The 72,089-nt window shown below is 37.3% G+C and overlaps 1 protein-coding gene across 1 annotated transcript; it reads right to left on the bottom strand.

Moving 5' to 3' along the window:
• Positions 1 to 38,212: 38,212 nt before the first annotated feature.
• Positions 38,213 to 39,438, bottom strand: LOC137825936 (uncharacterized). Its single transcript, XM_068631749.1, has 4 exons — positions 39,351 to 39,438; positions 39,161 to 39,262; positions 38,404 to 38,760; positions 38,213 to 38,316 (listed from the first exon to the last, which is right to left on the bottom strand). The coding sequence occupies exons 1-4, from the start codon at positions 39,396 to 39,398 to the stop codon at positions 38,245 to 38,247; spliced, it is 579 nt and encodes a 192-aa protein (XP_068487850.1). The 5' UTR covers positions 39,399 to 39,438; the 3' UTR covers positions 38,213 to 38,244.
• Positions 39,439 to 72,089: the final 32,651 nt, after the last annotated feature.

The raw sequence follows: 72,089 nt of genomic DNA, 5'->3' as shown, positions 1-72,089 counted from the left end.
TTGACACTCCTGAAGCTCGAGCATATAAATTGTATGCTTTAAGCATTGAACAAAGGAGTTTGGTAATTCTTGGTAATTGTTAAGGCAAATGAGTATTCCAATCGTTTCCCAATACATTTTAGGATTTGAATATGTCTGACCTTGCTTTGCTAACTTTTGATTTGGACCCATGTGGTTGTCAATGAGCTTACAATCCATTAAGCTTGCTTTTTTCTAGGATATTGAAGGCATAAGTTCTCAATTTTTTCCTTGGATTAAGCCACCTCTATTTCCAGGAAGTATTTTAGATAGCAAATATCCTTGGTCTAAGAGAGATTGAATAAATGTTGTCTCAATTGGGAGTTTGGTCCATCTAAATGTCATTGTCCAACTCATTGTGAAGATAGACACTTTTAGTGTGTAATTGATGATGAGGCCAAAACAACCAAGTCAAGGAAGAGGTCATCAAAATTAATCTTAGGTAAAGGGGAAAATGTATGTGATAATCGAAGACCGTATAATTAGTGTATGCTTTTGCGACTAATTGGGCCATAAAACAATAAAGTCATCCTTGGGCCATTACACTTCCTGCACATACCAGTGAAACTTTTTGTGAAAATCTGAAGTGAGTGTTTGCGTTGGGCATGATGTGGGGAGAAAGTGTGTTAGATCAGGTCTTTAGAGGCCATGAGTGTAAGGCACTATCAAGTGAGCACAAAATTCACTCAACTTAGATAGTAACAGTATGTGGTGACCCTAATTAGAATATGTGGTGACCCACATTAGACTTCCTACACAGAGGTAGGGAAACTGTTTTTGGAAATTTGAAGTGAGTTTTTGTGTTGGTTGGGGTGAGGCATGAGGTGGGGAGAAAGTGAGTTAAATTAGGTGTTCCTGCACACACATTTACATAATACATTCTTTCTTCACTGGTTTATTTTTTTCATGGTTTATGGTTGAAAAGAAGTTAGTGAATTGTTGTTGTATTCGATGAATTGGTTGATATATTTTGTTTTGGACAGTTTTGAAATGGCTTCATCCGGTTTGATGGGAAAATATGGAAGTCAAAGGCGTACTAGGACAACCGATTGACCTATGGACCCGGTCAATCTACACAACCAGACCCCACCTTAAGGTACGAGGTCGACCACGTGGCGCATGTGGCTGACCGACATAAGTAGCTCAAGTCAAAGGCTGACCCGATTAGCAAAGGCTAACCCATGGTTAGGAAACAACCTAATCCAACCCTAATAGCTAAACAACCCCCTAATCCGGCCCAACAACAAGGGCCGATCAAGGTAATATAAATATCACGCATTCCAAGGAAGAAGGTACGTCATTATCTACAGTATTCTAACTAGCCGAATACGATACCCCGCTGACTTGAGCGTTGGAGTGCCATCTGCAGGTACCCCACCAGTCTGAAGAGCTGTTCGGCGAAGAAGTTGGAAGGAGGAACGTGAGACACGGCCGACCGAGTGGCATCTGAAGACAGTAGTTCTCCCAATCCCCAAACTAGTTCGAGAACAATTGGCGCCCACCGTGGGGCCGAGGAGAACCAGAAGAAGCCATATCAGTAGATGGTATTGACCCGCAACATGGCAAGTATGACCGAGGCAGATCAAACGGCAATGATGATGGCCCTTCAAAAGGAGTTAGCAGAGATGAAGAAGGCGCATGAGGAGGCCACTAAGAAGAACGAGGAGGAAATCAAAAACCTCCAAGAAGAAAATAAACGAATGAAGAAGTTGGTCGAAGGGGTGCCGTCCCTCGCCATGACCAACCAGGCCGGCAAGTCTTATGCCACCGGCGCAGGCCTCCATGCCGAGAAAGAGACGAAAAATGACTTCACTTTGGAGATGGATGGGGAGTCCCATCCTAGCAAAACGGCCAACACTACCGGCATGGCGAGCCCGAATCGGCGCCATCCCTTTACTGACCGCGTCATGGATACCCCCTGCCGGACAGATGGAAAGGCTTCAACAGGGATCGGTATGATGGGACGACCGACCCCGACGAGCACGTGGACGCGTACACAACACAGATGAGCCTGTACACCACGGACGACGCGGTCTTTTGCCGAGTCTTCCCCACCTCCCTAAAGGGAGGGGCTCTGAGCTGGTTCTCCAAACTCCCCGCAAATTCGATAGATTGTTTCGAGACCCTGATAGCAAAATTTGACGTCCAGTTTGCAACAAGCCGCCCCCACCATCTAACATCCATAGCGCTAGTCAGCATTCGCCAAGAGAAGGGAGAATCCCTGAGAACGTTCATCGATCGGTTCAGCAAGACCGCTATGAGCATTCGCAACCTCAGCCCCGAGGTGGCAATGCACCACATGCTGACCGCCCTTAGACCCGGTGCGTTTGCCGATAGCCTGTGTATGCAGCCCGCAACTAACCTCGAGGACCTTAGAGGCCGAGCGGCGAAATTCATGCAGATAGAAGAACTCCGCGAATTCAGGAACAACGCCCGGGCCGAGGCAAGTGGAGAAAAGAAGGAGGACAGGGAACGGCAAGGAAGGTCACAGACTGGCCGGGACCAAAAAAGGGACAACCGAGGACCCCGCTTCTCCCGCTACACACCTCTGAACGCTGATAGGAGCAAAATTTTGCAAGAGGCCCTAAGTGCCGAATTGATACCACCACCCCGGAGGGCCTTGAGCCCAGAAAACGCCGACCGCAGTAAAAGGTGCCGATACCACAAGAATACCGGCCACTCCACCGAGGAATGCCAAGCCCTGAAAGACAAAATAGAAGAGCTCATTAAGGTCGGACACCTCAGACGCTTTGTGCGTAGTACCCGGGAAACGCGTCGTTCCCCATGCAAAGAGAAAACGCCTAGGAGAAGAGACCGAACCCCTCGGGCCCACGAGAGGGTGATAGGCGTGGAGACCGACGGGGACGAAGAGACGACCCCCCACAAGTCGACACTCGTAGGGGCCGAGAGGTAATCAACACCATAGCTGGAGGGTTCGCTGGGGGAGGCAGCTCCAACAGTGCACGCAAAAAACACCTGTGGGCCATCCACCAAGTAAACCTCGTCTCTGCCCGGCCGAGGATGCCACCGATTACGTTCACAGATGAAGATTTCAAGGGGATAGACCCCACACAAGACGACCCCATGGTGATATCAGTGGATATCGACAACTTTACAATCAAGAAAACCCTCGTGGACCAAGGAAGTTCGGTCGACATATTATACTGGAAGACCTTCAAAGCCATGAGAATCCTGGAAGAGGAAATGATGCCCTACAACGACCACGTGGTCGGTTTCTCTGGGGAACGCGTAGGCATGAAGGGTTACATAGAACTGTACACAACGTTCGGCCTTGAAGGGGCAAGCAAAACCCTCAAGATCAGATACCTGGTCATAAACGCCAACACGTCATACAACACCCTCCTCGGTCGGTCGTCCCTCAACAAGCTTGGAGCGATCGTCTCAACGCCTCACCTGGCGATGAAATTTCCGTCCTCCTCGGGCGACATCCTGACGGTCCACGTCGACCAAAAGATCGCCAGGGAATGCTATGCAGAAAGCCTACGAGTTGAGCCAACACGGCAAAAACCCACAAGCAGCCACTCGCCCAAACGAAAGATGGCCGGCCGAGGTAGAAGCCCTCGGAAATACTCCCCACAACCCAGAAACGCTGTCGCAATGGCAGACCTGGACCCAAGAGAAATCGAACCAAGACTCGAGGCCAAAGATGAATTACGCCGAGCAGAACTCGGCGAAGGTGAACGATACACTAGCATCGGTACGGCAATGGCCGCCGCCGACGCATAATTTATCCACCGAACGCTAAAAAAGAACGTAGACCTCTTTGCCTGGACAACGGCCGACGTGCCGGGTGTCCACCCGGACATCATCACTCATCGCCTCTCTGTGTACAAAGAGGCACGCCCGATAGCCCAAAAGAAGAGAAACTACGGAGAGGACAAGCGACTGGCGGCCAGAAGCGAGACCGAGAAACTCCTAAAAGCTGGCTTCATCGCCGAGGCACGATACTCCACCTAGCTGGCCAACGTGGTGATGGTCAAAAAGGCAAGCGGCAAATGGTGAAAGTGTGTAGATTACAAAGACCTCAACAAAGCATGCCCTAAAGAATCCTACCCCCTTCCCAACATCGACCGGCTGGTGGACGGAGCGGCCGGTCATAAAATACTGAGCTTTCTAGACGCCTACTCCGGCTACAACCAGATAAGCATGCACCATAGTGACAGAGGCAAAACGGCTTTTACGACGGACGGCGCCAACTACTTTTACAAGGTGATGTCGTTCGGCCTAAAGAACGCCGGAGCCACCTACCAGAGGCTCATGGACAAGATCTTCAAAGGGATGATCGGCAGAAGCGTGGAGGTGTACGTAGACGACATCGTGGTAAAATCCGACTCATGCGGCCAACACATCAAAGACTTACAAGAAGTCTTCGACGCCCTGAGAAGGGTCAACATGCGCCTCAACCCCGAGAAGTGTGCGTTCGGCGTAGAAGGTGGCAAATTCCTCGGCTTCATGCTAACCCACAGAGGGATTGAAGCGAACCCTGACAAATGCAAGGCCATAACGGAAATGAGGAGCCCGAATAATTTAAAAGAAATTCAGCAGCTGATCGGCCGGCTGACAGCACTGTCCAGATTCGTTCCTCGCCTCGTCGAACGGATCAGGCCGATAGCCAAAATGCTTCGCAAAACTTCGAAATTCAGTTGGAACGAGGAATGCAAACAAATCTTTGGCCGACTCAAAACATTCCTATCATCGCCGGCTGTCATCAAAAAGCCACGGCTGGACCTTCCCATCGTGGTATACCTGGCCGTATCAGAGGAAGCGGTCAGCGCAGCCCTGGTCCAGGAAGTGGACCACGAAGAATACCCGGTATACTTCGTCAACTTGTGGCGCCGGGGTCGTCCTCGAGGGGCCTGGGGACCTGTTGATCGAGCAAGCCTTCAAGTTCTCCTTCAAAGCAACGAACAATCAAGCAGAATACGAGGCCATACTGGCCGGCCTCAACCTAGCAAACGACCTAGGTGCACGAGAGGTCACATGTAAAAGCGACTCCCAGCTGGTCGTCGGCCAAATTAAAGGAGAATTCGAACTCAAGGAGCCCCTCCTCCAACGATACTACCACACGGTTAGCAATGTCATAGCCAAGTTCGACACGGTCGTAGTTGAGCACATACCACGGCAGGAAAACGAGCGTGCCGACGCACTTTCACGCCTGGCATCTTCTAAAAAACAAAGTCATCACCGATCGGTCGTCCAAATGCGACTAGCACAACCGAGCGTAGGTGACGCCGAATGCATGACGGTCACCGAAACTCACACATGGATGACCCCGATCACCAAGTACCTAGAACACGGAACGTGCCAACCGGGAGAAGAAAAAAGCATTCGATGGCAGTGCGAACGGTACACAATGATCGACCAAGACCTATACCGTAGAGGGTACTCAACACCACTCTTAAAGTGCCTCACCAAAGAACAATCCCAATACGTGCTGTAAGAGATCCACGAGGGAGCGTGCGGGAGCCACTCCGGGGCCCGAACGATGACGACCAAGGTCATCCGTGCGGGGTACTATTGGCCGACCGTTCATGGAGACAGCGCTGACTATGTTAAGAAATGCCAAGAATTCGGCCCCCTCCATAGCATGACATCACCCTGGCCGTTCGCCATGTGAGGGATGAACATCATCGGCCCGTTCTCACCGGGGAAAGGATAAACGAAGCATTTGCTAGTCGCAGTAGACTACTTCACCAAGTGGATTGAGGCCGAACCCCTAGCCACCATTACTGCTCGAAATGTTCAAAATTTCGTGTGGAAGAACATAGTGTGCCGATTCGGCATACCGCACTCAATAGTCTCCGATAACAGTCGGCAGTTCATCGACCAAGGTCTCATGACTCTCTACAACAACCTCGGCATCAAATCCCTCACAAGCTCCGTCGAACACCCTCAAACGAACGGACAAGCCGAAGTAGCCAACAAGGTCTTGCTAAACGAACTAAGGAAGAGGCTCGACACCGCAAAAGGAAGATGGACAGAAGAACTGCCCGAGGTCCTGTGGGCGTACCGCTGCACCCCCCAATCCACCACGCAAGAAACCCCCTACAGCCTCACATACGGCACCGAGGCCATGATACCGGTGGAGGTCAGGGAGCCAACCATCCATCCGACGCCAACTCTTCGACTTATCCCTTAACAAAGAAAACTTGGCGGTCGGCCTAGACCTCCTGAACGAACTCCGAGACAAAAGCAAAATACGAGAGGCGGCATGCAAGCTCCGAGCGTCAAGAAGGTACAACTCGAAGGTCCAGCCCAGAAAATTCCACCAAGGCGACCTCGTCTGGAGAATGTGCAGCAATGCTAGGAAGTCGGACGGCAAGTTCTCATCAAACTGGGAAGGACCATTCCGAATTCGAGAAGTAGGAGAGGGAGGGGCTTAACACTTGGAACAGCTATCGGGAAAAATTGTACCTAGGACGTGGAATGCCACGCACCTAAAATTTTATTTCAGCTAAACATGAATAAAATACACGCACTCTTTCCTCGCCCGGCCAACCCATCGGTCGGAGAGGTTTTAACGAGGCATTTTCTACATAATGTACACAACGAATGACACACACGGATCGGCCAGGATGTAGCCCTAATCGACATACCCTCCCGGATCTCGCACGGTTCGGCCAGGATGTAGCCCTAACCGGCATACCCTTCCGAAACCCGTACTTAGCTCGGCCAGGACGTAGCCCTAACCGGCATACCCTCCCGATGCACACACAACGTTCGACAAGGACTCCAATTCACTTAGAGACTTGTCCAATAAAATTCCTTTAAATCAAATTCGCCAAAGAACGACCGACTGATCAAGTTCGTTACAATCACCTGGTTGATTTTAATTATCACAAGTCATTCAGTTGATTTCACATACCGACCGATTACTTAGTTCCTTTTACTTAGTTAATTTTACCCCGGTTTAAGATTAATTATTCCAACCAACTCGGCTCGTCAAGGCTCGTTCGTCCAAAAACAACGTAAAGCAATTGAAGGAAAAATATTTCTATTAAACAAAAAAGGTGGGGGCCACACCTCAGCCCCAAGGAAACGAAAAACAACTACAAACTGACCGCCCTAGTCTACAATATTTAAAATGGCGTCGGAGGGATCAACTTCATCGGCAGGCTGGCTAGCAACTGCGGGAACCAAACGGCCATCGACGACCTCCATGTCTTGGTCAAATTCACCAGAAGGTGGAGGGCCACCATACAGCACCGCGGCTTGGCGGACGGCAAGGTCAAAGCTCTGGTTAATAAGAACCATGTTATCTTCCATGGTCTTCAAAACTTCGGCCTCGGCCGCCTTCTTCCCTTCGCGCTCGGCGGCAACTTCCTCTTCCATCAGAGTGGCCTGATGGTCGGCCGCTTCCAACGCCTTACGGAGAAGCACAACCTCCGCGGCTTTGTCGGCGTCGGCCTTCTCCAGCTCAGCCAGCCGATTCTGACACAGCTCCAGCTCGGCAGCTTGTGCACACAACTGTTTTTCATAAGTTGTGTTGGCCTCCACGGCCTGCTTCAGGTTCTGGCCCGCCTCTTGCAGCTCATGCTCGAGACGGGAAAGCTCCTCCACTCGGCCCTTCCGAGCGTCCGCGCCTCGCCGGGCCAGCACCAACCCCGACATATCATCTCAATGCCACCATTGAGAAGGTCGTCCTCGGGGATCGACTTGATTTCCCCCTCAAGGCCAGGGGGCAACCGAAAGGAGACAGCCCGACTAAAGGATCGGTCGCCCCCCAGCAAGGCCAACGTCGACCCACCAGAAGCCGGCACAGGCACCGCAACCGCCGTGGGATCGGACGGTTGAAGTCGTCGGTGGGCGGGGAAGCATTCCTCGCGGACCGGCTAGGAGGAGGCGTCGGCATTTGTCCCGCCTCCCGCACGGTGCGGGCGATATTACCGCCCTCGCGGCCGCGTTTCTTCGAGGGGCCCGCCCGGGCGCCCTCCTCGGCACGGGGCTTGGCGCTAGTAGCCCCCCTCTTCTCATTCAGCTTATTCTTAAATGAATGCAACATGCCGACAGCCTGGGGTATTTTTCTCTTCGCGATTTCTGCAAACAAACAACAAAGGGCCGGTCAGCATAAGCATAACAGGTAAAACAAACCAAGTGTTAAAAAACATACCCTTGAAAGCCTCCGCGCGGTCGGTCGCATTGTACAGCGACATGAGCGGCCGGGCGGGGAGCTTCCTGGGGAGGTATCGAACAAATAAAAAATAAGCCGCTCATGATCGCTTGGATAGGCTGGTCTCGACCAATGCGTTATCTTTGTGGGACTCCGAGACCAAAACAAGGGAAAACGAGGCTAACCGACCTCGTCGAAGAAGTAACGTGTTCCCGCCGGCTCCACAAACACTTTAAAGAAATTCTCTTTGAAGTTCTTGTAAGAGGCCGTGAAAGGTTTAAATAACACGCTACCCGCCCGACTGACCAGAGATTGCCAGCTAATAAGTTTAGCCGAGTACGATGAATAGAAATGGAGAAAGCAAGAAGGTAAAGGACGCAACCCGAACGTCCGACAAACAACGCGAAATGCTTGCATGGACGCCCACGAGTTGGGGTGAAGCTGAGTTGGAGCCATGTTGAGCTCCTTAAGGACCCCGACCGTAAAGGCATCAAAGGGAAGTGATGGCATTCTCATGTGTTCTTCTTGAATCAAAGTAGAAAAATAAGGTGCGGAAGCAATGGGTGAGAAGATCAAGACCCTCCTAGGAGTTGTGTTGGCCTTGTAGGTGCATGATGAGTATGGTGTTTGAGTGGTTCGGCCAGCTCAAGGGAGAAGGTGAAAGGATTGAAGTTTAGAGCCTAGATTTCTAGGAGAAGTAAAGCTTGTGCACAAAAATGGCAGCATAACCTTACTCAATTAAACTTGAAAATACAAGGTGTAGGCTCCTCCTTTTATAGGCTAAGGAGGACCATAATGCAACCCTAATGCTAGCCAAATGAAATGTAAATGTGAAGCACATGGGTGCACATGGCACATGGGTGCACAAATGAGCACATGGGGGGGGGTGTGTCTAGTTTTTATGCTCACCCCCTCCATGGGCTTTCTAGACCGGCCTTGGTAAATTTAGAGGTTTTTTTAGAAACTCTAAGTTTACCTAGGTTGGTGTTTTAGGTGCCGAAATTAATTCTAAGAAAATTACAAATAAAGTTCCTATGCTAATTTTGACAAGAAATTAAAGTCTACTCTATACTAGAGTTTATGGCATTTGAACATGTAAAAGAACGTCTTCTTGGATCCTCTTGGCCATAACTCTATGGTTGGCCCAAATCTACCCTTTGGTGGGCTTGCATGTGGGCTTGTGCTTGGGCCTCTTCCATCATCCCCTCCCTCTTGAAAAGGATTTGTCCTCAAATCCATTGCTTCTTCTTCTTCATGGCTAGGGGAATGGATGTGGCTGGATGGTGTCCATCATCTCCTCCTTCTTGAGAAGATCTATCCTCAGATCTACAGACTTGATCTCGGATAGCAACCTTTTGCTTCGCCAAAGCTTGTCCTCCTGGATCAAACGTCCACCTATAGAAATAATCAAATAAGGCATAGGTGTTAGTTTGCAAATTAATTTTACTAGGTTGCCATTTTTGTTTTTCTTTTGGTTTTGGCAACCTTGGACAAAGTTTCTCTTTTAATGGTTGTGTGTGGTCTCTAATCATCTTATGTATTTTAAAATGTTCATTTGTGGTTACTTTCTCTTTAGGCATAAATCCTATAGAAGATGGTAACAACTTAAAAGGAGAAAGATGATTGAACCCACACATAACTTTAAAAGTAGAAATATAAGTAGTTTTGTGAACTACTTTATGGTATGTTTGCTCACCTCTAGAGTTGTGTGTGCACTTCATGATTATTCTAGGCTTAGTAGAAAGAGCTAGATTTTCAAATATATTTTGACCATGCGTTTGAGGATGATAAGAATTTAAAGTGTGCAATTTAGTTGCAAGTTTTCCAAAGGAAATCCTCAAATCAAGGTTTGCGTAATTTGGAACTCTATTCAACACTATGCTTGAAGATAAACCATGAAGATGTATCACTTCTCTAGAGAAGAGTTTATCCATAACCATGAAGATTGAATCACAACCTTTTGTTGTCCTAGGGAGTTTTAATATGAAATTTATATCTTTCCAAGGATCATTTGCAAAAGGTGAAGGAGTATAGAGTTTATGAGACATTGCCTTGGGCGTAGTTTGAAAACAAGAATTGTACCTAAGGTAATGTCTTTGAACTTCTTTTCTCATGGGGGACAAAAGTTTTCCTTTTAAAAGCTCTAGAGTTTTATCAACTCTAATTTGTCCCATGAATTCTCCTTCATGAAGACTTTTTCTCTTATGTGTAAGGATAGTCTCGTTGTGACAACCATTGTTTATAAAGATTTGTACACTTTGCAATGGTTGTCTCAATAAGACATGACAAGTTTCTTTAGGCACTACTTCACATAAAAAATTGTTTTTGTAGATGCTTATAAAAAACTTGACATTCACTTGGTGATATCCTAGCACATATGAGAAATAATCTATTTCATTTTTATCTATGCAAGCTTTTTTTAAAGACTCTTCTTTTTCACTTAGGCTTGCAAGTGTTCCTTTACAAAAGGTAAGGCTTTGAGGTTGTTCAACAAGACACATATTTTCAAAGGTATTTTTAAATCTTTGGTCTTGTTGAATGACCTTGTGGGAAGGAACACTCTTCTCCCACGCCTTTTGTTCTTCAAGGGTCTTTTCATGCTTTTCTTTTTCTTCTTTTTCTTTAGCTTCCCTTTCGACTTCCCCTCTCTTCTTTTGTGTTTTTCTTTCCTTTCTTTCTTTATGGGAAGCAAACAATTTTTCTACCCTCATTTCCCAATCTACGCATGCTTCTATATTTTCTTTTCCATGGAAATGGGGTTGGTCTACCCTAACCCCTCTTGGGTTTTCTTGTTCTTTTCTATCTCTTCTATGTCTTCTAGGGGGTGCTTGATAATAATCATTTACTCTAATGCTTCCCTCCCCAAAAGAATCATGATCTTTAGAGATATATGCATGAGAAGGTAATTTTTTTAGAATGTGAGACTTCTCATCCTTTGCTTTAGTCAAAACATTAAGTTTAGTCTCACTCTCCAATTGTCTATAAGCAATTGATTGCAGAGTTTGTGAAACTTCTTTCAAAAGAGTTTTTAAAGATTTTAATTCACTTCCAATAGACTTTGTAGAATGAGAAGAAGAAGACATGGCTAAAGCTTTGTGTATACAAGTATTTTACCTTGAGAAAACTTAGGAAAGTCAAAGAAGGTAGTTTTCCAGGTAAGGGAGGTGAGTCACAAAGGACTACTTAAATACCAAGCCTTTGCCTTAGCCAAAAACTATCCCTCAATGTCTTCACACAAAACTTTCTCTTAGTAAACCACTTAGAACACAATTAAGTTGAGAAAACAAATTTTCAATGAAAGAAAACAATGCAAGCTACTAATCAACAAAGCTAGTCGGTTTAACACAAACTTAACAAAATAACCATGCAAAGCGTCACTAACTAAGCAAAAGAAAAGGCAATTACAAACAAGTAACAATTACTAATCAAGAATGCTATACTATTCGGCCCTAGGTGAGGCTTTTTGGACACTTTGAGCCCTTGAAGACACACTCACCGTCTAAACGTAATTAACAAGGTAATTAACAATAAACCAAGTTGCAAAGGAAATAAGAGAACTCCCTTTGTTGATCCTCTTTTGGTTAGTGCACTTCCTTGTTGTCTTTGCTTGTTGATCTTCCAAGTGTTTGTAGTGTTTTCTCAAGAATGCTTGTTTCGGCTTTGGCCTTGTCTTCTCCTTAGAATGATGGCCTTTAATCCTCCAATTTCCAGCACCTAGCAAAGGGCTAAACCTTAACCAAATCAAGTTCCCATTCACAAAAGCACCAAAGAAGAATTAAATTCCAGCACCCAAATTAGAGGTCAAAGAACAAAAGCAAGAAACAAATTTAATTGAATAAAACAGTACCACCAAAAGGATTTAGATTGTGACAACTAGAAAGAGAGTCAAGTAATTAAAGCAAACAAATAAAGGTACTCAATTAAAGGTTGGCACACAAAAAGAATTCCTAAAGAAAAGCACTAGATTAGATGACCAAATAAAAAAAAAACAGCACCACTGGAAAATGTTGTGGGCCAGAAAACGTGTTTGTTCCCCGATTTATGCTGATCTGTATTTTTGGAATTTGGCTCTGAAATTTGTTATGCAAGATATTCAAGATCTTAGCTAAATCCTGGCTTTGGAATCACTCAAAACGCATGCACCAAGTTTTTTTAATAAATTTTGCAATTTTGGTGTTCAGTTACGCCAGCTGTAGCGCCTCAGGTTTGCACACTGATTTTAAAAGATTTATCATTTTTTTTCTGTTGCTTCTTTTGGACTAATTATTTTTTTGTCCTTTCTATAACACTTCAAACTTGCAAATTCCAGAGAATGAAAATTTTCCTATGAGTGGAAATATTTTTCTGGATCAAAACAGTCAGCACAGAAAATCTGAAACAGGGGATTCTGAAAACTGGAAACAAAAACAGCAAGATACCAAAGTTTAGACACAATGGAAATTTGTGAAATAGAATTGTGTATGATCTAAACACAATATGAACTCAAACTAAAAATTAAAAAGGCACCAAAGGAGCAAAGAACAGCAGATTCAAGCAAATAAAGAGACCCAAAATCAAGAAACAATTAAGCCAAATAAAAGGACTACTATGAATTGTTGACAATATGGATGAACATGACTTGACAAAACATGTATAGATTCAGAAAATTAAAGACTCAAAGCATAATATGAACCAAATAAGGAAAGCAATAAAGACTCAAAGCCTAAAAGAAAATAGCAACACAAAGGTGTATGGAATCCTATCACAAATTGCACAAGAACTTGTTCAAGATCAAATGAACAAGAGTGCTTCGGTTGGATCTTCCACAAAGCACACCAAGAACAAATTAAAATGTAAAAAATAGCAAGACAAGTAAGGAAAGTAAATGACAATATGAAATAAAGAAGAACTAAAATTTAAAAGACAAGGAGCTACTCATCTTGAAGAACCAAAGCTCATGATACCAAATGATGGCATTCTCATGTGTTCTTCTTGAATCAAAGTAGAAAAATAAGGTGCGGAAGCAATGGGTGAGATGATCAAGACCCTCCTAGGAGTTGTGTTGGCCTTGTAGGTGCATGATGAGTATGGTGTTTGAGTGGTTCTGCCAGCTCAAGGGAGAAGGTGAAAGGATTGAAGTTTAGAGCCTAGATTTCTAGGAGAAGTAAAGCTTGTGCACAAAAATGGCAGCATAACCTTACTCAATTAAACTTGAAAATACAAGGTGTAGGCTCCTCCTTTTATAGGCTAAGGAGGACCATAATGCAACCCTAATGCTAGCCAAATGAAATGTAAATGTGAAGCACATGGGTGCACATGGCACATGGGTGCACAAATGAGCACATGGGGGGGGGGTGTGTCTAGTTTTTATGCTCACCCCCTCCATGGGCTTTCTAGACCGGCCTTGGTAAATTTAGAGGTTTTTTAAGAAACTCTAAGTTTACCTAGGTTGGTGTTTTAGGTGCCGAAATTAATTCTAAGAAAATTACAAATAAAGTTCCTATGCTAATTTTGACAAGAAATTAAAGTCTACTCTACACTAGAGTTTATGGCATTTGAACATGTAAAAGAACGTCTTCTTGGATCCTCTTGGCCATAACTCTATGGTTGGCCCAAATCTACCCTTTGGTGGGCTTGCATGTGGGCTTGTGCTTGGGCCTCTTCCATCAGGAAGGGACACATGGAGGTCCGCAAAAAGACAACTATACATAAAAAAGAAGGGGGGCTCGGTAGATGACCGCTCCCTATACACACGGTCCTCCAAAGAACAAGGACCGAACGCCAACAAAGATTCCTCAGCCGAAGCCTTCAAAACAGGAACCTCGTTCAAGAAATCAACAACAGAGGTGTCAGTGTAGACGAAAGACGACACCTCACACACCCGGGGATCAACCCAGGCAGGCCCAAAGTGAAGACGCGGCCGGTCTGACGCGTTGCCGGTGTCATCCCTCACCAAAGAAGAAGAAGAAGAGGAAGAGGACGACGACGACGAACAAGAAGGGGGAGATATAGAGGGGGAAGCCGGACGGGAATGAGTAGACATGACTAACCTTTAGACGAACGAAGAAGGCAACGGGGATCGGACGGATCGTTTCAGAGTATCGGAGCTCAAAAAAAGATAACGTGTGAAGCACCACTGTTCCCAGCCCCTATTTATAGCCCGGGAGGACCTCGGAATTCCAAACGTCGCAAAAATCTCAACCGTTAAATTCACTTGATCGGACGGCCCATGCCACTTGGCGCCCTAAAAACCCCTCATAAATGCGCGTCACGTCAATCGCTCAGGCACCCCCAAAACATCACTTCACCCATCATTACACAAGCCGCCCGAGGCCCATTCTTCAGACTCTTCAGCTGTACCACCTCTCGAGCCTGGGAGGCAACTGTACTGGGACGATCGACCGGTCTATGGACCCGGTCAATCTACGCAACCAGACCCCACCTTAAGGTACGAGGTCGACCACGTGGCGCATGTGGCTGACCGACATAAGAAGCTAAAGTCAAAGGCTGACCCGATTAGCAAAGGCTAACCCATGGTTAGGAAACAACCTAACCCAACCCTAATAGCTAAACAACCCCCTAATCCGGCCCAACAACAAGGGCCCATCAAGGTAATATAAATATCACGCATTCCAAGGAAGAAGGTACGTCATTATCTACAGTATTCTAACCAGTCGAATACGATACCCCGCTGACTTGAGCGTTGGAGTGCCATCTGCAGGTACCCCACCAGTCTGAGGAGCCGTTTGGCGAAGAAGTTGGAAGGAGGAACGTGAGACACGGCCGACCGAGTGGCATCTGAAGACAGTAGTTCTCCCAGTCCCCAAACTAGTTCGAGAACAAAAGTTTTGATCATGAAGGAAGGAGAATGAAGGTTTCATTTATATTATTACTATGTTGCTAATATTTAATTTTGAAAATATGAAATTATATTCAATTTAAACATTTCCCTTTCATGGTTATTTTGTAGATTCGAGTAAGGCACAAAGTGCAGACTAAACATATTATTCAAATCAATAGAAATTTGACATCGTTGCAATGCCAAAGAATAGAGGCAACCCCTTTTAAGTGGATGTTGCAGTTACTAGAAGAGTTGGACATATCAAGTCCCGTTCTTCGGGAACTGATTAGTAGGTGGAGTGTCAATGATAATTGTTTTAGGATAAGACAACATTTAATGCCTTTTAAGGTTTTTGATGTGTGTTTTGCTGTGGGGTTGCTAGTGGTGGGTCAACAATTATCTTTGGAGGATGATGATGGTGGGTTGGTGAATAAAGTGTTTGGAGGAGACATAAAGTTATATATTCTTATGGACTAGTGCATGATGTTTAGTAAAAAATGAATCCATGAATTTGATATTTCCTTTGTAATGTTCTTGTATTGTATGTTGCAGGTTGTTCAAGTTGACCATTTGTACAAAATTCTTCAGAAGTTCGGTGAAATAAATAGTCCCCCTATAAAAGTAGTGAAAGAAAAAGTTCCTATGCAGCCAAACGGGTTAGTATTTCAATGAAAACTATTCTTATTTTGATGCATATGAATATGTAATTTATTTTCATGTGCTTCATTTATGCAGTTATGATTGTGGAGTTTTGGTTTTGAAATATATTGAGCTTTAGAATAGTATGGTTGACTATCAGGGGAAGACGATGCCTGAATACAACACTGTACGTATTTGTTCCCTTTACTATTGGACTAAAAGTTGTTAGTTTTATTGTTAATTGAAATTTTATTTTGATAATTTTCCAGGACGAACTTCAACAATTCCGTCAAGAAATGGTTTGCAATTGGGTGCTAGATGCAGAACACGAAAGTGTCTTGAAGCAATTCAACTTTCGTGGTAGTTCAAAATGATGATGGTTCAGAGTTCGCTGGATCTGAAGTTTCATGTCGTGCAATTGTGTACTTATTTGTTAGATGTCTTAGAGGATGTCAACAAGTTCTTACATGTACTTTGTAATGAAATGTGTATGCAGTTGTTCAATGAATTTTTGTAAATGTTGTATGAAGTACATATTAAAAGATGTAGTAAGGGTCCCATGATCATTCAGAAATGTACAAACACAATGCCTTATATAGACTTGCATTCATTTTAACAATGTTACAAATTTTTAATGCCAAAAATGAAGACCAATATTGTTATAGCATCACATGCAGCAGGGCTTCTAATTACAGTTAATTTTACTTTCCATCATTTTCGATTATGATGACATGGTTTTCCACAAGTGATTTTATTTGTATTGAACCCAAAGGGTGCATTAGCAGGTGTCATATACTTTGGAAGGTAACTGTTATGACCGTCCCTGATGAAGGATGTCTTGGTTCTGACATCATTGGACTGAGTGAAAAGAAACTTATAAATATTTACATTTCCCCATTTTGGTGCACTAAAATAATTGTAAAGTGAAGAATATTAAGTTAAGGTAGAAAATTTGGTCCCTTTTTTATGAACTCTTTGGCTAAGATATATAAAACATGGACCCAAGCGAGAAAGAAAAAAGTTATTGATACTATGCATAAGCAACATTGGATCCAAAAGTTGAACTTATTGTTTCTGAAAAATTAATCATATTTACAATTTAAAATAACAAACAGAACTAAATTGTTGTCAGGTGGTAGGAAATTAGTGGTGACCTCTGAAAGAAAATGTGGTGACCTGTTACAATGTTTCTGCACACACACTACATTCTCGTATTTTGACCCACTATCAAAAGTGTAGTGCTTGAAAAGGGCGAAGCATGAACATGATGTGGGTGTCAAGTGAGGGAGGAGTGGGCCACCTATATGGATGTGAACAATTAAAATCACAAATGAACTTGGCTCATGTTAGACTTGGTGGTGACTTGGTAGGAAATAAGTGGTGACCTATGAAGGAAAATGTGGTCACCTGTGACAAAGTTTCTGCACACACACTACATTTTTGTATTTTGACCCACTATGAAAAATTGAGTGCTTTAGAAGGGTGATGCATGAGCATGATGTGGGTGTGAAGTGAGGGAGGATGGGCCCACCTATATGGATGTGAAGAAGTGCAATCACAGATGGACTTGGCTCATGTCAGACATGGTGGTGACCTGGTAGGAAATAAGTGGTGACCTCTAAAGGAAAATGTGGTGACCTGTGCCAAAGTTTTTTGACCACACACTACATTTTTGTATTTTGATCCATTGTGAAAAGTTGAGTGCTTTAGAAGGGTGATGCATGAGCACGATGTGGGTGTGAAATGAGGGAGGATTTGGCCACCGATATGGATTTGAAGAAGTGCAATCACAGATGGACTTGGCTCATGTCAGACTTGGTGGTGACCTGGAAGGAAATAAGTGGTGACCTCTGAGGGAAAATGTGTTGACCTGAGACAAGATTTCTGCACACACACTACATTTCCGTATTTTGACGTACTGTGAAAAGTGCAGTGCTTGAGAAGGGTGATGCATGAGCATGATGTGGGTGTGAAGTAATCAAAATTATTTCGTGCAAGCTAAATTGGACCTCTTGAGCACTAGATCATTTTCGCTTAATCCAAATTATTTCGTGCAAGCTAAATTAGACCCCTTCAGCACTGAGCCGTTTTCGCTTAAACTAAATTATTTCGTGCAAGCTAAGTTGGACCTCTTCAGCACTTGACCATTTTCGCTTAATCCAAATTATTTCGTGCAAGCTAAATTGGACCTCTTCAGCATTGGACCATTTTCGCTTAATCCAAATTATTTCGTGCAAGCTAAATTGGATCTCTTCAGCACTGCACCTTTTTCGCTTAATCCAAATTATTTCGTGCAAGCTAAATTGGACCTCTTCAGCACTGGACCATTTTCGCTTAATCCAAATTATTTCGTGCAAGCTAAGTTGGACCTCTTCAGCACTTGACCATTTTCGCTTAATCCAAATTATTTCGTGCAAGCTAAAATGGACCCCTTCAGCACTGGACCGTTTTCGCTTAATCTAAATTATTTCGTGCAAGCTAAATTGGACCTCTTCAGCACTGGACCATTTTCGCTTAATCCAAATTGTTTCGTGCAAGCTGAATTGGACCTCTTCAGCACTGGACAATTTTCGCTTAACGCAAATTATTTCGTGCAAGCTAAATTGAACCCCTTCAACACTGGACCGTTTTCGCTTGATCCAAATTATTTCGTGCAAGCTAAATTGGACCTCTTCAGCACTGGACCGTTTTCGCTTAATCCAAATATTTTTGTGCAAGCTAAATCGGACCCCTTCAACACCGGACCATTTTCGCTTAATCTAAATTATTTAGTGCATGCCAAAAATCATTAGTGCTTAAATACAAGTAATGTTTGTCTTTGGGTATACTCAAATTAGGTGTCTCAAGGGAAAATGCATCACTGCTAAGACTACACACATAATACATTGATTTACAATAAATTTACCTCATTTTGGGGATAACTATGTACATTGTAATCTTACAAAATATTTTGAATACGGTCAAAAAAAATTCATACAAACATATACAACCATTCATTGCATGTGGGTGGTTGAACATCTACCACAATTGTTCAAGATTACATAACAAAAATGTACATGTGTCATTCATAAACTTCATCCTTAATACATTGTCACATCCGTCAAAATTTACTGAGTGCGTTGTTTTTTACCTGCAACGAAATAACAAACATGACTTCAAAACATCTTCATGTATAACAAATTTACTGAATAACACATTGGAATAAGTTATAGTACAAATAACCAAATGACCTGATGCACACTTCAGTGGTGTCAAATATTCAAATTACTATATAGTCCAAACCTCATGCCCCATTACAACCAACATGGACACTCACTTCCCATTTTCATTAAAAAGTATCCCCACATTATGCCCATCCGAACAAACATGAACACTCACTTCATATTTCCATAACAAGTTTCACTGGGTTTGTACAGGAAGTGTAAAGTGTTCACTGAAGGGTCACTACATACTATCACTCTCTAACTGACTGAATTTTGTGGTTAATTCACAGGATCCTACTCTCACAGCCTCTAAATAACTCATTTAACCCACTTTCTCGCCACCTTGTGTCCATCCCTAACCAACACGAACACAATTGACATTTCAAGAAAAAGTTCCTTTGTTAGGTCTGTGCAAGAAGTGTAATGTGGGTCACCACATACTGCTACTGAGGTCACCGCATACTGCAACCCTATAAGTTTACTGGATTTCTGCTCACTTCACACTGCCTTACACTCATGCCCTCTAAAGTTCTGATCTAACACACTTTCTCCCCACATCATGCCCATCCCAACAAACATGAACACTCACTTCATATTTCCATAACAAGTTTCACTGGGTTTGTGCAAGAAGTGTAAAGTGTGTCACCACATATTCCCTGAAGGGTCACCACATATTATCACTCTCTAACTTGACTAAATTTTGTGGTTAATTCACAAGGTCCTACTCTCACAGCCTCTAAATAACTCATTTAACCCACTTTCTCCCCACCTCGTATCCCTCCCTAACCAACACGAACATAATTGACATTTTAAAAAAAAAAAGTTCCCCTTTAGGTCTGTGCAGGAATTGTAATGTGGGTCACCACATACTCCTACTAGGGTCACCACATACTGCAACCTTCTAAATTCAGTGAACATTGTGGTTACTTTACACTATCCTACTTTGATGGCCTATAAAAAACTGATTTAAACCACTTTCTCTCCACCTCGTGCGCTTCCCCAACCAACATCAACAATAACACTAACACTCTCTTTTAACCTTTTTTTTATCCATGTCAACATTACAGAATTTCCTTAAAAATTTTGGTACCTCATGAACCTAACATTCCAAACAATCACTCTGCATTATTTATACACCAAGACACATATTTCCAACAACAATATTTTTCACAAAAAATCAAGTCATACTCCAGAAAAATGGGTAACGATTTTTGGACAACTCTAATTGAGTTTCTCCACCAATCCCTTTTCTTTGTGTATCCTAACATGCTACTATGAAATAAAATACTACAATAATAGTGAAATACAGACCCACAAAGACCCACAAAGTAAACCCAACATGAAATACGAATATACATTTATCTTAACAGTTTGTGGAAAAAATCAGTTTTGGCTCACACAATGGTCACCACAGGACAAATAACAGGAATGACCCAGCAACAAAAATCACACAACATCAAGGTTTCACTTAATAAACAAATGAAAAAAAAAAATGTATTACCTTTGAAAAGAGGATGTCTAAGAGGAGAACGCCACCCAACCACCGTGAAAACAGGATGCTGAAGACGACACCGCCACCCAAACACCGTGAAAGGAGGATGTCGAAGACGACACCACCGCCAAACCACCCTCAAAACACATGCACCTAGGACGACAACGAACGCCATTGCACATAAAGGTTGCGGACAACTTCAAACAAATAGCTTGCGGAGAACTGGAAGACGATGTGGTGGAGAAGAAGAAACCTAAACTCAACCCCTTTCTTAAAACCTAGAACTGGAAGACGATGTGGTGGAGAAGAAGAAACCTAAACTCAATCCCTTTCATAAAACCTAATTTCACATTCTACCGCACCCTAAACACTAAATGATCAGATTTTTTCTGGGCCCCACAATCTAAATAAAATTATATTTTTTTGTGCCACGTTGGCAGTATTATGCTAGAGCAACTCATTTAGAGTTGTCCAAAAATTGGGACCCTTGTATGAGAGATAGTAGGCAAACCAAGCTTATCTACTACTCTTGTACTAGCCACATTAGCACAACTTCCTCCATCCACTATTAAAGAACAAATGTTGTTTTGAATAAGACATCTTGTATGAAAAATATTTTCCCTTTGACTTTCATCAAAAGGTTGTAAAACTTGACCAAGAAGTCTTCTCATAACCAACAAATCTTCTTCAAGTGGACTCTCACTCTCATGCTCACTAGATGCTCTAGAATGGGAAGAATGCTTAGATGAATCCGAATCATGCTCACTAACTACAATGCCATTATGCACAAACATATTCCTTTTAGAAGGACAATTAGCCGCAATGTGACCATAACCCATACACTTAAAGCATTTCTTACTAGACGATTTGATTGGAAATTTAGGAGTAGAAGTGGAAGGCCTAGAATCTTTAGGTTTGAAAGAATCCTTGGAAGGAGGTTTTGAAAAAGACTTTTTATTTTTCCAAGAGTTGTTATAGTAACCATCATTGGGAGAGTTTTTAAAAGAATTTCTCTTAGAAAGTTGGGCTTCAAACTTCATTGCAAGGTGAACCAAAGATCCCAAAGATGAATACTCTTGAAGTTCAACAACATCTTGAATATCCCTTCTTAGGCCACTTACAAACCTAGCAATCATAGCTTCCTCACTTTCTTGCAATTTAACTTGAAGCAAAAGCGTTTCTAACTCTTTAAAGTATGCATCCACACTTAGCGTGCCTTGTTGAAACCATTGGAGCTTCAACATGAGGTCTTTCCTAAAGTGTGGTGGTACGAATCTAAAGTGCATACACTCTTTTAAATCGTCCCAAGAGACCACAGGAGGTCTCTTTTTATAGCCAATGTCCATTACAATACTATGCCACCATCTGATGGCATAATCTATGAATTTTAAAGAGGCTATATTCACTTTTTGATCCTCTTCTACCTTATAAGCTGTAAAAATTTGTTCACATTTAGCCTCCCATTCTAAATACAAAGTAGGATCGCTATCCTCACTAAAACTAGGGACTTTAACAAAAGGAACTTGAGGCTTTGGCTCTTGATGATGTCTTTGGTCACGGTGGTGGCTGCTTCCATGGGAATGAGGACGATGCCTCCTTCATCTAGACTCCTCTCCATGGTTGTGAGAAGAAGAACCCTTATAAGAATGCCGAGGTGAATGATGCCTATCATGCCGAGGAGAAACTCTCTCTTGCTTTAATTCAAACTTGGCCAAACGCTCTTCCAATCTTTGTAAAGCATCATCTTTTTCAGCAATAACCTTCCTTGCTTCTTTCAACTCATTAAGAACATAGGCTCTATGAGTGGAGTGTGGTTTTGAAGATTCAGCACTAGAATATGTATCCATGATAAAAGAAAAACAGCAAACACAAAAAACAAACAAGGTTAAGAAAATAATGTGAGCAACAAAGAAGATAACAAGGTGTCGAAGGTTGAGTCACTCAAATCACTCCAAGAAAGAATACTTCCCTTAACCAATTTGCTCTTGAGGCCTTAGTAACCTCAAATGAAAGATGTTAAAGCAAAAGCACTCAAACTAAAAGCCAAGCACCACAAAACCAAGGAACAATCAAAGACAAACAAGAAAAGGTGATATGATTCCAATAACAAGATATAGATGTTTCATAGACATTATATGGAATCAACTTGAGTTGGAATATGATTAGGCACTTTTATAGAATTGGATAAATGTTCTTTCATTCAAGAACTCACCAAAACTTAAGTAACCAAGCCAAAAATCATATAGAAATCCATTTCTTGTCAAATGAACCGATTAAATTGAACAAGAAAGTAAATGAACCGATTGAAACTCTAAAGAAAGCAATTGAACCGAACAAAACATGAAAATAAGCTACTGAACCGATTAAAACAGTAAGTAATTGAAAAGAACCGAACAAAAGTGCAAGAAAAGGAAGATGAACCGATTAAAAGAAACTAGAACGGTATAAAACTTGTTTTGGAGTTCATATGGACATGGCAATGGAGGAATAAGATGGAAAGAGAAGAAAACTTATGTGGTTGGAGTTCTTGGAGATGAACACGCCACTTGAAGGATGCAAGACTTCAAGATGAGTGTAGATGCTGCCACTTGAGGTTCCAAGTGTTGAAGATGGTTGCTGCCCCTTCAAGATTGTGTTTGATGAAGACTTGTATGTTGTGTTTGATGAAGACATTTATGTGCTTTCCATGTATTTGTGCTTTGCTTTAAGAATGTCTTAGTTAGTGCTCAGAGGTTGTCTAAGAGTAGCTTTTTGCTGAGTAACTCACCTCATAACCACTGGCCATGTGTTAAGAACAAACATAAGTTTTCTAAAACTGTTTTTCACATGTTTTACACAAAAACACGTTTTACTGCATAAAAAGAAATCTGTTCTTTTCTAAATAAACAGATTCATTTTCTTCACTGATGCCTTGGCTAAAGTCTTGTAAAAATTTGATTTTGTGCATCAGGTATTTTGACTGAGTCTTCTTCCTTTCAAAACGACTGAGTTTCAAACAGTTAAACTTCCTCTGTTTTCGTTTTGAAAAATAAATCTGTTCATCTGTAAATGAATAGATTCTTTTTTGCCTCTGGTGCGATATCATACTTAAACGTTTTTCAGTTTTATCTCAGCACCAGAATGGTTGACTAAGTCTCCTCACTTAACAGATTCTCTAACTGCTTTTGAAAATAAATCAGTTTATTTTATTTTCAATCTGTTCATTTTATAACAGCTTTAACTATTTTTCAAAATTCTGTTATAAGCTGGCTTTCTATAAAATGAAAACTTGTTTCTGAGCTTAACAACGATTCAAACAGTTTATACATTTGCAAAAAACAAGTTTTGACAGCAGAGAGTTAAGTGTTTTCAAGGATTAGCATTTGTTCTTCAAAGATTTCAAAAATCAAAAAGTGCTTGTTCTTGGTTTGGTTCCAAAAGCTTGGTGTGAGGTGCAGCTACTGTTCTAGCAATCTTGCCTACTGGTTTAAGGCTGATCTTTGTTACCTCAATCAGGTGTAGTCGTTTCACTTCTTATTACTTGTAAAAGTTTGGTTGAATCCTCTTCTTGATAGGTGTTCTTGGAGAGTGGATGTGTGTGTATGAGTGCTGAAATAGGTTTTTTCAGCAAGAGTACCTAAGTTCTTGTAGGTTTCAAGAACAGTGGGAAGTGTACTTGACTGTACTGTGTGTTAGTGAATTCCACCTGTTGTTGGTGAAGACTGGATGTAGCTCAGGTTGAGTGAACCAATATAATTGTTTGTGTTCATTCTCTCCCTCACTCTGCAATTTCGTTTCTGCATAATTGGTAAAACAACAAAGAAATAAATCTGTTCAATTGAAAATAAATCTGTTCTTTCTGGGCACAGTGCATACTGTTCTTGATTTCTGAAAAAGCTGTTTTAATCTGATAAGAACATATAAAATCTGCTAAAAGCCACTGGAACAGATTGACTGTGATAGGTTGCTCAAGAAACTGTCAATGCCATTAATTGAACCTTAAACAATTGCTTAAAGTTGAAGCTTGCTGTTCTGTGATTAAGTGTTCTTAATTTATGGAAAAATTGCTTAACATCAAGAAGAACATTCATAGTCTGTTAAAAGACACTGGAACAGCTTGTTTGCAAAGATCACTCAATTAATTAGCATGCTATCAATTGAACCTTAATCACTTGCTTGAAATTGAAGCTTGCAGTTTTTGTGTTTCACTGTTTTTCAAATCTGATATTTGTGTGTGTGCTGCTGGAAATTCTCACTGCATAATCTTGTGATTAATCTTGCTGAATTAAAAGCTTTTCAAACAAAAACAGTGCTGAAATAAATCTGTTCATTTTTACATAAATCGATTTATTTTCTGTAAAACTGGGTTAAACACTGTTTCTGCGAAGAAGTTTTAAAAGGTCAATTCACCCCCCCTCTTGAACTTTGGCACTATTAAACCCAACACCAAGAAGCACTCAAGATGAGACTAGAAGAGGAGAAGACAAATCTCACTCACTCAATCACCAATTTGGGAGAGTTTCGGTAGTTCAATATCAAATTCTGCATTTAGAAGGACCCAAGCCCTCCTTATATAGGAGAAGGACCGGTCATGAAGTTTACAACGCTTACACAACAAGCTAACCAAAAGTCTCTTGCATGCTACCCACTTCTAGCGCCTATAGTGAGACATGAAGGGTCAACTTCTAGAAAGTTCTAAACTAATGTCTAAAGATGCTTTACAAAAGAGGTATCTTTAGGTTTCCCTCTAAGCACCTTCCTAAAAACTATATATTTAAACATTCTACATTTTATACATAAGATACTACAAAAAGAGAAAACATTTTACCATTACTTCCTAATTCTTTAAATTTGCTCCTTGTAATTCTTTGAGGAAAGCTAATATCCTTTTGAGCACCTTCAACTTCGACTTCTACCTCTTCTTGATCTTGATCTCCATCAAAATATCTGAGAAATCTGAAATAGAAGATGAAATCCTTCCTATCTAAGAAACCTTCATATCAACAAAACTAAAAAAATAATAAGAAACAGAGAACAAAGACTATGGTAGTAGTTGAATGCATCGAGTAAGCAAAAAAGAAATTGTCATCCCATAAGCATATAACATTCTTACCATAATCAATATGAAAGAGCACAAAATCAGAATGAACATCAATATGAAATTAAATGAACAATGGAATGAGAATAGCAGGCAACAAACCTAGAAATTTTGAACAGAGAAGCCTAGAAAGAAAAAAAGAAAACAAAAAATGCCTTGGCATAAATATTAGTTTACCAAAAACTGTTGATGAACATCAATATGAAAGAGGACAAAATAAAAATAAAAATAAATATGAACATCAATATGAAATGAAATGAACCATGTGGAATGAGAATACCACGAAACAAACAATTAAATGGGATGAACATGAATATCAAATGCATCCAAAGAGGAGGTAAAAAATCATTACCTTTTACGTGCTCTGTTAATCTTCACGTTTTCAACCCTAAAACCATATACTCAAAAACCAACAACGCCATTAACGAGTAAACCCTCGAAAACCCTAGAATGCAAAAAAGGAAAAATATCTTCAATCGGTGACTGAATATACGGTGGATTTGGAAATATATCAAAATAAAAATTAACCGTAAAAAGGAGATATCTTTTAATGTTCACCATAAAAATGAACCATGGAATGAGAAGAGGACACAACAAACAATTAAATGGGTTGAAGATGAATATCAAATGCATCCAAAAGAGGAGGTCAAAATCAATACATTTTACGTGCTCTGTTAGTCTTCATGTTTTCAACCCTAAAACCATATACTAAAAAACCAACAACGTCATTAATGATTAAACCCTCGAAAACCCTAGAATGCAAAAGAGGAAAAAAATCTTCAATCGGTGACTGAATATACGGTGGATTTTCATTCAAATAAAAATTAACCGTAAAAAGGAGATATCTTTAATTAGAAAACCCTAAAAACACAACATAGATGTGATAATGAGATGAACAAACGATATAAAACATTACCTGGAGAATGAACGGAAGAAAATCGAACAAAAATGAAAAAGCGTTTGATACAACACAATTTATAGTGAAAAAAATTGTCATTACCATTTTAAATTTCAAAAGAAGGTGCCATTTCTGCAGATGGGTAATGGTGTTTTTAGGAAAAAGTACTTTCCAATAGAGCAGCTTTGCAGTTGCCGAAACGATGAAAAGAGTAAAGGAAAAAAGGAGAGAAGGGGGCAAAGGATTGAGAGGAGTTTAGGGTTTCAGAGAAAAACAGGATGAGAGAGAAAAAAAAGTGTTAAAGAGAGAGAACCGAGAAAGCGAAATGAGGGAGAATGGGGAAACCAAACGACAAAGTGAGTTTTAAAACGTGGCACGTGGCACGTTTTCATTTGCCTAGGTGTGTTGTGTTGATTGGTGGAAGTTTTTCAACTTTTAGTATTAAGTCTTTTTGTTTTTTTTTTTCAAAATTTTGTGGAGAGGACACGTGTTTAAACTTATCCTGAGAGTACTCTCCATTTCTATTATGTATAAATTGAACAATTTGAAAATATATTATGAATTATATAATTTTAAAATATTTTAGAAATTTTACAATTTATAATATACTTTTGATTTTTTTTAATATGCATTTAGGATTGCATAACTTCTAAATATATTTTGGATTGTAATATTGAAAATGTATTTTGGATTAGGAAATTTATTCTAAATTACACAATTTAGAATGTCTTGCCTATGTAAAATCTAGAAATGTATTTCAGATTTGGAATACATTTTTGGATTACGTAATTCAATTCAGAAATTTGAAAATGATTTTAAATTGAATTATGGAATATATTTCTAAAATTCCACATGTTTTTGAATTCTAGAGATAAATGATTAACATCTCATGAATGTATAGGAAGTAACCTGATGGAAGAGGCCCCAACACAACCTTTCATAAAGGGCACCCACAAGAGTGTCTAGGACAACCATTGCATGAAGGCAACCCAAAAGGAGTGATATGATTCCAATAACAAGATGTAGATGATTCTTTGACATTTTATGGAATCAACTTGAGTTGGAGATTGAATAGGCACTTTTATAGAAATGGATCAATGTTCTATGTTTCAAGAACTCACCAAAACTTGCGCCAATACACCAAAACTCACATGGAAGTCCATTTCTTGCCAATTGAATCGATTAAATTCCTTAAGAATGTAAATGAACCGATTAAAATGCTTGACAATTGAAATGCACCAAACAAAAGCAAGTAAGAATGAAGATGAACCGATTAAACTCAGCAAGGAAGAAGATGAACCGAACAAAATAGCAAAAGAAGCTAAAATACCGAATAGAAATGCAAGAAAAGTCCTAAGACATGTTTAAGGAGTTCATATGGACATGGAAATGGAAGAAGTAGATGGAGAAGAAAGAAGACTTATGTGGTTGTAGTTCTTGGTTGATGAACACGCCACATGAAGTGTGATTGCTCCAAGAAAAGTGTGAATTGCCGCCACTTGCAGAACCAAGGCACTCAAGATGAGACTAGGAAGAGGAGAAAACAATTCTCACTCACTCAATCACCAATTTGGGAGAGTTTTGTTACTTCAAAATTCAATTCTATTATTTGAAGGACCCAAACCCTCCTTTTATAGGAGCAAGGGTCGGTCATGAAGCTTACAAAGCTTGCACCACAAGCTAACCAAAAGTCCCCTAAGCTAACGCCTATAATAACTCATGAAGAGTCACCTTCTAGAAAATTCTAAACTAAAAGCCTATAGATGCTTTACAAAAGGGGTATCTAATGTTTCCCTCTAAGCACCTTCCTAAAACCTATATATTTAAACATTCTACTTTTTATACAAAACACACTATAAAAAGAGAAAATAATCTACCACTACTTCCTAATTCTTTAAACTTGCTCCTTGTAAGCCTTTGAGGTAAGCTAATGTCTCCTTGAGCTTCTTCAACTTCGGCCTCTACCTTCTCTTGACCTTGATCTTCGACCTCTATTTCTTCTCGATCTTGATCTCCATCATACTCCCCGAGTTGGAGAGAATTCGGTCACGAATTCTGGAGACCTACAGAAAAAGGAGTTAGATCACTGATATTAAATGTATGACTACCAAGGTATGTATCAGGCATATCTAACTCATAAGCATTATCATTAATCCTCTTTAGGACTTGGAAAGGTTCATCTCCACGAGGCATTAGTTTGGACTTCCTTTGATTAGGAAAACGATCTTTCCTCAAATGATGCCAAACCCAATCACCTTCATCAAATAACAATGCTTTTCTCCTTTTGTTGGCAAGTTCAGCATACTTGCCAACCTTCTTCTCAATTCTCAACTTGATATCTTTATGCAAATTTTTCACAAAAGAAGCCTTTTCATCCCCATCTTTGCACAAGATATCATCAAGTATGGGAATAGGAAGAAGATCAAGAGGTGTTAAGGGATTAAACCCATAGACAACCTCAAAAGGAGAATGTGAGGTGGTAGAATTTACTACACGATTAAAAGCAAATTCAACATGTGGTAGTAAATTCTCCCAAACTCTAGGATTCCCGGAAATAAAGCATCGCAACATTTGTCCCAAAGTTCTATTTACCACTTCGGTTTGACCATCGGTTTGTGGGTGACAAGTGGTAGAAAATAAAAGCTTAGTACAAAGCTTACCCCACAAGGTCTTCCAAAAGTGACTAAAGAACTTGGAATCTCTATCGGATACAATAGTTCTAGGAATACCATGTAAACGAACCACTTCTTGAAAGAAGAAGTTTGCAATATGACATGCATCATCCACTTTGTGGCAAGGAATAAAGTGAGCCATCTTTGAAAAATGATCCACTACCAGAAAAATGGAATCCTTTCCCTTTGATGTCTTGGGTAAGCCTAAGATGAAATCCATAGAAATGTCAACCCAAGGCATGGAAGGGATAGGAAGAGGAGTATATAAACCATGGGGTTGCAATCTAGATTTAGCTTTACGGCAAGCTATGCATTTTTCACACAAACTATGAACATGTTTATGCATATGAGGCCAAAAGAAATGTTCATGTAACACATCCAAAGTTTTTGCAACCCCAAAGTGACCCATTAATCCTCCCTCATGTGCTTCTCTAACAAGAGATAATCTAATGGAGCTTTGAGGAACACAAAGACGCTTTCCTTTAAAAAGAAAGCCATCTTGTATAAAAAAATCTTTGTGTCCTCCTTTGATACACTCTTGATAGATAAGAGAAAAATCAAAGTCATCATGATAAAGATCCTTAATGTGATCAAAGCCAAGAAATTGAGAACCCAAAAGATTTAGCAAGGCATATTGTCTAGAAAGTGCATCGGCCACAACATTATTTTTGCCTTGCTTATGCTTGATCACATAAGGAAATTGCTCAAGAAATTCCACCCACTTAGCATGCCTCTTGTTAAGTTTGTTTTGACTTTTCAAATATTTAAGAGATTCATGATCACTATGAATCAAAAACTCTTTAGGAAAAAGATAATGTTGCCAAGTAAACAAAGCTCTAACAAGTGCATACAATTCCTTATCATAAGTGGAATAGTTGAGATGACTTCCTTTCAATTTCTCACTAAAATAAGCTATGGGGTGGCCCTCTTGAAGGAGAACAGACCCAATGCCTATACTTGAAGCATCACATTCAATCTCAAATATTTTAAAAAATTAGGAAGGGCTAAAATGGGAGCTTTAGTCAATTTTTGTTTTAAAACATCAAAAGCATTTTGTTGTGCTTCTCCCCATTTGAAAACCACATCCTTTTTCACTATATCATTGAGAGGTGCAGCTATGGTACCGAAGTTTGGTACAAATCTTCTATAAAAAGAAGCAAGACCATGGAAACTTCGAACATCATTCACATTTGTAGGCGTTGGCCAATTTTGAATGGCTACTACCTTAGATTGATCTACATGGACCCCTTTGCTACTGACAACAAACCCTATGAATTCTATATGATCAAGTGCAAACATACATTTAACAAGGTTAGCATACAAATGTTCTTTCCTAAGGCTTTCCAAGACTTGTCTAACATGCATCCTATGGTCATACAAAGACAAGCTATAAATGAGGATATCATCAAAATAAACAACAACAAACTTGCCAATGAATGGTCTTAAAACATGATGCATGAGGCGCATGAAAGTACTTGGAGCATTAGTTAAGCCAAATGGCATAACCAACCACTCATACAAACCAAAGTTGGTCTTAAAGGCCGTCTTCCATTCATCACCCGGTTTTATATGGATTTGATTGTAGCCACTTTTAAGATCAATCTTGTAAAAATTTTTGAACCATGCAATTCATCCAACAAATCATCAAGCCTAGGTATGGGATGCATATACTCAATTGTAATGTTATTTATAGCCCTACAATCCGAACACATCCTCCATGTGCCATCTTTCTTAGGGACAAGGATAATAGGCATAGCACAAGGGCTCATGCTATCTTGAACCCAACCTTTAGCAATTAATTCCTCAATTTTTTGGCGAATTTCCCTAGTTTCACTTGGATTTGTCCTATAGGTCGGACGATTGGGTAAAGAAGATGCCGGAATCAAATCAATTTGGTGTTCAATCCCTCTCAAAGGTGGAAGTCCTTTTGGAGGATCTTGAAACACATCATGAAACTCCTTTACCAAATTATCCAAACAATGAGGACTATCTACAAGTGGTTCTATCTTAAGAGGTCTAGGAATAGCTAAAAAAATAGGATTCTGAGCCACTATATCCCTTTGGACCTCATGCCTAGACACAAGAAGCGTAGGCTTAGAACTCTTTACTTTTTCATTCTCCCTCTTTTTTTTCATAAGAATTTGGTCCTCATGGACTTCTCTTGGAGAGAGAGATTTCAAAATGACCTTGTGACCATGGAAATCAAAAGAGAGTTTATTGGTAAAGCCATCATGAAAAACTTTTCTATCATATTGCCAAGGCCTTCCAAAAAGAACATGTGTTGCCTCCATGGGTACAACATCACATAAAACCTCATCCTTGTATTTTCCAATAGAGAAATTAATGAGGACTTGCTTATTCACAATGATTCGCCTACTTCACTAAGCCATTGCAATTTGTAGGGCTTTGTATGAGAGATAGTAGGCAATCCAAGCTTATATACTACTCTTGTACTAGCCACATTAGCACAACTACCATCATCCACTATTAAAGAACAAATGTTGTTTTGAATAAGACATCTTGTATGAAAAATATTTTCCCTTTGACTTTCATCAAAAGGTTGTAAAACTTGTCCAAGAAGTCTTCTCACAACCAACAAATCTCCTTCAAGTGGACTCTCACTCTCATGCTCACTAGATGATCTAGAATGTGAAGAATGCTTAGGTGAATCCGAATCATGCTCACTAACTACAATGCCATTATGCACAAACATATTCCTCTTAGAAGGACAATTAGCCACAATGTGACCATAACCCATACAGTTAAAGCATTTCTTACTAGACGATTTAATTGGAGATTTAGGGGTAGAAGTCGAAGGCCTAGATTCCTTAGGTTTGAAAGAAGACTCTTTTGCATTTCATTTGGTTTGCATTTGCTCATCATTTACATCATCATTTCAGGTCCTCCTTAGCCTATAAAAGGAGGAGTCAACCTCATGTATTTCAAGATTGAATAGAGTATTGTTATGCTGCCAAATTTGTGCCATACACTACTCCTTGCCTAGCATCTAGGTTTTAATCTTCACTTCATCACCTTCAAAGGGGCTGGCCGAACCTCCCCAATTCCCCACTCTCATGCACCTTCAAGGCACCCATACTTCCTAGAAAGGCCTTGCTTCATCTCCTCCACTAGCTTCCGCAAGTTCATCACCAAAACGCAAAGAAGAGCTCATAGGAATGCCATCATAACCATTGATAAAAAAATATTGCAAAAGTGAACAAAATGGTAGCAAAATTGGGTTACTTATCTGGTTTTTAAGAGTAAAAAACAAACGTATCGGAAAATGCCCCTTTTGAGAATTACTTAAAAAATTCTATACCAAAATAAAGCATATTTCTGTATCATAATAAAATTTCATTCAAATTGTGAAGAGTTCAATTTCATTGAGGCTTAAAGATGAATTAATGCTAAATATACAATTTTAAATATCAATTATTTGATTATAAAAGAATGAAAAAAAGTCACAATGTGTAAATAAGATGTGATCTACAACATCATGTATAAATTATATATATAAGACGAGTAATATAGCATGTCAAATGAGCATATATCTCAAACAGATATACATAGTGGTATTAAATATGTAAATGTTGAATAGTCTAATTTTAGGATTTAAATTTTATATTCCTTTCTATTGTTTTATTATATTCCTTATAAACAGAGAATCATGTGTATATCTACAACACAATTATTTCTATTTGGCATCGAGAAATTAAGGTTCTTCCCTTTGCATGAAAAGTAATGTGAATCCTTTTTTACGACTACCTTTCTGTGTGACCCTTCCACCGACACATATCCATTCTCCTACCACCTTCCAATCATACTCATCTACCTTTGACGAACCTCCTCAGCCAATATTTGTCTTCTTTCGCAATGCCTCCATCGAGAGATCTTTAGAATTTGCTTTTTGCCTTAGCCTTTTGATTCCACGTTGATCAGGTTGATTCTTGGATTGCAAATGGATCATTTCTGACTCAGTTGATGTGTAGACAATGGTGTTTGGTTTGGTTTAGGTGTATTTGATTAGTTTCTAAAAAGAAATCTTATTGAGTTATTGAAACAATACAAGAACTCAAAGACAACATCTTGTATTGTGGAGTATGAATGAGTTTTGGTGTTGTGTGATAACTCTTGAATTTTTTTTATTTATGATTTTTAGCGTAAATTTGTATCCAATCCAATTAAAATAGTTTTAGTGTAAACAGTCTAACATACTACCAGGTCGTCTAATACCAAAAAGATAATAATATAAATAAAATCATTTGATTATGGGTTGTCTTCTCATAAATCCAATTAAAAATTCAGGAAAAAAGTGTTTAAAATTTATTTTTAAGAAATAAAAGTTAAAAATAACAATAAAGGAAATGGAGGGTTTGTGATTGTTGGAATAAAAAATAAAATAAAATATAATAAACGATTAAAAGTACTAAGAACAGGTTGAGTCTCAAGTCTTAATTCATACATATATTGTTCATTCAATCTCCTAACAGGATCGAATTGATGAATTGCATCAATCAATTCAATAGAATCTAATTAGTGAAACATATTTTCATTAACTCATTCAAAACCTTACTCGTGTTCATGCGTCTACTCATGAGATTTTGTAAATATTTTACCTCTTGAATTAAGCAAACAAAAGATTGTTTAAATAATGCATACTAAACAAAAAATTCAATTCTAATAAACTAAATAAGAATTTCAATAAAAACATAGGATGGAATTATCAACATAGCATTCAAAAACAATTTCACTAACAAAGATTAGAACTCAAAAAGACTAGATCGTCTAGTACAACTTATCAAAAATATTGAAGAAGAAAACCTTCATTGTCCAAAATCTTAAAAATTTAGTGCGAAATCACAAAAGAAACAACACAAAAGAGTTTTTCCTTCTATGTCGAGGCAAGACAAAAGATTTTCAAAGAAAAATAAAACTAAGTCTAGATTGTGTTGTGGGACTCTCGGGCCTCTTGTTCTTCCTCTGTAGTCTTTATTTATAGGTTTCTTTTCTTCATGAATTTGAATCTAGAATCTGTCTCTGATATTGTCTTTCAACCCTCCCTATTATAATTTTTGTCCTTATTTGTCATGGATTGCCTCACATATATCTTTTTTTCCAATTTTGTTCCATACTTTTGTTCTCTCTTATCTTTCATATAATTTGTTTCCAATATTGTTTCATGTGATTTGAATTTTTATTAACTAAGCCTAGATATTGTAGAAGATTTAAAAGAGTTTTTCTCTAAATCAAGTAAAATTTGCAGAGGATTATCTTTGTAAAAAATCTGAAAGATATCTTTGCTAATGATATGATTGGATTTGGAATTTTTTTTCTCATTTGAAATGTAATCATCAAGTCATAAAATCTTTGTAGTTAACTATTTTAAAAAAGTGGATTTATTCTCAATTCACTATTTTAAATAATATCAGATTGTAATTGAGAATAAATTTATTGTTTTAAATAATATTTACCTAATAAGAATTAATTAAAAATTAATTAAGATTATTGACTAAACTTAGTTTAAAGCATATTTTCTCACTTTTCTTGTTTCTAATTATGTACCTTAGTGATGACATTTCAAATGAATAATTAAATTATTTTGAACTTTGGAAAATTATGTTGACAAAGGATTGGTTGGTGTAATGATCACTAAATCGTATATGAAGTTTATGAGTTTACGTTTTCACGAGAACAAAAACTATTGAATGACTTACTTGTTTATTCAAGATCTAAACAATGTTTCGACAACTAGATATTGATCAAACGATTTGATAGAAGGTCTGAGTGTCTACAACATAAGTTTACAATAGACGATATCCAATAGACGGTTTGATAATTTACAACATATATTGTTTGATGGTGTGATAGGGCTTGTTAAGTGCATAATAAAGTTTAGATGGAATGTGTTACTTTGTTTTAACACTAATTTGTACAATTGTAGTGTATAGTAGACTCTTTGAGCGTCTAGAAGTTTGTTTATGTTAGACAATTTGGCGAACATGTTTCACGAGTAACAAGTTTTGGCTATAATTTTTAAATAAAATCTTTTAAATTCATATATGTACTAAAAATGCGCTTAATCAAAAAAATTTAATGTATAAAAATTAAAAGATTTGAATATGCATAATAACTATGTTCGTCCTGTTTTGTCCGTATATCTTTAAAATCAATATTTTTCTAAACAAATTTGTGCAAATGAATATTATGAATATCTTGTTTAATATATAGCAAATATCTCTCAATCTTTTCCAGACAAAAAAAATTTTGAAAAAATAAAAATCTTTAATACTTTTTTTCCATATCAAGAAATATCTGGAACAAAAATATTTTCAGATTATATTTTTAATTGTTTTTACTAACTCATTTTACAAATATTTCCAAATTAGTTTTTTTAAACAAATTCAAAGAAAAAAAAAGTTTTAAATATTGTAAATTCAAGCTTTTTGTTTTAAGTTTGTAGAATGAAAAAGATGAAGATTTGAAAATATTGAAAAATTCAAAATTAGTCAATTCAAGTATTAAAGGATAAATTCAAAATATAAATGAAAAGATTGAAGGTAAAGAATGAAATTAAGGCAAGTCAAGTAGTTAGAGATCTTTAAGTGTACTTGTTGAAAATACAAGAGCTACAATGAACAACTAATTTAACTGTTAGAGCGTTTTTTTCATGTGTAGTAACAACTAGCTTTAAAATGGGGGGTTGAATGGAGCTTGAACTCAAATTGCAAATTTAAAGACAAATTAAAACTATCATCTAACAAGCAAAAAAAAGAGAGAAGTAAGCATAGATTTATATTGGTTCACCCTACCACTTAGGTTACGTCTAGTCCCCTTAGATAAACTACATAAAAGATTTTACTAACCAAAAACACTTTGGTTACAATGAGTTTTAACACTTTCCAGGAGCAAGTATTCTCCACCTCTTCAGGTACAAGTATTCTCCACCTCTTCAAGTACAAGTATTCTACACTTCTAAAGATAAATCACTCCAAATTCCCCTTTAAGACTAAGATCTCTCAATATATAAGTAAAACACTCTCTAAAGAGAGAACAATCAAAGCTCACTGGGTATAGTTCACAAAGTGAAGAATTTACAATGAATATAATATGTATAGAAGTGACTTTCTTTCTCCTTCTTGTATTTCTTGTATCTCTTGCTGTCTTGTTTTTGTTTCTTTTTCATCTTCTAGATTTTTATATAACTTTCAAAACATGACCATTGAAGCTTGAATTTGTACTTCCTTTTGGTATTAGACACTCTAAAAGGAGACTCTTGTTGTGAAGATTTCTTGTGTGTCTTGACCTTTTAACTTAATATCCTTGGTATTCAAAAGATTTCTTTTATTGTAAGCATTTGAACGTTGAGACTTGAATAATCTTAACTTAAATTCTGCTTGAATCCGTACGGTAGTATCTTTGTTTTATAATTAGACACTTTATAGGAAACTTATGCTTTAATGATATCCTGTGCACCTTAAGTGTCTACTTATTAACACTGTTCTTTTGTATACTTTATATTTTTGTATAATTTTGAATGTTGAAGCTTAAATCATCTGTAATTGATGTTTGCATAAATCTTGCACTGTTCTTCATTATATTCGTATTAGATGCTCAAAGAGGAAACTCCCAATACCAAGATTTCTACGCGTCTTGAGTGTTTATACATTGATGTTGATCTTCGAAATCATTTTATATTTGTATATATTTAGATGTTGAAGCTTGATTCTTCTAATCTTTAAGTTTGCTTGAATCTTGTATTGTAGCATCTTCGTTTTTCTATTAGACGCTCTACATGGAAACTTTTCATATGATATTATCTATGTGTCTTATGTGATGTAAATTTTTCTAGAAACAAATCAAATAAAATTGAACTATAATGTAAACAAAATAAATCAATTGGCATTGAATAAAATCAATATAATTTAGTATTACAATCTTTGTTTTTGAAAACATTTTAAACCAAGAATCTATTGGTACAATTCTTTTAAAAAAAAATTCTAAGTTTGACTAAATTATAAATGTTGAAGCAAATCATACTTTGAATGAGATTTAATTTATAAAAACATTATTTCAAAATCAAATCAATAGAAGATATTTATCTATTTTTTCGAATAATTTCTTATTTAAAACATCGTTTTTTAAAAACTTTCTTTCTTTACAAATTTTCATAATGTTTAAGCATATCATAGTGTTAAGTAAGATTTATTTCATTCAAAGAACATATTTAATAATGATAGAATTAACAATTAGATTTTTCAAAAGACTATATTTTTTGTTAAGAATATGAAAACTTTTTAGACCCATTCAACTAATACGTTTAAGTGAAATCTTTTATTTGAATGTTAAATACTATCAAGATGAGGTTCAAAATCATTTAAATATGATTAGAAAGTAGTTTAAGAACATAAGTATTGAGTTTAGAAACTCCCTGATATGTAAGATCGTCTAATGCATAAAAGATGAAGTGATTGTCTAACATGTTCCTGGTGACTGAATCGTCTAAGTAGTCTTATTCTTTGAAAATTTCTAGCATGTAAATCATTAAAAGATCGTTTAGCACATCTTGTACAGTGAGACAATATAGTACGTTTTTTTGTACATTGAGATCGTCTAGTGCATTTTGTATTGTGAGACCATCTAGCATGATAAAATTGCAGTCTTTGACTTTACTCCTTTGAACATAAGGACCTCCTAACGGGCTTAAGCTCTAAATGGTTTTAGTTTAACAGTTTTTAGTCTTAATAGACAATTTAGTGTTACTACAAAAAAAAGTGTATATTGTGGCGGATATTTTCGTATTAACTGAAGTTTATAACCGCCACAATATACGCTTGTGGCGGTTTCCCAAACTGCCATAGAACTGGCCGCCACAAAGTTTAATGTGACGGTTTTACGCTACCCGCCGCAACACCTGCCACTTTAAACATAGTGTAAGTAATGGCGGTTTTTATATGTAAGTAGTGTCAGTTATAATTGTCGCAATTTACATTCATTGAAGAAGATTCAGACGCCATAATATACGTAAGTAGTGGCGTTTTTAAATGACGTAGTTTTAATTCTGAATAAATAAAATTTAACCACTTTTTTATAACCTGTTTTATACAATTATAAAATTTAATCACCACTTTTTCATAATAAAATAAAATAATGTATAAAGTTATAATCATCCATTCGTTTCATTGAAAATTAAAGTACACATAATAATGTTCAAAATTTTATATGTAATTGAAAATTAAACACATAAAAAGTTCATACATCCCTAATCAAGTTTAAAATTAAAACACACATCCCTAATTAGTTTTGCTTCCAGCACTTTGATCCTATTACTTGATTAGGTGATGGAGCACCACTTCCATAATCTGATGCCTGAAATAAATAATTTTAAGTTAATGAATTTGTATGTTTATAATTATAAAATAAAAGACACCAATAAATATTTAAATATATTAATACCTCATTGGTGGATGCATGAACCAAATTAGCTACCATTGCAGCAAAATGTTCTGGAACATCTTTTCTTGAAGCAATATATGCAAGCAAAGTGTTCATTTGATTTTTCACAGTTGCAAGCTCATTTTCCATTTGAGATACCTTGTCCTCCACATTTGACGAAGTTGAACTAGAGGAAGCATGGTTCATACCACTTAGCCTTGTTGTGGATCCTTTGAAAGCAAGGTTGGGACAAGATCCATATGATAGCCCTCTAACTTGACTCGGATGCTCCTTATCAAATATGACACCAATTGGATCTTCTGGATATATATCTAAACCACCTTTTGGATTTGTCAACATTAGTTCATCAATTTTTTCCTGGATAAAATTGAAAATAATAAAAAAACAACATATACTTGTTAGAATATATTATGGTCGCAATAAACATAATGAAATGGTTGAACTCTTAACTACAACTACAACATAGATTCCAAACAGTATGAGCATTTGCATGTAATCATGATGCTTACTCAGGAGGAAGATTTGATGTATGCAAGCAGTCCAATATATCATCATGATCAATACATCATCATCAAAGCAGTCCAATATATCATCATGATCAATACATCATCATCAAAGCAGTCCAATATATCATCATAATCAATACATCATCGTCAAAGCAGTCCAATATATTTCCATGATCAATACATCATCATCAAAGCAGTCCAATATATCATCATGATCAATACATCATCATCAAAGCAGTCCAAACACTTACCCCAATTTCCAGCGCCTCATCATTCACATATGTGCCATTTTTCCTCTTATGTGTGATCTTCCACATTTCAGCTCGTCCAATATTTTTACCAGTCTCAATTTTCTATATGTTCAACAATAATAATATAAGTATATTGTGGCGGAAATTGTAATATACTAAAATAGAGAGCACAATATAAGTAAACAAATACCAAATTATTTCTTCTTCTTGACAAAGACATAGCACCACCAGTGTGCATAATAATTTGTCTCTTTGTTATATCTCTATTTCTATTACACATGTTCTACAAAGTGAAAATGAAATCAGTTTTGTTTAAACTTAAAGTAAGCTTATTAATAATAATAAAAAAAACAGAGTTTACCATACGACTGTAAAAGACCTCAAACGATAATCAACAAAAACAACCCATTGTTCCATGTTTAATCCAGCTGGAACATTCTTGATGAGGTCACTTCTGCTCATAAGTGGGTCAGAAAATTCATTCCAAAGCTTGCATCTGTGTTCCCTCCATAGTTTCCCAATTTTAAACATAACATCTCTTTTAGCCAAATCTCTATTTACTTTGAAACAAAATCGAGACTTCAAAAAAGAAAAGAAATTAGTCCAAATGTATTGAATAAATTAAAGTTATTTCAATGTAAGTTATATTACCTTTAGTGCACTCTCCCACACCGTATCCTTGTAAGTATCTGGCAAAGTTGACCAATTTTCAAAACTAATAGGGAACAATACATGATTTGTCGCTAGCTGTCCACAAACTCCAGCAAGTAGACCAGATGCTTCTCCAATTGGTTGAAATTTGTCATCATAGTTCACCACCACATGTAATTTGTTAGGTAAGTTATGAGCATCCCTAACCTTCACCTTTAGTTTTTGACTAACTCCTTCCCCATCTATAAAAATCCAAATACATTATTTCATGTGCAGTGAAACTTATTACATGTAAAGAAAAAAAAAACAAAAGATTTTACCTATAACATCAATAAACTAATAGTTGTTTGATTGCTTGATTTTCTTGGTTGCACTCTTTCAGGTTCAGACTCAGAAGTTGGTTGTGCTGGTGCAGATTCAGAAGTTGCTGGAAGTACAGATTCAGATGATTCAAGATTTTCAGATTCAGTCTGTGGTTGTGGAACTTGTGAAGCTTGTGGTTGTGGAACTTGTAAAGCTTGTGATTGTGGAACTTGTGAAGTTTGTGGTTGTGTAGGTTGTGAGGTTTGTTAATGAACAGATTGAGAAGCTTGTGGTAGTGGAAATCCAAATGGACTTGCAGAAGTAGTTCTTGTCTAGTCCTGTGTAGCAGAAGGCATAACATTAATGTTTACATAGTTGGCCACAAATTTGTCTGAACCAGCAACTGACTTAAGCAAGTTCTTGATCCTTTTAGGTTTAGGTATATCTACACATAAAAATGAAGTAATCAACAACATAATTTAAATTTGAAGATATATTCAAAGTGAAGATATATTAAAAGCTTCATACATGCACATAGTAGATGAATGAACAAATTAATAGTGCAACTGAACCAATGTTATTATTATCTGACATTGAGTCATTTTCATGAAGTTCATCATCATTGTTGTCCTCATTTAGTAATTCATCATCTTCATCCTCCCTAAATAATGCCAATTGGTCAGAGTTGTGGACATGGTTCTACTTCACAAACTTCACCATCTCCTTCTCCCATATCATACAAGTCTCGTGGTTTCAAATGGACAACAATTGACCATTCCTTATTCACCTCATCATCTATATAATATACCATTTCAGCTTGTGAAGCTTCAATGTATGGATCATGCTCCTCACGATCTCCCGTGTGAATTAACCTTGAAAAATTAATACAAGTGAAACCCCAAGGATCCTTCCTCAACGCCAGTCCCTTGTGGTGTCAGCCCATTTACATTTGAACAAGGTAACCTTAAAATGACCATAATAATTAAGCTCAATTATATCTTCTAATTTGCCATAATATGCCAAATCTGCTTGTCTAGTATTTTGATCTACACCACTTTCAACACATGATGTTGAAGAAGTTAAGAACACTCCACAATTTTGGGTTTTTAAGTCTTGTTCTCGAATTTCAGTTCTAAATTTGAAACCATTTACATTAAATGCATAAATTCTTCTAGCATGTGTTGTTGGACCTTGAGCTAGATACTTAAGATAATTTACAACTGTACTTGAAATGTATGGGTTATTCATCTACAAAAATAATGATTGTTGTCAGTATATCTTTGAAATTGAAATTTCCAACTTGTAAAAACATATTGTACCTACCCTTTGAGGAAACCAATTCATGAAATCCTTAATGACAATCTTTTCTAGTTCTGTATTTGGAATTCTTCTCCCTCTAGACCTTCTTCGTAAATGATGTCTAAATTCCCTAAGAAATTTTTTGAAACCAATATATTACTAATAATTCCATAAAGGACAATTTTTCAATATAATTAGATTTATATCGAGTGTTAATACTCACTCAATGTAAGGTTGAACTTGAGGGCAATTAAATAACACGTATCGATGTGCTTGCGTTCTCTCAATAGTTGACATCTCAAAAGTTAAAGCAACACTTACAACTCTACCAATTGGTGGAAATAGGGTATTCAATTATGAAATATTGGTGTTAAAAGAGTCATCCACACATGAAGGTCTATTAGTTCTTGTCTCCATCCCTTCAATATATTGAGAGCAAAAGGTCAAAACCTCTTCAGCTAGGTATCCTTCAACAATAGAACCTTCATGTTGTGCCTTGTTTCGAACATACGATTTTAAGTGCCCCAAATACCTATGAAATGCTTTTGCAATTAGAATAATCAAACTTTGAACTTAAAAAAATACAAAGGTCCGCAGGAAATTTACCTTTCTATGGGATACATCCAACGATAATGTTCACTCAACTTCAAACCTCAGTCCCTGGTCTCTTACCTCAGGTTCACATGCATGTACCCTACTCAATCAAATACACAGAATATAGCAAATCAGAATAGTCACTCAATCAGGAGAGCATAGTCACCATCACCAAAGCATCAAGAAGGACCAGGTATGGGCATCACAGTGAAAACTGAATTCTTAAAAGAGTTGTGAAAATTGAATTCTTAAGAGAGTAGTTGATTACTTTGTACCATATTATAATCGAAAAAAAAAATAATTCTACATTTATATTGTGTATTTCTATTGTACAATTTTCAAAATAACATTTTACTTTCGTCTTTTTAAAAATCATCTCATCACATTGTTTTCCTCTAGTGGTAGGTGAAAGAGACATAACTCGCCCTTCTATTAATATCACAAATAATTAACGAACATCACATGATAATTCCAAAACAATGATTTTAAATTTTTGAGAAATGAGAATTAAATAGAAAACTAAAAAAATTAAAATATAAACTCACTTTTATATAATCTTTTAGTCATGATTAAGAACTTAGTAAAATCCCTTGACTTGACTTCTTTAACAATTTCCATAGATCCAATGCTTAATACAGAAAAAGCAGTTTTTGCAGCAAACCAAATCCTTATCTTGGTAGGTTTCTCCCACAACTATTGGGCTTTCATGGAACATTCAACTGCTTCTGCAACATGCTTAATAACCTTAGATTTTATTTTATTTCTAACTTTCTAAACATCTTCCAATTAATATAAATAAATTGTTCTACAACATGTGAAAACTCAAAAGAGATGGATATGATGGGAAAAATCAAAATAGAAAAAGCTAACAGTGGCTTCTTTTTTAGTTAACTTTCCTAACAACTTTTTCCCAAATATGATGGAAGAGGGCCAAGTACCAACCCAAAAGAGAGCCAAACATCAAGACATATTGGGCCAACTACAAGGGCTATGGCTAAGAGGCCTGAAGAGGATTGGAACACTGCTACTGATGGCAGTGAAACTTACCTCTACATGTTCCAAGAGGTCCAAATTCAAGCGTAGCATAGTCTTTAAATTCTTGTCAAAGTAGCATAGGAATTTTCTTTTGTAAAATTGTTTAATTGTAATTAGGTTGAATATTGGCTTCTTAAAACTAACCTAAGTTAGATTAGGGTTTCTAGAAACACCTAATCTAACTAAGGCCGGTCATTTAGACCTAATTGCATCACATGAAGCAAACCTTGTCACACTTGCCATGTGAGCTACAATTAGGCGCCAATTTTCAAACCATTAGGATTTGAATTTCCCACCATTTTCCTTGGCCATTTCTGGTCCTCCTTGGCTATAAAAGGATGAGCCTACCTCATGTATTTTCAAGATTAATTCATTAGTGAAATGCTGCCAATTTTGTGCCATTCTCACTCTTTGCCTAAAACCTCTTAGGAGTAGGCTCTTAATCTTCCAACCGTCACCTTCCAAGTGAGATGGCCTCACCACTCACTCTTCATACTTAGCATGCACCTTCAAGGAGTCCAGCTCTCTACGTGAGATCCTTGTTCCACCATCAATCCATGGAGCTTCCGCAAATTCACTCAAAAACCGCAAAGAAGAAGACACAAATCCATCATTTGGTATCATGAGCTATGGTTCTACAAGAGCTAAGTGTCTTCTTTTATTTCTATGTTTGTGTTCTTCTTATTTTTGTGTTGTTCTTCACTTCTTGATGTTGCCTTGCTGTTTTTTGCATTTTAATTTGATTTAGGTGCTGTTTGAAGAAATTCAATCGGTGCATTGTGTTCAAATTGTTCTTGAGCTTCTACTTTTCACATTTGTGTAAGAATCTATATAGAATTGTGTTCTTGTTTTGTTTTTAGTTTGTTTGAGTCTTGTTTGCAATTCTATTCGGTTCATTATATGTGTCTTGAGTCATTTTAATTTCTGAATCCTATTATGTTTTGTCTAAGTCATGTTTCTCCTAATTTGTCATCAATTCCATGTAGTGCTAAATTTGTTGATAATTTTGGTTTCTTGATTTGATTTGAGTCCAGATTTATAATTATGTTTTTGTTGATCTTTTGGTGCATTTTTCTTTTAGTTTGAGTTCATATTTGTATGTTAGATCCATACAAATTCATATACATCCACTCCATTGTGTTTTTGAAGTTTCTCATTCTATTTTTAAATTCCAAAATTAGGATTACTCTGTTTTTCAAATTCTGTGTTGGCTGTTTTTTGTTATGAAATTCAAATACGTTGAAGAAAAGTTATTAAAATCTGGATCTATACAATTTGATGTGTTAGAAAATCAAGAAAAAAAGAATCAAAGCAGAATAAAAAATAGAGAAAAAATGATAAATAAAACAAAAAAAAGTGTGCATCCTGGCGCCAAAATATACTGTAGTTGGACAATAATTTTGAAAGATTTATCACAATTAATTGATGCATTTTTTTGGTGTGATTCCAGTGCCAAAAATTTTCCAAGACCTCGAATCTTTTGTGGTTAAAATTTAAGAATCAAATTCAAAATAGCCAGCTCAGCATAAATATTTTAAGTCACGCTTTGTGAACCTAAATTTTCCAGTAGTGTTGTTTTGGTTTTTCTAATCAATTCTAATGTCTTTCTTTAGGTTCCTTTTGTGTGTCATCCTTTGTTGAGTGCCTATTTTTATTGCTTATCCAATATTATTCAAAACTCTTTCTAAGTTGTGTCATATAATTCAAATCCATTTGTTGTTGTCCTGTTTTAAAATTTGAATTGTTTCTTGCTTTCATTTCTTGACCTCTAAATTGTTGGTGGATATAATTCAATTGGTGCTTGTTAAGTGGAATTGACCTTGTGGTGAGTCTATCTCTACTTAGTAGGTACTGTTTTGAAGAATTTAATTGGCTAACCATAAGAGGTTAAGGCAAGGAGCTGCAGCAAATACAAATACAAATACAAACACATACACTTTCTAGAACACAACAAGGAAGATCAACCACAAGCTAAGGAGTGCATAGTATAAGAAATCTGAATTTTATTTTGTGTAATTCAATTTCTTTGAGTTGTAATTACATTTAACCTTGATTAATTAGTGGATTAATCACGTGTAGACGGTGAGTGTGTCTTCAATGGCTCCAAGTGTCTAGAAGCCTCACCTTAGGATTCGTCTAGTTTAAAGCTTTGTAGTTAGCAATCTTTAATTTGTGTTTAGTTAATTGCTTTGCTTTAATTACTTGTTTTGTATTGTTAAACTTGTTTTGCATTGTTTAATTGCTTTGCATTGTTTTCCTTTGCATAAAAATTGACTTTTCATTCCTAATTGTGATCTAAGTAATTTACTTAGAAAAAGAATTGTGTGAAGTTTTTGAGGGATAGATTTTGGCAAGGAAAGACTTGGTACATAAGAAGTCCTAGTGATTCACCTCTCTTTCCTGGAAAGCTACCTTCACTACTTTCCTTTTCTTTCTTGAGGTAAAATATTTTTAAACACAAAGCTTTAGTCATGTCAACTCACTCTTCTAAATCTAGTGAAAGTGATATAAAGTCCATTAAATCTCTTATAAAACAATTAGCCAAGGACTTTCAATCACTCTCATATAGACAATTGAGGCACAAATCAAAGAGTTGAAAATGGCTAAAGAAAAGGATGAAAGCTCTAAAAAATAAAATAAAAAAATATGTTCTCATGATTCTACTTCTCAAAATCATGATTCTTTTGGGGAGGAAAGTCTTAGGAAAAATGAATATTATCAACCACCCCCTAGGAGAACTAGAAGAAAAGAACAAGAGAGCCCAAGAGAGGTTAGGGTAGATCTACCCAATTTCCATGGAAAAGAAAACGTAGTAGTCTATTTAGATTGGGAAATGAAGGTAGAACAATTATTTGCTTGCCATAGAGTAAGTGAAGAGAGTAAAGTACCCTTAGCCACTCTTAGTTTCCAAGGGAATGCTATGTATTGGTGGACGGCTTTAGAAAGAGATAGGCGTCTTCATAGGGAACCTCCCATAGAATATTGGAATGACCTTAGGGGAGCCCTAAGACGCCACCATATTCCCTCCTATTATAATAGGGAGTTAATGGACAAGCTCCAAAGACTCCAACAAAGAACCATGAGTAATGTGATTCCAATAGCAAAGAAGAGAATGATTCTTGACATTCTTAGGAATCAACTTGAGTTGGACAATAGTTAGGCACTTTTTCTTAGAATTGGATCAATGTTCTAAGTCAAGAACTCACCAAAACTTGTACCAAATCCAAACTCATATGGAAGTTCCACATATTGTCAAATTGAACCAATTAAAGTGGAAAAAAAGGAAAATGCACCGAACATATTACTTAAGAATTGAAATGAACCGAACATATGAGCTAGAAATGCAAAGGAACAAGATGAATGGACAGAAATATAAAAGGACCGAACCAAAAACCACAAAACAGCAAGAACACCGAACAGAATTTCAAGGAATCAAGCTAAAACAAGAACAATTGAAAGAGAATGAAGGAAGGAGAAGAGAAAGCTCATGAAGATGGATGTATGGTTGGATGATCACGCCACTAGAAGGATGGAGACTCCTAGATGAGTGTGCAAGCCGCCACTTGAGGTAATCATGGAACCATCAAGATAAGACTAGTGAAGAAGGCACAAAGCTCTCCAATGCTCTATCAAAAAATGAGTATAGTTTCTTTAGTCTAAATTCAAATATGAAAAGTACAAGGGCAGCACCTATATTTATAGCCTAGAGGTGCTGAAAATCAAACTAAAAGAATTCAAAATTCCCTCCTAAAAGCTAATGGAACCGGCGCCTAAACCAAGATATGAGGAAGGTGTGAACTCTTCTCTCACTTTGGCACCTCCTTATTTACTCCTACACCTATCTACTAACGCACCCCCCTCCTAAGACTCCTAACTAAAGACTAAAATATGCTTTAACAATAGAGGTTTAAAATGTTTCCCTCTAAGCACCTTCAACCAAAGAAATTACAAAAAGAGTAAATAAACGTCCCCTAGCTCCTAAAGCTTTGAACATGCTTCTTGTAAGCCTTTGAGGTGGGCTTTGACCTCCATGGGCGTCCTCCATTTGAGCCTCTACCTCTTCTTGATCTTGGTGATTGGCCTCCATGTCCACTTGAGCTTGATCTCCATCATACTCCCCGAGTTGGAGAGAATTCGACCACGAATTCTAGAGACCTACAGAAAAAGGAGTTAGATCGCTGACATTAAAAGTATGACTACCTAAGAATGTATCAGGCATATCTAACTCATAAGCATTGTCATTAATCCTCTTGAGGATTTGGAAAGGTCCATCCCCTCGAGGCATTAGTTTGGGCTTCCTTTGAGTAGGAAAACAATCCTTTCTTAAGTGAAGCCAAACCCTCATCAAACAACAATGCTTTTCTCCTTTTATTGGCAAATTCAGCATACTTGCCAACCTTCTTCTCAATTCTCTTCTTGATGTCTTTATGCAAAGTTTTCACAAAAGAAGCTTTTTCATCCCCATCTTTGCACAAGACATCTCCAAGAAGGGGAATAGGAAGAAGATCAAGAGGTGTTAAGGGGTTAAACCCATAGACAACTTCAAAAGGAGAATGGGAGGTGGTAGAATTTACTACACGATTATATGCAAACTCAACATGGGGTAGTAAATTCTCCCACACTCTAGGATTCCCCGAAATAAAACATCTCCATAGTTGTCCCAAAGTTCTATTTACCACCTCGGTTTGACCATCAATTTGTGGGTGGCAAGTGGTAGAAAATAAAAGCTTAGTCCCAAGCTTGCCCCACAAGGTCTTCCAAAAGTGACTCAAGAACTTGGGATCTCTATCGGACACTATAGATCTAGGGATCCCATGCAAGCAAACCACTTCTTGGAAGAAGAGGTTTGCAATGTGGCATGCATCATCCACTTTGGGGCAAGGAATAAAGTGAGCCATCTTTGAAAAACGATCCAGTACCACAAAAATGGAGTCCTTTCCCTTTGATGTCATGGGTAATCCTAATATGAAATCCATAGATATGTCTACCCAAGGCATTGAAGGGATAGGAAGAGGAGTATATAAACCATGGGGATGCATTTTAGACTTAGCTTTGCGGCAAGCTATGCATATATCACACAAACTATGAACATGTTTATGCATATGAGGCCAAAAGAAATGTTCATGCAACACATCCAAAGTTTTAGCAACCCTAAAATGTCCCATTAAATCCCCCTCATGAGCTTCTCTAACAAGAGATAATCTAATAGAGCATTGAGGAACACAAAGACGTTTTCCTTTAAAAAGAAAGCCATCTTGTATAAAAAAGTCTTTGTGTCCTCCCTTAAGACACTCTTGATAGATGAGAGAAAAATCAAGGTCATCATGATAAAGTTCCTTAATGTGATCAAAACCAAGATATTGAGAGCTTAAAAGATTTAGCAAAGTGTATCTTCTAGAAAGAGCATCCGCCACAATGTTTACTTTGCCTTGCTTGTGTTTGATCACATAAGGAAATTGCTCAATGAATCCCACCCACTTAGCATGCCTCTTGTTAAGCTTGTTTTGGCTTTTAAAATATGTAAGAGATTCATGATCACTATGTATCACAAACTCTTTGGGAAAAAGATAGTGTTGCCAAGTAAACAAAGCCCTAACAAGTGCATATAATTCTTTATCATAGGTGGAATAATTGAGATGACTTCCCTTCAATTTCTCACTAAAATAGGCTATGGGGTGGCCCTCTTGAAGGAGAACAGCCCCAATACCTATGCTTGAAGCATCACACTCAATCTCAAATGTCTTAGTGAAATTAGGAAGGGCCAAGATGGGAGCATTAGTCAATTTTTCTTTCAAAGTTTCAAAAACATTTTGTTGTGCTTCTCCCCATTGAAAGACCACATCCTTTTTCACTATGTCATTGAGTGGTGCGGCAATGGTACCAAAGTTTGGGACAAATCTTCTATAGAAAGAAGCAAGTCCATGAAAACTTCGGACCTCATTCAAAGATTTCAGTGTAGGCCAATTTTGAATGGCCATCACCTTTGTTTTGTCCACATGGACCCCTTTGCAACTCACAACAAACCCTAGGAATTCTATATGATCAAGAGCAAACATACATTTAGCAAGATTAGCATACAAATGTTCCTTCCTAAGGGTTTCTAAAACTTGCCTAACATGCAACCTATGGTCATCCAAAGATAAGCTATAAATGAGAATGTCATCAAAGTAAACTACAACAAACTTACCAATGAATGGTCTAAGAACATGATGCATGAGGCGCATGAAGGTACTTAGTGCATTAGTTAGACCAAAGGGCATAACTAACCACTCATATAAACCAAAGTTGGTCTTAAAAGCCGTCTTCCATTCATCACCCGGTTTGATACGGATTTGATTGTAGCCGCTTTTAAGATCAATCTTTGAAAAGATTTTTGAACCATGTAATTCATCCAACAAATCATCTAGTCTAGGTATGGGATGCCTATACTTAATTGTTATGTTATTGATGGCCCTACAATCCGAACTCATTCGCCATGTGCCATCCTTTTTTGGCACTAAGATGATAGGCATAGCACAAGGACTCATGCTATCTTGAACCCACCCTTTCTCAATCAAAGCCTCAACTTGTTGGCGAATTTCCTTGGTTTCACTTGGATTGGTCCTATATGCTGGACGGTTTGGTAAAGAAGAGCCCAGTATCAAATCAATTTGGTGCTCAATCCCTCTCAAAGGTGGAAGTTCATTTGGAGGATCTTGAAACACATCTTGAAACTCTTCTACCAAATTTTCCAAGCAATGAGGACTATCAACAAGTGATTCTACTTTAAGAGTTCTAGGGATGGCTAAAAAAAGAGGATGATGAGCCACTATTTCCCTTTCAATTTCACGCCTAGACACAAGGAGTGTAGGCTTAGAACTCTTATCTTTTTTATCTTTTTTATCTTTTTCACTCTCCCTCTTTTTTTTCATGATAACTTGGTCCTCATGGACTTCTCTTGGAGAGAGAGATTTTAAAGTAACCTTGTGACCATGGAATTCAAAAGAAAGTTTGTTGGTAAAGCCATCATGTAAAACTTTTCTATCAAATTGCCAAGGCCTTCCCAAAAGAACATGAGTGGCTTCCATGGGCACAACATCACATAATACCTCATCTTTGTATTTTCCAATGGAGAAATGGATGAGGACTTGTTTATTTACAACTATTTCTCCTACTTCACTAAGCCATTGTAATTTGTAGGGCTTTGTATGAGAGATAGTAGGCAATCCAAGCTTATCTACTACTCTTGTACTAGCCACATTTGCACAACTACCCCCATCCACTATCAAAGAGCAAATGTTGTTTTGAATAAGACATCTTGTATGGAAAATATTTTCCCTTTGACTTTCATCAAAAGGTTGTGAAACTTGTCCAATAAGTCTTCGCACAACTAACAAATCCCCTTCAAGTGGACATTCACTCTCTTCCTCACTAGATGCACTAGAATGCAATGAATGCTTAGGAGAATCCGAATCATGCTCACTCACTACAATGCCTTCATGCATGTACATACTTCGTTTGGAAGGACAATTAGCAGCTATATGACCATAACCCATACATTTAAAACATTTAGTATTAGACGTTCTAGTGGGTGATTTAGGCCTAGAGGTAGATGGCTTAGTTTCCTTGGGTTTGAAAGAAGAATCTTTGGAAGGAAATTTAGAAAAAGACTTTTTGTTCCTCCAAGACTTGTTGTAGTAACCATCATTGGGAGCATTTTTGAAAGAATTTTTCTTAGCAAGTTGGGCTTCCACCTTCATTGCAATATGAACTAAAGAACCCAATGATGAATACTCTTGCAACTCAACAATGTCTTGAATATCCTTCCTAAGACCACTCACAAACCTAGCAATCATAGCTTCCTCACTTTCTTCTAATTCAATTTTAAGCACAAGCGTCTCTAGCTCCTTATAATATTCATCCACATTTAGCGTGCCTTATTGAAACCGTTGGAGTCTCAACATGAGGTCTTTCCTAAAATATGGGGGCACAAGTCTAGCGCGCATGTGATCCTTTAAAGAGTTCCAAGAGTCCATGGGAGGACCCTTGTGATAGATAATGTCCTTTACAACACCATGCCACCATTTCATGGCATAATCACTAAACTCTAGGGTGGCTAGCTTAAGCTTATGCTCATCTTGGATCTCATGGATCTCAAATATTTGTTCACTCTTAGCCTCCCAATCTAAATATACATTAGGATCACTAGAGCCATTAAAACAAGGAAGCTTGACCGAAGGAAGCCTAGACTTTGCATCTTGATAGAAGCCATTGCCGTAGTGATGTCTTTCCCCTTGGTTATGATGTCTTTGTCCATGAAATTGTGGTGGATTTCTCCTTCTCCTATGCTCTTCTTCACGGACAAAATCATTTGAAGAGGCTCTTGTTGAAGGTCTATGTGAATGATGCTCATCATGGATTGAAGGAGATGGTCTAGCTTGTTGCACCTCCATCTTTTGCAATTTCTCTTCCAAGCGTCTAATGGTTCTTTGTGCTTCATGTAATTCACCAAGGATTGAAGCTTTGGAAGGAGAATGCTGCTTGTATGATGCATCACTTGAAAATCCAGCCATTTGTAATTAAAAACAACAAACACACAAAAACAGTAAACAAGTCAAGAAACAAAAATTAGCAAAAACAAGTAACTTGGCACCCAAACTGCCAAAGTGAAATTGGCCAGAAAAATAGGTCACTCTCAAAGAAATAATGTCCTTGCAGCAATCTGATCTTGAGTTCTTGGAATCCTCAAATGAAAAATGTCAAAGCAAGCACACCAATCTCAAAGCCAACCACCAGAAAACCAATGAAGCAATAAAGACAAACAAGAAAAAGTATAAGCAATGAAAGGTTAGAACAAAAGGAATACTAGATGTTTGACAAACTCAAAGATTAATGAACAAAAGACAAGCAAGAAAAATAAGGAACTCAATGAGAAAGTAGGCACACAAAAGAATACATAAAGAAAAGCACTAGAGTAGATGAAGAAAACAAAAATTAGCTACTGGAAAAAAGAAATTATACAAACTGTGCTTGATGTTCACTGATTTAACTGGAATGATATAAAGCGAACTGGATTATGAAATTTAAACCACAGAAACTTCAAGATGTTAACTCAATAATGGCACTGGAATCACTTAAAAACAGTAAGCCAATTAATTGAGATAAATTTTTCAAAATTGCTGCCAGATTACCGTATATTTTTCGGCAGAATTGTACACTTTTTGTATTTTATTTATCATTTTTTGTGTACTTTGAATTTTTGAATACTTCTTTTTTCTATGCTTTTATAACACTTTGAATATCAAAAATCCAGAATTTCAGAATTTTCCAGTGAGTAAATCAATTGCACTAAGGAAAAACAGTAAGCACTTTTCAGAAAAACAGAGGAAGCCTAATAGGAATGAAAAACAGAATTATGAACTATCAAAGACATGATGGAAAATGATGTATAGGAACTTGTATTGGTCTAGAATACAAGTATGAACTCAATTCTAAAACAGAAAATGCACAAAAGATCAATATCAAATTCAGAAAAATTATATGACACTAAAGCAAGAAACAACAAAATCAATAAAAGTACTACAAGAAGTGATGACAATTATGGAAAAACAAGACTAAGACAAAACTTGTATGGATTCAAAAGGAAAATACTCAAACATATGATAGGCAAAAGAATTAAAACAACAAGCAAACTCAAATAAGCCTAAAACAGAAACTTAAATTGCAAGAAATTAAAGAGCTCTAGAAATTAAAGTGCTACACAACTCAAAAATTAAACAAGAACACACCTAAACTCTTGATACCACATGATGTGATTCCAATAGCAAAGAAGAGAATGATTCTTGACATTCTTAGGAATCAACTTGAGTTGGACAATAGTTAGGCACTTTTTCTTAGAATTGGATCAATGTTCTAAGTCAAGAACTCACCAAAACTAGTACCAAATCCAAACTCATATGGAAGTTCCACATATTGTCAAATTGAACCAATTAAAGTGGAAGAAAAGGCAAATGCACCGAACATATTACTTAAGAATTGAAATGAACCGAACATATGAGCTAGAAAAGCAAAGGAATAAGATGAATGGACAGAAATATAAAAGGACCGAACCAAAAACCACAAAACAGCAAGAACACCGAACAGAATTTCAAGGAATCAAGCTAAAATAAGAACAATTGAAAGAGAATGAAGGAAGGAGAAGAGAAAGCTCATGAAGATGGATGTATGGTTGGATGATCACGCCACTAGAATGATGGAGACTCCTAGATGAGTGTGCAAGCCGCCACTTGAGGTAACCATGGAACCATCAAGATAAGACTAGTGAAGAAGGCACAAAGCTCTCCAATGCTCTCTCAAAAAATGAGTATAGTTTCTTTATTCTAAATTCAAATCTGAAAATTACAAGGGCAACACCTATTTTTATAGCCTAGAGGTGCTGAAAATCAAACTAAAAGAATTCAAAATTCCCTCCTAAAAGCTAATGGAACCGGCGCCTAAACCAAGACTTGAGGAAGGTGTGAACTCTTCTCTCACTTTAGCACCTCCTTATTTACTCCTACAGCTATCTACTAACGCACCCCCCTCCTAAGACTCTTAACTAAAGACTAAAAGATGCTTTAACAATAGAGGTTTCTAATGTTTCCCTCTAAGCACCTTCAACCAAAGAAATTACAAAAAGAGTAAATAAACGTCCCCTAGCTCCTAAAGCTTTGAACATGCTTCTTGTAAGCCTTTGAGGTGGGCTTTGACCTCCATGGGCGTCCTTCATTTGAGCCTCTACCTCTTCTTGATCTTGGTGATTGGCCTCCATGTCCACTTGAGCTTGATCTCCATCAATGAGTGTAGAGGAGTATAGGCAAAAGATGGAACTCTATTTGATGAGAGCCTTCATTAGGGAGAATGAGTCCACCACCATAGCTAGATTCTTAAGTGGGCTAAATCTTGAGATAAGAGATAGAGTTGAACTCTTACCTTATCAAGACTTGAAAGTTGAATAACAAAATTTATGGAAAACTTCAAGTCGTAAGGAAGGTTCATACTCTAACTCCTATCCAAAAAGAGATTTTAAGAGGGAGAGTACATCCAAAGAAAAACCAAAAAGAGACTCCCAAACCCGTAGGAAAATATATGCTCACTCCACCCATTCGTACTAGGGATGTTAAATGCTTTAGATTTTTTGGAAGAGGACATGTGCAAGCTCAATGTTCAAACCAAAGAACCTTGTTTTTGAAAGGAATAGATGAGTATACTAGTTGTGAAGAAGAACCTAGTGAGAAAGAGGAAGGGGGAGAAGATGAAAGAGTGTATCCTTTAGAGGGGTAATTATTGATGATTAGAAGGACCCTCAACAACCAAACTAGTTTAACCATAGAAACACAAAGAGAGAACATCTTTCACACAAGATGCAAAGTTTTAGAAAACATATGTTCTCTCATTGTGGATAGTGGTTCATGTTGCAATTGTTGTAGCACTAGGTTGGTTGAAAAGTTAAATCTATAAGTAGTCCCTCATCCTAAACCTTACAAGCTTCAATGGATAAATGAAGATGGGGAACTAACTATAGATAAGCAAGTGAAAGTCGAGTTTTCTATAGGTAACTACCAAAACAATGTTTTATGTGATGTAGTTCCTACGGAAGCTTGCCACATCTTATTGGGTAGACCATGGCAATTTGACAAGAAAACCTTGCACAATGCTCTAACCAATGAGATTACCTTCACCCACAAGAAAAAGAAGTTTGTACTTAATCCTTTACCACATTCCCAAGTGGTAAGAGATCAAATACAAATGAAACAAAAGAGCGATGAGGATAAAAAAAAACAAAAAGAGAAAAAGAGAAAATCCTTAGGGAACAAAAGGCGTGGGAGAAGAGTGTTCCTTCCCACAAGGTCATTCAACAAGATAAAGCAATTGAAAATACCTTTGAAAATATGCTTCTTGTTGAACAACCTAGCCTTATCTTTTGTAAATGAACACTTACATGCACTGTCACAAATCTTGAGACTATGACTCTACCTCCTCAAGTCAAAGATCATTTAAAAGAATTTGATGATATATTCTCTAAAGAGGGACCCATAGGACTTCCTCCTTTTAGAGGTATAGAACATCAAATGGATTTGGTTCCGGGGGCTAGTCTACCAAATAGACCAGCCTATAGAACCAATCTGGAGAAAACAAAGGAGATAGAATCTCAAGTACAAGATTTGTTGGAGAAAGGTTGGGTGCAAAAGAGCCTAAGCCCTTGTGTTGTACCTGTCTTGTTGGTGCCTAAAAAGGATGACAAATGGAGAATGTGTTGTGATTGTAGAGCCATCAACAACATCACCATCAAGTATAGGCATCCAATCCCAATACTTGATGATATGCTTGATGAACTACATGGGTCAATCATATTTTCCAAAATTGATCTTAAAAGTGGCTATCACCAAATTAGAATCAAGGAGGGTGATGAGTGGAAAACCGCTTTTAAAACCAAATTTGGACTATATGAATGGTCGGTGATGCCCTTTGGTCTCACTAACGCACCTAGTACCTTCATGAGGCTCATGAATCATGTCTTCAGAGATTGCATAGGTAAATATGTAGTAGTTTATTTTGATGATATCTTAGTTTATAGTCAAAACCTAGATGACCACCTAAGACACTTTAGGGAAGTTTTTCTAGTGCTTAGAAATAATAGTTTGTTTGCAAATAGTGATAAATATACTTTTTGTATTGATAGCATAGTTTTTCTTGGTTTTGTAGTAAACAAAAAGGGGGTTCATGTTGACCCCGAAAAAATCAAAGTCATCCAAGAATGGCCAACTCCACAAAATGTAGGAGATGTTAGGAGTTTTCATGGTTTGGCTAGCTTCTATAGACGCTTTGTGCCTAACTTCTCAAGTCTAGCTTCACCATACAATGAGTTAGTGAAGAAAGACACTACATTTTGTTGGAATGAAAAGCATGAACAAGCCTTCAAGAGGCTAGAAGCTCAACTTACTAATGCACCCATTCTATCTTTACCAAATTTTACTAAAACTTTTAAGCTAGAGTGTGATGCATCGGGGGTTGGCATAGGTGCGGTTTTGTTACAAGGAGGGCATCCAATTGCTTATTTTAGTGAAAAACTTCAAAGAGCCACCCTTAACTACCCCACCTATGGCAAAGAGCTGTATGCACTTGTGAGGGCCTTAAAGACTTAGGAATACTATCTTGTTTCTAAAGAATTTGTTATACATGTTAGAATGTATGGCTTTAAACTAGAGGGGGGTGAATGGTTTAAAGAGGGTTTTTGCAAACTTTTAAGTCAAGAATGAAATTACTTCGAGAAACAGTTGATAAGGAAATCAGTTTGCCAAAACACAAAGCAAAAAAGACAGCACCAGAAAAACAATCAGTTGTTTCGCAGAAACAATCGGTTGTTTATACTAGTTTACAAATAACAAAACTGAATTTAAAGAGATTAAGGATAGAGAGAATGCACACAGAGGTTTATACTAGTTCACTCTAAACTCAAAGCTACATCCAGTCTTCCCAGAAACCACTAGGGAATCCACTAAGCAATCAACCCTAGATTACTTACAACACAACCAAAGAAGTGACCTTGATCCCCTCAAGAACACACAACACTTCTCAGCAAATACACAAGGTTCTTTCAAAAGATACAAAGGATTACACTTGTTACAGAACAAATCTGAAATCAATACAAGATGAAAATCCTATCTCACACACTTTGATCAATGCAATCTCTAAGCAATTCTCAACTTTTCAAAATCTCAAATCTCTTGAAAAACTCAAATCTGTTTTTCTGTATATATATTCAAAGTTGTTGTTTGTTATCAAATCTTAACAAACTATTCATTGCATTTAAAGATTGGTCAAAACATTAAAGACTGAAGCGTAAACAGTTAGAAAATCATTTAATGCTCAGTCAAAGCACAAAACAATTTTTTGTTATGGTACCAAAACAAACAATCGGTTGTTTCCACGAATCAATCGGTAGTTTTGGTTTTGACAGCAAGTCAACCATTGAAAACAGTTTTCAACCTTTCTAAAAACTCCTAAGTATAAAACAATCGGTTGTTTCGACAAAACAACATGTTGTTTTTCACTTAGTTTGAAAAACACTTTTCTTTTAAAAGGATTGAGAATGCTTATGCTTTGGATTCAATCAAGAGTGGATTATACATAAAATCTACCCTATATCCTAACTAAAAGACAGCTCAGCAACAGCAAGCACAACTAGCCTTTCATCATCCTTCAAAGGGTTTGGATTCTTCAAAGCTTGAACACACTTGGTTCAACAATACATAATGACCATGAGTCTTTAAAATATTTGAAAGGCCAACACAAGCTCAATAAACATCTGCAAAATGGATGGAATTTCTTGAAAAATTTCCTTATGTCATCAAATACAAGAAGGGAAGCACAAATATAGTGGTGGATGCTCTCTCAAGGAGACATGTGCTCTTTTCAAAACTTGGTGTCAAATTCTTGGATTTGACAACATAAGAGAACTTTATCAAGAAGACCAAGACTTTGCATTTTTCTTTGCTAAATGTGAACGTAGAGCACAAGAAGGTTACTATGTGTTCGAGGGGTATCTTTTTAAAGAAGGCAAACTTTGTATTCCCCAAGGTACACATAGAAAACTTCTTGTAAAGGAATCACATGAAGGGTGTCTCATGGGCCATTTTGGAGTTGACAAAACTCTGGATCTTTTAAAAGGAAAATTCTTTTGGCCACACATGAGAAGAGATGTCCAAAGACATTGTTTTAGGTGTATTTCATGTTTAAAAGCTAAAGCTAAAACAATGCCTCATGAACTCTATACCCCTCTACCGATTGCAAATGCTCCATGGGAAGATATTAGCATGGATTTCATCTTAGGACTTCCTAGGACTGCAAGAGGTTATGATTCCATCTTTGTGGCAGTGGATCGTTTTAGTAAAATGGCACATTTTATTCCTTGCCACAAAGTGGATGATGCTCAAAATATTTCTAAACTCTTCTTTAAAGAAGTCGTAAGACTTCAAGGATTACCAAGGAGTATAGTATCCGATAGAGATCCAAAGTTTATAAGCCATTTTTAGAAAACACTTTGGGAAAAACTTGCCACTAGACTACAATTTTCCACATCATGTCATCCTCAAACGGATGGACAAATTGAGGTAGTCAATAGATCTCTTGGTACTATGCTTAGGGCAAACATGAAGGATAACCACAAATCTTGGGATGAGTACCTTCCCCATATTGAATTTGCTTACAATAGAGTAGTTCACAAAACTATTAATGCTTGTCCTTTTGAAGTTGTATATGGTTTTAATCCTCTTACTCCTTTAGATTTGCTACCCCTTCCTAATCCACAAGATTTTGTGCATATGGAAGGAGCTATCAAATATTTTATGAATGAGAAGGTTAAAATGCAAATACAACAACAAACTGAGAAGTATGTTAAATACAACAATAAGGGGAAGAGAGAAATCATTTTTGATGAGGGAGACTTAGTTTGGCTTCATCTTAGGAAGGATAGATTTCCAACTAAGAGAAAGTCCAAACTTAGTCCCCGTGGTGATCGACCCTTTCAAATCCTCAAGAAAGTCAATAATAATGCTTACAAGTTAGATTTACCTACTAAATATGGAGTACATGATACTTTTAATGTCATAGACTTGTCTCCTTTCGTAGGTACCAATGACGAAGATGACGCCTTGGATTTGAGGAGAAATCCTTTCCAATGGGCCAAGCACCAACCCAAAAGAGAGCCAAACAATAAGACATATTGGGCCAACTACAAGGGCTATGGCTAAGAGGCTTGAAGAGGATTGGAACATTGCTACTGATGGCAGAGAAACTTACCTCTATATGTTCCAAGAGGTCCAAATTCAAGTGTAGCATAGTCTTTAAATTCTTGTCAAAGTAGCATAGGAATTTTCTTTTGTAAAATTGTTTAATTGTAATTAGGTTGAATATTGGCTTCTAAAAACCAACCTAAGTTAGATTAAGGTTTCTAGAAACACTTAATCTAACTAAGGCTGGTCATTTAGACCTAATTGCATCACATGAAGCAAACCTTGTCACACTTGCCATGTGAGCTACAATTAGGCGCCAATTTTCAAACCATTAGGATTTGAATTTCCCACCATTTGCCTATGCCATTTTTGGCCCTCCTTGGCTATAAAAGGAGGAGCCTACCTCATGTATTTTCAAGATTAATTCATTAGTGAAATGCTGCCAATTTTATGTCATTCTCACTCTTTGCCTAAAACCTCTTTGGAATAGGCTCTTAATCTTCCAACCGTCACCTTCCAAGTGAGATGGCCTCACCAGTCACTCTTCATACTTAGCATGCACCTTCAAGGAGTCCAACTCTCTACGTGAGATCCTTGTTCCACCATAAATCCATGGAGCTTCCGCAAATTCACTAAAAAACCGCAAAGAAGAAGACACAAATCCATCAAGATATCTCCATGATGATTCTTTTACCCAATTCACACAATGTCGAAGGTGCATCATACAACACCAGTTACCAATAGAGAATACCAACAGAGAATTGTACCTTGGCATTTTAGGCTGCTCTGATTTTGCATTTGATAGAGATATTGCATTTTCTTAGAACTCAAAATGAGTTTTAGAATTATTTCACCAATTATGTAAACAATATTCTTATATAAAGAACACACACATATCAGTTATTGTAACAACATCAAACTGCACAAAAACTTCCTTTTGAGTTTAAGAACTTCATAACCAATTTGTATGTTTTTCACACTATATAATCAAGGAAACAAGGGGTTAAGATTGAAAGGATTGTTATTACCTTGGGTGAAGGCTATTCTTCACAACTTTCTGACCATACTTCCTCCATTTGTAACCATCATCAAGGACATCCACATCACTTCTTGTCTGGAAACAAAACTGTGGTTCTCTCAACTTCCTCCTTACTTTCACCTTGTTCTTCTTTGACCCTGAACTTCTCCACCTACCATCACATGAACACAGTAACATTTTTTGATGTAGAAAAAAAGATCAGACAATAACATTACATCACAAACTGCAAATTAAATTTATCACAGCAGCAAAGCCATAGACAATATTTTCTTCACAAATTAAGAACAGTGATAGATTGCACACAATTTTGAATAATAGATTTTGAAGATAGATTTTAGGACGCGCGAGCACAAACCTGAACAAACGATTGATTGTGTTGAATCCTTGGGCGGAGGTGGCGATGGTGGACACGAGAGTGAGCGTTAGGAAGGCGAGAATGAGCATTAGGAAGGCGAGAATGAGCATTAGGAAGGCGAGCGCTAGTTTTATGAAGAACAGAGGGTTTCGTGAAGGTTAGAGTAGGGTTTTGTGTGGAGGCAACGTTAGGGATTTTTTGTTTCGTTAGCGGAGATAGGAAAGAGGTGTTAGGGTTTTGTGTGGAGTAGATAAAAGGAAGAGGTGTTAGGGTTTCGTGTGGAGCAGAGAAAGGGAAGAGGCGTTAAAGGTGTGGAGCGAAGAAAGGGAAGGGGCGTTAGGGTTTGGTTTCCAAAATGAAAGCAAATTTTCAAAAAAAAATTATTTTCCAAGGGAAAGTAAGTTTTCAAAAAAAAAATCAATTTCAAGTGAAAGCAAGTTTTCAAAAAAAATGAATAATGAGATTCAATTTCCAAGTGAAAGAAAGTTTTCAAAATAAAGGAATAATGAGAAATGTTGTATTAAGTGAAAGAAATCGGGAAACTTTTATTCTGAAGGATAATTGTGACAGAATGACATATTTTGAAAGATAATTATGGCGGTTAGTCAAATGACGTATTATACTGAAATATGTGGCGGTTATTAATAATTGTCATATTAAAACCGTCATTTTTACACCGTTTTTTTGTAGTGTGTGTTTATGTCTAAGTCCTCGCATAAAATAGTGTTGTTAAAAATCTTATATCTTATAGTGTTTGTTATCACTAAAACTTATATACTCTCTTATTATGAGATCATTTAATGGGTATTAGAGTGCCTAACAGAGTCTAGAATGCCTATCATGTTAACAATCTTCCTTTTTTTATGATGAAAAAAACTACAATTAAATATGACTCTAATATGATTGCTAAACAATTTTATATCAAATATTTTAACATTTCATCAAAGTATAATAGATATATATATCAAAATCAACATGTATGAGAGTATGTATCAGAATATAAGATGATATATCCAAGCATAATATCATAATATATATGTATGCAAACGGTAGCAGAGTGATTTAAACACTTTGTTGTTATTCATGTTTTTGAAGTCCTAAAAGATTACAACTGTGATAACAAATTAGACTAAAAAACAAACATATTATCCTAAAACCTCTTTGCTCTAACGTAATAGCTAAAAGATATATTTATTCACCATAAAGTAAAGCATCAATGCCCCAAAGTAAACCATCTATCTATTATCCTTAAAACATCCCTCCCTAAAGAAAATCTTTGATACTCTTATTTCTATCCCAAAATCTCTCCACTATAGAAAAATTCAGAAAGCTTTTTATTTCTTTCCCGTTTTTATATCACAAGAAAAATTCATTGAAAGAAACTATCATTCTTGCGGTGGTTTGGGTAGGAAGGTTAAGTATGATCTCGGTTACAATTGGTTCATATGTTTGGAAAAATTAAGAGCAAGATTTTCGAATTAGGGTTGGACATGTTTATATAGGGATGAGGAGAAATCCAGTTACAACTAAAAGGGATATTTTCGAATTGCAACTTAGATTGAAACTTTCTAAAATAAGGGAAAATAAGACCCAAAAAGAAAACTGAATCAACCAAGTTCGAATCAATCAAATCATTCACGAAAATAAAAAATTTAATTGAATCATCACAACTTAACTCAATCGACATATGCACATAAATCAAATCAACTGCCTATTGAGACTCACAAACTTTCCTAATGTTTGAAACTCTTATAGATTTGACTTTGTATGAACAACAAGCGTTGACCATCTAATGCATTCATCTCCTAGATCATCTGATGAACACTTAGTCTATATTGTCTAATGCAAAAAAAATGCTACAAGTATAAAGATTTTCAAGACATATTGTTAGAATTAATGGCTTAAACAAGAGGAGGGAGGGGTGAATTGTTTATAAAATATTTTTGCAAAGATTGAATAAGAATGAAGCTTTAAAACACTTCACAGATTAAGCAATCAAGGAATGCAATCAAACAATGATTAAGAAACTGTTTGCAAAATTTCAATAAGTTGAAAGTTTGTTTTAACCGATTGTTTATAGTAGCAACAAAAGCAGAATTAAAAAAAAACAGTTTATAAGGAGTGAGAGAGAGAGGTTTACTCAGCCAATTTTATATTGGTTCACTCAACCTTGAGCTACATCCAATTCTCAGAACAACCACTGGGTTCCACTAGTAATCACTCGCAGATTACAAATTACACAACCACAAAGAGGTGATCTTGAAACCACAAGAACCACTCACCCTCTTTGCCAAACACACACCTCTAGTTAGAACACCTATGAATTTATAGGATTTCCACACACTTACAAGTTTATGAAAGAACAAATACAAGAATCAAGACAGGAACAAAATACACCTGAGTTTACAGGAATCAGAAAGCTCATATGATCAGACCTTGAACTAGTGCATAGTTGTTCAACAATCTTGCAAACTTTTTGAAAAACTTCTTTCAAAACCATTCTCAATCTCACTGTATTTGATATCAAACTTCTGTATTTTGTTTTAAAAGAAAATCCATATTTATAGTACTCAAAACTTAGCCATTCTAGGCAACATTTATGAGCCAAAACAATTTTGATTCACAGTCAAAACAAATTAACAGGTTTTCAAAAAGCTGTTATGAAATGTCACAATCAACCGGTTGAAAAGTCGTTTTAACCGATTGAATTGGTTAGGCGGTTATTTAACCAAGTAAAAAACAATTTTAAAAACTTCAAACAAACCGAGTGACAAAAAAACAATTATTTCGAGGATTCAACCGGTTGTTTTTCTCTTTGCTTAGAAAAACACTTTTCTCTTTTAAAACAGATTGAGCAAGCTTGTGCAAGGGACTAGGAAAGATCTTTACAAAGATTCTAAACACCCTAGACTAAACCCAAACCAAAAGCAACACAACTTCATCCTTCATCATAGATTTGAAATATCAAAGCTCCCATGCTCTACTCATATAAGCTCCACTAATTGAGATAAGTCATTCTTCAATAAGAATCATTTATGTCAATTTAAAAAATCGCTTTTCTACAAGAGGTTTTATAAAAATATATGTGGGTTAATCCTCTGTAAGGATAAACTGTAAATCAAATGTTCCATTTCGGACATAATCTTTTATGAAGTGATGTTTAATTTTAATATGTTTTTCTCAAAAATGAAAAATAAAATTCTTAGACAAACTGATTGCAACACTGTTATCACGTAGAATAGTGATATTTCTCTCATGATCGTTGTAGTCCTCAAGTTAATTCTTAATCCATAGCAATGTTGAACAACAATTTGCAATTGATACATATTCAACTTCTACTGTGGACAAGACAATCATTCCTTGTTTCTTACTTGTCCATGAAATGAAGTTACTTCCAATGAAGTGACAACCTCCATTTGTGCTTTTCCTTTCTACTTTATCCAACATAGTCAATGTCATAGTAACTTTGAAAATTAAATTTTTCTTTTTCCTTATCAGCATAAATCAATATTAAAGTGTTCTTTGAGTAGAAAAGTTATGGTTAATACCATGACTTTTGCAAAATACTCAAAAGTTTTCATTTTCAAATTCTTCACCGTGATTTCTTCTAACAACAACAATAAAGAAACCTTTTTCATTTTGAACTTGTATGAAGAATTTACAGAAGACTTTGAAAGTCTCATCCTAGTGGCTTAAAAACTTAACCCATGTCCATCTAGTAAAGTCATAAAAAATGACTGCATCATATCTTTTGCATCCAATAGAATCAGTTCTAGTTGGTCCATAAAGGTCTAAGTGTATCAGCTCAATAGGTCTTTGAGTGGATATATCATTTTTTTCTCTTGAATAAGCTTTTGACTTGTTTCCCCTTGAAACATGTCTCCCAAAGAATATTATCATTGAATGATAAAATGGGCAAACCTATCACGAGATTATATTTTTGTAGCTTTGAGACTAATCTCAAGCTAGTGTGGCCACACTTCATATTCCATAGCCAATGATCTTCCTTTTCTGACATGAGTCATGAAATCTTTTGATCTGATAACTCATCCATATCAATTTTATAAATATTTCCTTGTCTGTTGGAAGCAAATGTTTTGGTCCCAATTTTGAGATACATGATGCATTGGTCTTTGTAGAAAACAATATTATTCCCACCATCACATAATTGTCTTACTTTTCTCCTATCATGTGTCATGAGTCGCCATTCTCTTGCTACTATGATAGGGATCTTCTGGCTTAAGTTAAGAACATTTGCAAGAGGAATGAATGTAATGCATTTTATCTTCTTAGCTTTTATCAAAGGTTCGCATTTAGGGACACCATTAGACCATGCACATGTAGAGGAATGAATGTAATGCATTTTATTTTCTTTAAAAAATTGTTGTTTATACCCTATCTCGATTTAATCATGAGACTTCCTTGAATTTTTTATCAAGAGATTCAAAGATTTCTCACAAATATCTGATTGGGATAATATTTTTCTCAAACTAGGGTTTCTTGAAACTAAATTGCCTATTGGTTTATTATTTGATGGTTCCATTGCCCTTTCATAGGGATAGCAATGCGGAGCGGGCCATGTGGGCCGACCCGCAACCCGCTACCAAAAAGTGCGGTGTGGGCTCACTAATCTAGCCTAGTGACTCGCTTTGACCCGTCCTGCATAACCCACAACCCACACGGGCCAACAGCGGGGCAACGCGAGTTGACCCGCTAGGCCGCATAAATAAAAAAATAGTTATTTATTTTGTAGAAAAAAAATCATACCTCATTCACCCATTATTGTAGTGTGACCTTATTTTATTTTATTTTAAAAAAATTGAATTTAATGTACTAAAAAAATGAATGTTTTATTTTAATCATCTAAAGGAGTTAGTGTTAAGAGTGATAGTGGATTTAGTTTTGAGTACAATTTTATATTTAAAATTTGTTAATAAAAAAATAATATAAAGAAGATATTTGAATAGGATAGTTAAAAAAATTAGTCATATTCATTAAAATATTTTATCCAAAAATCTTTGATAAGATACTCTTATACGTTTACATACATATATAGGAAAAAATAGATGCAAAGCAAAACTTTAATTATTTTTAATCAAGTCTTCTAACAACCCTCATACTTGAATTTATATTTTTATCTTAATTGAATGAATTGAAACATGGATAAAATTTTAATTTTTTAGTAGAAGGAATAAATTTTTTTTATAATTAATGAAATTTTAATTTTTTGAAAAAAAATCTTATGCGGGCTGGCTCGCAAGCCTGCATGTTACCTCTTATGCAGGGTGGGCTAGTGAAATGAGTTTGTAGTCCTTGCACGTGGTGGAGCAACCCAGCCCGCATTGCCACCCCTAGTCTTTCACCTAATTCTTTTTTCTAGCTCTTCTAGATTCATGCTTTGACTTTCTACGTTATGTTTTAGACCCTTATTAATGTAATGCATCACCTCTGGCTCTCGCGCCTGGACGGTGACCGTACACACTCCCCTCCTACTCTTCAGGTTATTCTCATACCACTTCCTTGTCGCCTTCTGGTCAGACTTGATGAAGATCACCACTCCCTCGAGGGAGGAAAACTTCATCTTCATGTGCCTCGTCGAGGCCACCGCGCCTAACCTATTCAAGGAGGGCCTTCCTTAAAGTAAGTTATAGGCTGAAACAACATTAACACTAAATATCTGTCTGATTGTGCGAGATGAGGTGCCATCTAAGAAAGTCGTCCTCAGCTCCACATGTCCCCACACCTCCACCTGATCTCCGGCAAAACCAAACAAACAACCATCATATGGTCTTAATTGGTCAGGTGATAACTGTAAGTTATTAAACGTTACCCAAAACATCACTTCAGCTGAACTCCCCTGGTCGATGAGAACTCGGTATACTCTTCTTCCCACAATGACGACGAATATCACTACAGGATCATCCTCCTGTGGGACCACATTTTCCAAGTCAGCATTTGTAAAGTAGAGTCGGGCTCGGCCGGTTGGTCAGCCCTCCGCGCCTCCACTATCATCACCTTTCTTGTGTACTTCTTACGCTTGGAGGCGGAACATCCCCCCCTGAGAATCCTTCCGAGATGGTGTTCAACTCACCATGGATTGGTACCTCATGCCCTTAGTCTACTGAGGCAGTTTCTTCCTTGGACCCCTCCTGGTTCCCTTTCAGGTACTCCTTCAAGAATCCATCTTTTATCAGATCTGCCAACTGATAGCCCAAGGCTATGTAGTGCTCCACTTCATGCCCAAACCCCTTGTGGAACTCACACCAGATCTCCTTGCGCGACCCCAAGTTCCTATTAGATTTTGGGGGGAACCTCAATTTATCCGCCATCCCTAGCATCCCAACAACTCCTTGTAGGTCATCTGGAACTTTGGTCGGAAAGGCAGGTCCTCTCTTGCCTTTGTCTTTGGCTGGTTCTTCCTAGCTGTGTAGGGTGCTCGCCTTGCGTCAGATCTCTTCTTGGCCACCACTTCATGGACCCTCAGAGGTTGAGCTCGGCTACCTTCTTTGGGCTTGGCTTGCCCTGGGTACGTGTTGTTGCGCTTCACATATACTGCCTTTTCTACACTGATGTGAGTGACAACTTGTCGTCGTATTTTCCCAAATGTTCTTGTTGGATTTCTAATTAGCGAGTCACTGAACGACCCTGGCATGATCCCCTACCCAAAGGCGTGGACCATCAAGGCGTCATCTTGGGTATGAAGCTTTACTATAAACGACCCAAACCTATTCAGAAAATCCTTCAGAGGTTCTCCCTGTCTTTGCTTTACCCCAAAAAGATCGAAAGGGACTGGCGGTCAGGCTTGGTTAACAATGAATTGTTCCCTGAACAACTCGGAAAACAAGTCGAAGGAGGTGATGTGGCCATCGGGAAGGCCAACAAACCACTGCAACATTGTGCCTGTGAACGTACCCATGAACATCTTGCAATGTACGACATATGTTCCTCCCGAGATGATCATCTGGGCGTTGAATGTTGTCAGATGGCTCTCGGGGTCTTCTACACCTGTGAATGTAATTTTGGGCGTTATGTAATTAGTTGGTATGACAACATCCATGATCGCCGACAAAAATGGTTTTGGGCGAGCTCTTAGTTGAGCGGTTGGGCCTCGCTCCCCTACGGAGCGTCCGTCGAGCTACTGCAAATTCCTACGCAACTTCTCATTGGCTTTGCGCAACTCTTCATTACTCGCTCGTGAAACGCCTATTTCCGCCATCAATTGATCTTGTTTGAGTAGTTGCTCAGCTCAAACTTATACCAGAAGTCTCTCCTGTTCAGCCCTGGATGTTGCCATTGCTTCCTAGAGGGCACTCACGGTCTCCATAAGTTGTTGTATAGTGAGGGTGTCATTCCCTTCAGATCCCAGTGGAGCTTGCTTTGTATTCCTCATCACGTCTCGAAACTCAAGCACAATTGTTGATGGGATCAGGTTTTATTGAGCCCCACGGTGGAAGCCAAATGTTCTTGTCGGTTGACTTGCTTGCCGATTGACTTTGATGACAAGCTCTAGCTTCGTTGTTTCTTCACAAGTCCGTCCTATCTCTTGTTGCTCTGGAGCGTAGCTCCATTGAAATAGAGGGTGCCCTACCTATTGATTGCACTCCGACGATCAAGTCAATACAACGCTTATAAGAATTTAAGAAGTAGTAAGTTTCAATCTTAGAAACAGCGTACCTTAACCTGGGGTCTCAAGCCCCTTTTATAGCTTACCTCTTGTAACAACTTTCCATCACGAGAATCTAATCTCAATTGAAAGCATACTCAACAGGAAAATATTTTGTTCATGGGCACACTTTCTTGGTGCTGCAACAAAACGAAATCTTTCCTCCAGGGAGTGCATGAAATAATAACATAATAACCATCAAGGTACCGACTCATGTACCAACATCAGGGGTCTAGTCTGTTTACGTAGGCACCCCCTTTGTGGTGCTACACTATTTTTAATTATACTTGCAACCTAACCACTACGTGCCCTAAAACACATGGGCTTAGGTTTAAAAAGAGAACACTTACTCGACCTAGACTTCATACGCACTAAACGCACCCCTAGGTCCATAACTACCCTTCATTAGCCACCTGAACTTTATGTACGAAGGATTATCTTAGTTATACAGAAACTAACTTACTCATACAACTGGGGCCCAATTACATGGACTGCTATACTGGCCCAAAAGCTGAGCTGACCTGCTTGTGCCATGCACCGAGATCTGACCACTGAACGCTAAGTTCTGAGCGCTCTGGTCCAGTACAAATATGATTATTAATACTAATAATATTCTTGTTATTAATTTGAATATTGTTAATATTATTATTACCATTATAAATAACTAGCGGGAACACAGGCACTCACATGCCTGCGTATCCACATTTTTTATTTTTATTATTTATATATTCGTGTAATTTTAATAAATATTAAATTTTATGAGAAGACATGTAAATTATCTAAATGCACCACTGATAATAGTTTTATTAAGACTTTACATTAATTTTTTATATTTTCATTTTATTATTTTTGAATATTAAATTTTGATTTGACTTGAGTGTAATGTTGAACTTTGTAAGGTTATCAAGATTAAGATTAAGGCTTAAAAAAATTGGAGCTGCAAGATCTTTCCATTTCAAGTTTAGAGTAACTTTCATGTTCATCAAACGCCTTATGCAAGGGTTGTATATTGGAAGTTGTAGAATCTATCACCATATCAATTGAATCCGTGTCTTCCATGGCAAAGAAGTTGAAAAAAATAAAATAATATACTAAATACAAATTACCAAACTTCCAACTTATGTAATATCTATTAGATCAAAGCAACAGTAAGCATAAAAGCTTTGCCCGCAAACTAGGCTTAGGATTCACAAAATTTAACATCTTATTTAAAAAGTATTATTCACCAAATTATCCATTATTAAATTTTTTACAATATCTTTGGCGGCTTGATTGATCACTAAGATTTCTAAGAACACTACTAAATACATAAATCTGACATGAAAACAAAATAACTTGCCAAAAATAATTTAGGATCCCAAAATTTCATATAAAAGAAAAAAAAACTCAAAAATCTTCCATGGCTTTGTTAGATGTGTACTTTTGGAGTGCAATGTCAAGGAAATTGCTCAAATTAAACCAGAATTGAGAGAGAATTGAATGGTAAATAAAAAAATATAAAAAAATATAAAAAAAATAAAATAAGAAAGCAATAGAAACAAAAATGTTCAAATCCTATAACAGTGAATGAAATGAAACTTTGAAAATTCTTTTATAAAACTCTGAATCTGTATTGATTATCCTGTTCATTTACATCTCAAACCTCAAGAGCCATTGAAACATTTCATCGATTTTATTCCCAAACGGTTGGCTTCCGCATCATAATCTTCACCTAAGCGACGTGGCTTCGGCGACTACTGCCAGCGAAGAACCTTCCAAAACTTCAAAACGACACTGAGAGCCATTGAAACATTTCACCGATTTTATCCCCAAATAGTTGGCTTCCGCATCGTAATCTCCACCTAAGCGATGTGGCTTCGGCGTTTATTGCCAATGAAGAACCTTCCAGAACTTCAAAACGACATAGTATTTGAAACAACCTTCAATTAAATAGTATTACTTTTAAATAATAAAAGTTAAAAAGTAACCAAATATGAACAAAAAACAGGCATAACTTGCTCATATCCTTTTTCTTTCTCTCACACTTGCAACCATTTGTTTCGGTAGTTCCTCTCTCTTTGGGTTCTCCTTTATCTTTCACTTTAGGTGTCCTCTGACTCTGGGGGACACTGTTGAACTCTTTGGTGAGTATTTCTGGTTTCAATTTGATTGTTTCCATGTCGAACTCGTAGTGCCTCCTTGCGTCCTAGATCTCTCACTGGTTTCCTCTCCTCTTACTTGCCTTATAAAATGAGACGCATCTCTGCTTCGAGCGCTTTGGGAAGTGTGAGGAGGAGGAAGCAATGGTGGTTGGTGTTGTTGTTGTACAGTGGTGATTGAAGAGGAACTAAGATGGGTGAAAGTAAGAGAAGTGTTGAACCAAGTGGTGTTCAAGCTTTGAAGAATCCAAATCTTTTGAAGGATGTTGAAGCCTCTGCTGTGCTTGATGTTGCTGTGCTGGTTTAGCTTAGTTTTGGGGTAGTTTGAATGTTGTAATCCACCCTTTGATTAAATCTAAAGCATAAGCATCTCAATCTTTGTGAAAGTAAAATGTTTTCAAACTAAGTTAAAACAACCGATTGTTTGTACTTAGGTGTTTTGAGAAAAAGATTGAAAACTGTTTTTCAAATGATTGAACTGTTAAGAACCAAAACAACCGATTGATTCGAGGAAACAACCGATTGTTTGTTTTGGGACCATAACAGAAAAACTAGAGCTTTAAATGATTTAACTGCTTACGCTCCAGTCATTAAATGCTTTGACCAATCTTTTAATGCAATTTAAGAGTTTGTTAAGATTTGATAACAAACTACATCTTTGAATAAATTCAGAATAATAGATTTCAGAATCAATCTTTGACAAGTTTTCACTAAGAGTTTTTGAGTTTTTCAAAGAGCTGAGATTGCTAAGAGTTTGTGATTGATCAAAGTTGTGGAATAGGATTCTTCTTGTGTTGATTTCAGATTATCTTCTGTAACAAGTGTAATCCTTGTACTCTCTGTAAAAGAAGTTTTGTTTCTGTGTTTGCTAAGAATGGTTGTGTGTTCTTGAGGGGATCAAGATCAACAATCTTGGTGTAGGTGTGTTGAACAAGGAGAGTGTGTTTCTTGAGGTGTTCAAGGTCATTCTCTTGGTTGTTGTGTAAGTGATCAAGGTGTGGTTGCTTAGTGGATTTCCTCAGGGTTCTGAGAAGACTGGATGTATCTCTGGGTTTGGAGTGAACTAGTATAAACGACTGTGTACAATCTCTCTATCTCTAACTCTTTAAATTCAGTTTTATTTGTTGTTTGCTGGTATAAACAACCGATTGTTTCTGTGAAACAACCGATTGTTTTTCTGGTACTACAGCTTTTGCTTGCTGTTTTGGCGAACAGAATTTCTGAATCAATTGTTTCCTGAGATAAATTCATTCTTGTTTTAAAAGTTTACGAAAATTCTCTTTAAACAATTCACCCCCCCCCCCCCCCCCCTCTAATTTAAAGCCATCCATTCTAACAATTGGCATCAAGAGCTTGGTTCTTGAAAGTTATTCAAGTTGATCCTAAAAATCTTTTTCTAATGGCTGATAGACTACCTTTTGGGGAAGGTGCTTCAATTAACAGACCACCTTTGTTTTGTGGTTTGAACTACCAATTTTGGAAAGTAAGAATGAAAATATTTATGGAATCTCTTGACAAAGGAATTTGGGATGCAATTGAAAATGGTCCTTTTGTCCCAAAGTTTGAAAAGGATGGATCTGGCATTGAGAAACCATGGTCTCAATGGACTGATGCAGAAAGCAAAAAGGCCAAATTCGATTGCATTGCCAAAAATATTATAACCTCTGCTTTAAATTTTGATGAGTTTTTCAGGGTCTCACAATGCAAATCATCAAAAGAAATGTGGGATACGTTAGAAGTCACTCATGAAGGAACAAATGAGGTGAAAAGGGCTAGAAAGCATGCTCTCATCAAAGAGTATGAGATGTTTAGAATGCTTAAAGGAGAAACAATTGCTGAGGTGCAGAAAAGATTTACGCACATCATCAATCACCTTATGAGCCTTGACAAGACCTTTGATAAAGAAGAGCTGAACATCAAGATCTTGAAATGTCTTGATAGAGCATGGCAACCAAAGGTAACTGCTATTTCCGAATCTAAAGATCTAACATCATTAAGTGTTGCTTCTTTGTTTGGAAAGCTTAAGGAACATGAGCTAGAGATGAATAGACTCAATGTTCAAGAGAGTGAAGATAAGCACACAACGAGCATAGCCTTAAA

Source organism: Phaseolus vulgaris, chromosome 8, assembly GCF_000499845.2.
Source record: "Phaseolus vulgaris cultivar G19833 chromosome 8, P. vulgaris v2.0, whole genome shotgun sequence".
NCBI lineage: Eukaryota > Viridiplantae > Streptophyta > Magnoliopsida > Fabales > Fabaceae > Phaseolus > Phaseolus vulgaris.
This window is presented reverse-complemented; position numbering and strand designations above follow the sequence as displayed.

What these genes read in the sequence shown, in the direction of transcription:
- LOC137825936 (XM_068631749.1), bottom strand. Translation starts at nt 39,398, where the DNA reads ATGCACACTGGTGGTGCTATGTCTTTGTCAAGAAGAAGAAATAATTTG. An exon ending in ATGAGGCGCTGGAAATTGGG is followed by an intron (nt 38,761 to 39,160) that starts GTAAGTGTTTGG and finishes AATTTTATCCAG; the next exon opens with GAAAAAATTGATGAACTAAT. An exon ending in TTCATGCATCCACCAATGAG is followed by an intron (nt 38,317 to 38,403) that starts GTATTAATATAT and finishes TATTTATTTCAG; the next exon opens with GCATCAGATTATGGAAGTGG.